This window comes from Cryptomeria japonica, chromosome 10 (genome assembly GCF_030272615.1).
Source record: "Cryptomeria japonica chromosome 10, Sugi_1.0, whole genome shotgun sequence".
Lineage (NCBI taxonomy): Eukaryota > Viridiplantae > Streptophyta > Pinopsida > Cupressales > Cupressaceae > Cryptomeria > Cryptomeria japonica.
The window spans coordinates 165,538,028-165,610,116 of NC_081414.1; the positions used below are offsets into that span (position 1 = coordinate 165,538,028).

At 35.4% G+C, this 72,089-nt stretch overlaps 1 protein-coding gene and 1 long non-coding RNA gene across 2 annotated transcripts in view; both read left to right on the forward strand.

Moving 5' to 3' along the window:
- LOC131045235 (calcium-binding protein CBP) overlaps positions 1 to 1,952 on the forward strand; it is a 5,791-nt gene extending 3,839 nt beyond the window's left edge. Inside the window, exons 2-5 of the mRNA XM_057978782.1 lie at positions 19 to 65; positions 1,025 to 1,197; positions 1,428 to 1,446; positions 1,666 to 1,952. Coding sequence (XP_057834765.1) covers positions 19 to 65; positions 1,025 to 1,197; positions 1,428 to 1,446; positions 1,666 to 1,770 — 344 coding nt within the window. The 3' untranslated portion in view covers positions 1,771 to 1,952. The remainder of the gene's footprint in view (positions 1 to 18; positions 66 to 1,024; positions 1,198 to 1,427; positions 1,447 to 1,665) is intronic.
- A 5,509-nt stretch (positions 1,953 to 7,461) lies between these two features.
- On the forward strand, positions 7,462 to 42,834 carry LOC131045213 (uncharacterized). The gene is made up of 3 exons (XR_009105781.1): positions 7,462 to 7,867; positions 8,007 to 8,053; positions 42,545 to 42,834. It is a non-coding gene; the product is annotated as an uncharacterized LOC131045213 (long non-coding RNA).
- The last annotated feature ends 29,255 nt before the right edge of the window (positions 42,835 to 72,089 follow it).

A 72,089-nucleotide genomic window follows, 5' to 3' on the forward strand; every position in this document is an offset into this window, starting at 1 on the left:
TCTTGTGTATGTATGCAGGACCAAAAGAATTCACAACCTTGTGGCATGATCTCCAGGCATGGCGGGTAAGTTTCGTTTTCGTCAAGATTAGGAGACCAATCTCCTCCATATGTTACCTCCCAACTCATGCCATTTACTATTTTGCTTTTGTCTAAATAGCAGTTGGGTACAACTCTGCCCTAACCCGAAAAATTAGGCCTTAACCCGAAAAATCTCCTATCAGATTCACCGCATCTCATGGCACTCTACTTTTGCTGACGTGACGTTTTCTTCTTCCTTCTATATTAACGATCATGGAATAGCAAGAGAAGACTATAAATATTATTAGGTATAACGCAGAATAAAAGCTTAGTGCAAAGTAATATACCAACTAGCACGCAGAGACCTGAAATCTGCCATAGCAAATATGTTGTAGATCCTAATTATACCATTGATGCAGCCTACAATGGAAATTCTTGCTATTTGTTATGCAATCTGACAAGTCTTATAGGTCTCTCCGGATTTTGGAAATACGTACAAATGTTAATTAGCAAAAGGCAGCCATAGAATGGTTTTCAGGTATCTGTCTCTGAGACCTGTTTCATGGGATTAGAGGCCACAATTGTATAGTTCAGGACTTACAATTTATTTGAAGTCTATACATTGTTCAGTTTAGATGATAGTGTAAGTTACACCACTTGCTCTTATTCAATTGGATATTGACTAAGGTCAAGAGTTCCTTCTTTAAAAGTTAAAAAAAAGGAAGTAGGTTGAGGCCATTTATACTGGTAACCATACCATTTAAGCAGGAAGGAAATGCCTATTTCCTTGCCTTAGATATGCCTGAAATTGAAATGCTGTGAAGCACATAATTCTAAATATATCGCTTAAGAAGAATGTTCATTGTGAGGAAAAATGTTTGGCATATTTGCTTCAAATCATTGCTTCAGCCCATTATGTTGTTTTCAAGCATGTCAAAACATTTTGTGGTCTACACCATATTCCGTCAAATTTAAAGTGAACTGATTCAGCGCTATCTGTGCAGTCAATCTTTGAGAAATTTGATAGAGATCGTAGTGGAACGATTGATAACATGGAACTTCGCGATGCTCTTCGCCAATTGGGATATGCAGTACCACAGCCAGTTTTACAGCTTCTGCTTACAAAGTATGACAGGACAGGCCAAGACAACGGAATTGATTATGACAACTTCATCGAGTATGGTCTTTTACGTTTCAAGTCGCCACTTTGCTCTCTATAACAGCTTACCAACTGAACTAGTATTTTAATGATGAAAATGCTTTTTCTGGGTCAAAACTCAATCCTAGACGCTATAGTTTTTTTTTTTCAAATTGGGAATTGTTTTTCTCATCTATTAGTCTCTCTATTTCGGTCACAAGTTTATATGTTACTTCTCTAAGACATTTTTATTTTTATTTTATGTGCAGGTGTGGCGTAATTGTGAAGGTAGAATTGATTAAAAAATACATTATGTTCCAGTTATATAAGGAGACACCCCTTGTTTTACAAACCCAATGAACTGGAGTCCGGAAATGATAATGAACAGTAGTGACAGTAGTGTGCCAGTAATTTGTAATATTGTTAGATATTCTACTTTAGCCGTTTCTACACCTAGATTGATGTCTATTTCGATATCTGATAAATATATGCACTGTCTTTCTACAGGGGCTTACTGAAAAGTTCAAGGAGAAAGACAAAAGGCGCACTGGCAAAGCCACTCTAACCTATGAAGAGTTCATGCTCACGGTTTTACCATTCATTGTTGCTTAGCGAGATTAGTGCTTGAACAGAGTCTTGTTAAAGTGTGTGTTAATATGATGGAATCAGTAGTTAATTTCTCTTAGGCAGAAATATATATCTATGTATGAGTTTCCACAGGTTATTGGAACAACTGGAATAACTTTTATATTATATATTTTGAGAAATTTAAGTATTTCTATAATTAGATCTAAGAGATATATGGAGCAGTTATATTTTTTAATTATTTTCTTCTATGATTGGAAAATGACTTTGCATGAGTTTTGATGTCCATATGATAAGCATTGTCCAAACATGTCTATATTTTAGAACTGAAACTCAATTACATACTTTTTTAGTAATGAGTTATCTAAAAGTAAAATGAAAAACTTAGATACAAAGTAATCTCCTTTCATGTTAAATTGGTGGTTAAGCTTGGATTCAGCATGCATTGCACTGCATATCATTGATGAATAGAGTTAAATTTACATAAAAAAGTTAAAAGTAGAGTTTTAGGTTGATTTGGTTGTTGAATTTTGATTCATCATTCATAAATTTACTGCATACCATTGATGAATAGGATTAAATTTACATTAAAAATTTTCTTAAGCAAATCAAATAAAATACTTAGAACTCCAGACAAATCAATGTAAACTAATTAATTAATTGAATAAACTGAGTTCATTTGAATTTTTGAAAGAAATGTATAAATAGAAGGAGATAATTTTGTTGATGCGTCAAACTTTTTGTGTGGTATTAAGATTAGCAAAAATTGCTATTTTCTATGTGGGAGTGATAGAAAATGTAGGAAAGTATTTTTCAAGAATATTAGAGAATAGAGGTCATATATATATATATATATGAATGTAATCTTCGTTATATTAATTATAATATGAAATATTTGAGTCGTATTTATAATTTACACAAGTTGATATAATGTAGCTTTATTTGTATTTGCCTCTAGTTTATTGAGTGTTAATTAGAAGATTCACAAAGGAAATTCATTGTTGTTGAAATAAAGTTATATTCAAAATGCTATACATTTTTCAAGGCCTTGTAGGAGTCTTTATTTCACCTTACCATCATAAAAAAAGAGGCATTCTCTTGGCTTTTAGTGTGCATAATATATAAATTTAGAATATGGATTGTCATATAAAGTAGGGTGTGCATGGTGTTTCACTATTGTGTCAAAAAAGGATCTCAATATTCTTTTCATATAATCTAAAATTAGGATCTATGCTATAGAGAATTTATTTATATCTACCAAAACATATTGTCTTGTGAACATTCACAAAAGAAGATTTTGAATCAACATATTGAATGGTCCAAAGTTACAAATATTTGGTCATCAAGTATTGTGATGTACTTTCTGCCCATGTTCACACTAAGGGGGGTGTTAGGAACTAGTGTTTACATAGATGTTAAAATTATTATCATAAGTGTAATAAATATTAATCTGTTGAGAAACAACTTAATATTATTAGTGTGGTCAATTAGAATAATATTATATGCTATGTGAGTTTTAATAATAACTCACATAGCTATTCTAGGTTTAACAACTTGTCTAAGTAAAGGAGTGGTTATAAGAGGTTATACTAGTTTTCCTAAATTTAGGAGATAATACTCCTATAAATATGTATTGAACAAATGGAAGACGAAGGTGAATGGAAGCATATTATTATGATTATGTGTAGAAAATTTTGTATATAGATTTTATTTACTTTGCCTTGCTTGAATCTCTCCTATATATTTAATAATGCTTTGTCTTCTTGTACTTGTTAGTGAATAGTTTGAAATTGATCTTAAATTCTATTTTTTCTAATGCTGAAAATAAAATATTTATTCTAATGGAAAGTAAATAACATCAAGCAAATATAAACTTTGGAATCCTAAACTTTAGCACCATCCCTAACAACAACGCCAAAAATGACGAGTCTCTACTAAGCACAAAGATCAATGCAAACAACTCAATGCATTCTCTCAATTGGGAAACTAATCCTACATGGATTAACCTAATGTCCTAAGAAGAGCCTCATTTAATTATCAGCCAAATATGTATATACTTAGATGATGTTGGCACTATGTGTGCAACAAAGGACTTTTAATCTATTTATCAGTTGTCTAAAGAGAACTACAAACTAATGAAAGCATGAACAATAATGAATGAAAATTTTATGTCTATAGCAATGGTTGTGATTAAATAGCGTAACGACTTAGCTACAATCTAGAGTCTAGTTATCAACTATTTTAACAAATTACATAAATTGAATAAACCATAGCAATGCATCTAGAGTAATAAATAATATAATTAACACTTTAAATAAATAAAACTAAGAGAGAATTACACTACCTCAAGTGGTCCTTGCTTGAGGAGATGTAACCTCAAATCACAAACAATCCTATAACTTAGAACATTGCCAATCATCCTTTTTAATCGTATTGATCAGCGAATAACATTAATAATAGTGGAACAATCCTCAATAGAAGCAAAACTAAACTTTTATAAACAATCAGCAAGAGTGGAACAATTACTTTTCTAATTCTATGGAGAACGTGTGGCAATCCTCTCTAGTACTAAAGACAACTTATTCCAAAGAGAAGACTAAAATAACAACTAACTCATGAAACTACAAAGTTGTGTTACAGTTTTATAAAGGAAATGAGCAATGTTGAATCAACTTTTTAAATTGAAGCAATAGAAAGTGAAATATATATGTTTTGAATTTTTAAATGATGTAAACTAATAAAATGTATGTTCTTATGTGTATTTTATGTTTTTAATTTTTATAAAAGTTTAAAATATTATTTGAGTATAGTTTTTTATAAAGTAAACAATATAATTTAGTTGTTAATAAAATGGTGAAATTGAAGTTACAAAAGCCATCACACTTTATTTAATAAATTTTACCTTTTTTCTTCAAGTTTTTTGTGTATATTGATAACTTCAAACTTTAGTGCATCAATATATTTTTTTCTATTTTTTTTAATAAATTTGAAAAGTTGCATATACTGAAATATAACTCTTTCCATTTGTTGCTACCTTTTTTATCCATTATTTATCCAAATTAAAAAATAATTATATAATCTTGATATAGATTATTTTCTCTAGGGAATGAGATAGCGAGGGAGAGGTAGTGACGTAAAGAGGTAGGGAGAAACCTAGATATGGGAAGAGAAGGCAAGAGAAACAATAATAGAGGGAGAGAGAAGCAAAGAGATGGAGGGAGTCAGGGATAGAGATGGGGTAAGAAGAATTTTAAAGGTAGAGAGGGTGGAATATACTTAGAGAGGTGAGAGAGAGGTGAGAAAGATGAGAGGGAGAGAGATAGGTCTAGACTTTGGGGAAGATAAAGAGAGTGAGATAGAGAGCTAAAGAATGCTAATTGGAGCATGTTGATTGCTGACATTTGACATACTAATTACTGAAATTTGATTGTTTGAAAATTTAAATGACCCTCTAAAACCTAGAATCTACATTATAACTCTTATAGAGTTAAACCAGTCTCAAAAATCCTACCAATATGTGTCTTTTTTCTTTCTTATACTTAAATGTTATATTTCATGTATATATTATTCTTCGAGGATTCGGTGTAACTTGTATCCAAACTAGAATATTCGCCCATTCACAGCACCTACAATTTTTCAATGCAGAATATTTGGCAAGTGCCCATTTTGGCACTCACCAAATGTAAAAAGTGGACTTTTCACATTTGGAAAGCATCAAATTTGGCACTAGCCAAATGGAAAAGTCCATTTTTCTAATTTTGGTGCATGCCAAATAGGGCGAGCACCATATTTGTCATGTGCCAAATTGTTTGCATTAGGAAACATCAAACCTATGGATTGGATTTGCCTTGGGCACCCAACCCAAAGCTTTGGATGACCATTGTAGGCCAAAGACATATTTTTATTAAAAGATTGAAAATTTTGTCATATTTTTGGTCGTGCTCTCCATCAGGTTTGCATGTGTGTCAATGCAACTAAAAAAGAACCATAATATCGTTAAGCTCTCTCTTAGCTATTCAACCATGTATTTTGTTTCACATTTTGATTATCTAAAGGATTTCATCTTTTATTTCTTTTGTTAGTGTGTCCTCTTTTGTCAAAACCAAGATGTGCTATTTTGGGTATAGTTTTTTACATAGTCATTGAATTTTGAAGCAACTTACATTTTAAAAAATAGACTACATTCTACACACCTTGAAAAAAATTGATTTTTTATTAGTTTTCAAGGATTTTAGGGGAGAGCACACTCAAATTTTTGTTTTTCCGAATGTGTCCACTTTGAAAATTAGTAAGAAATCATATACTCATTAAAAAATTAGCTGAAAAGTCTGGCATAAACTAAAAGGTGTGAGCTAATTTCTCACCGAAGTGATTTTAAAATTTTTTTTAAAAATTAAACATTCTAGGGGAACCACAATAGACGCTATGTTATGTTTTTTTGCATAAAACATGACCACTTTTTGTGGTCCTTAATCTCCACCATTTCCAAAACAAATTAGTATTTTAGAAAGTAGACTCGAAGTACTTTGATTCTTGTTCTTGTTGCATTTTCAAATTTGGAGTGTAACTATGTTCAATTTGGAGTGTAACTATGTTCAATTTGTTATTGAAGTTCAGACTTCGTTGATTTCAGGAAAGAAAAAAAAAAGTGGCATTTTAAGCTTTCATTGAGACGAACAAAATTAGAGAATGAGGTTGTTAAATATATCTTAGTCAATTATTTTTAGGGTGTGAAAGGATAAAAGCTTTGAGATCCTATTGTGTAAAAAATAATATATAGCATAAGTGTGATTTTAGATAAACTAAGACTTTTTTTTGTAGACATCTAAAAATATAACTAATGCATTGCATTTTCATCTTGTTGTCACCTTCTCATCACTTTTCTTCTATCCATATATAATAATGTAATTAAACTAACATTTCTTCTATTAATTAAATAATTTTATTACTTAATTAATGCAAATTGGTAGCACTTCCATGGAATTTTGTTTAAGAGCCTAATCATTTTGATGACTCAAATAGCCAAAAATTAATTTTCACAATTTGAAAACTTGAAAAATATACATGTACATTATAAAAAAATCAATTTTCTAGTAAAATAAAAATATATATTTTTTTTAATTGATTTAAACAATTTTTTTAATTACTAAATAAAATTAAAAACTTTAAGATAATTGCAATAATACTAACCTAACGACAAATACTAATAAATAGAAAACAAATAACAAATTATAAAAATTAAATATAATATAAAATCCAAACTTAATCCAAAATTATTGTATATTGAAACTAATTTAACAAAAGAAATACATATAAAATAAAAAATGCAGAATATGCAAATCTAAACGTTACAAATGGTTATTGCATAAATTACACTGAGTGTAGTGGAATAAACATTTTGTTTTTGAGAAGAAGTTGGAATTTTTCTGTTTACAATTGCCTGCTATAAAAATTCTCTCCAGAAACTAAATGTCTTTCGGTAGGAGATTCCTTACCGGCATAAATTTGCTATTTACCTGGAACATATTCGTTCTAATCGAAAGGGGGTCAAATCATTTGTGGAATAAGCAGTAGAAGTAAGAATTTTTCCCTTTACGATTGTCTTTACTAATAAAAATATTCTCCCTTATCCGGATTTTTCTTCCACTAGCTGATATCCGAATCACTGGGCGTTAAAATATAAGCATATCATGCAGCTTTAACATTGGGAGCAACACTACATGTAGAAGTTGGAAGGAAGATAAAAGCATTTCAATTTCTTGAAGCTAAAACAACTATGGCTTCCCAACAATATGTGTATCCACCTACTCAAGAACAGTCATACGATGTGTCTCCACCCACCCAATCATATTCCGATGTGTATCCACCGCCTAATAGTAAAATACAGGCATTGTTTGCACCAGGCACAGACCCGGAGATCATAAGAGCCTTTCGAGCTTATGATGAGGATGGTGATGGATTCATTGATGACGACGAGTTGCAGAAAATAGTTTTCCATTCTGCAGCATATGGAAATAAAGTTGCTTAAAGATTTATCTGTTAAAAATAAAGCAATTTTGTGAACTGGGTTTGTGAGCAGCTGATGTGGCCCCTGAAGATTGAACAAGTGCGGGTGGAAGTCAAGGTATCAAAACCGCTTACATTTCCTTGTGTCGCACATACCTTACTTTCTGGCCATCAAAGGTATAATTAGTACTATCAATACCAACAAAGTGACATTTTTCTGTAATCTAAATCTCCATGTTGCTCCTTTTCTATTGCAGGGTCGAAACCCTATTTTCTCGCGCATCTTTGGACATGAAGAAACCGGGTATGTTCCCTTACCATGGTATCTAATAACTCTAAAATAACATATTTATTTGAAAATTTGAGAACTGAGGTTCCATCAATCTGAGAAATAAAATTAGATACAATGTGTAAATGAGGCTGGTAATTGAATCAACAATCTATATAATTAAGATTTGATTCATCTAATCAAATTAGATAGAATGTAGAAACGAGGCTGAGACAATCTAAAAGAAATTTAGTATCTAAGTAGAAATTGTAAGAAATAATGTCTAACAAAATATTATTCTTCTAGAATGTGCAAATGAGGCCTCTAATGGAGCCCAAATACCTTCTACCCAAACAAAATTGTGAGAACTAAAAGTTTCATCAATCTAAGTTGCTCATTGAATTACATAGAATGTGTAATTAAGATTTTTAATTCAACCCAAGTACCTAATACCCTATTGAAAATATGACCATTGAGTAGCACCATGATAATTGTCATCACCTCAATGTTGCACATGATGATAGTTTTGCACAACCATTTGGTCTACGATATTCACCGCTTGGTAATGTAGTCCGTCTAGAATAATACCTGGAGTTGATTTTTCATATGATTTCTTCTTATCCAAAAAATAACCATGTTTTTTTGTAATTGTTTGATCTTCATTAAGAACAATCTTTCTCTGAGTTTTTGGTATAGGGAATGAGGTTTTAGGAATTCTAAATTCTTTACTAAATATTGGAAATCCATGATGCACATGATGATAGTTTTGTACAACCATTTGGTCTAGGATCCATATGATGATTATCTTTCATTGCTTGGTAGTGTAGCCCATCCGAAAGGTACTTGGAGATACGTCGCTTGATTTCTCAAGCTATCTCTTGTTATCCAAAAGTAACCATGTTCTTAATGATTTTTTGATCTTCATTAAGAACGATGTTTCTCTGAGTCTTTCGGGTGATGCATGAAGTTTTAGAGATTACAAATTCTTTACTGAATTTTGGGAATCCACAATGCACATTATAATAGTTTTGCACAACTATTTGGTCTAGGATCCATATGATGATTATCATTCACTGTTTGATAGTGTAGCCCATCTAAAAGAATACTTGGAGATACTTCACTTGGTTTCTCACACTATTTCTCTACTTTTACCAGGTCATTTTTACTGCTTTTAGCCTCCAACAATTAAACCTTCACAGAAGCAACAAAAAGATCCCCTACAGCAGTATATAACACCTTCACAACAATAAAATACAGTTCCTTCAAATCAACAGCTCTATGAGAGAAACACACATAAGCTTTGGATACGCACGAACCTTAACAACAATACAATTTATATATTTGAACAGAGATAAACACCTGCAGAATAAGTTCGCCACTGGACCTTCCTCACCTTTTCCTCTATCAATTTACCAGTAAATCTTCATCCAAGTTATGCTGCATACCTCTCATTTATGATGTGTGTATGTATATGCATATGCATACACACACACATATTTATATAACCACTGAATTCTTTAAAGATTAAGAAAAGGTTTTCTATTCTATACAATTTTGTTGAAAAGTAATTATAATTGTTTTGAAGATCTCAAACATCAATAAACCATGTTATGAAAAATAATTATGATTGATTTGAAAACTTCAGATAACAACAAACCATGGTATGAATCCACTAAACATTATTATGATGCCTCTTTCAAGGTCTGCACTGTAACTGAAGTGGAAGAAACCAAACTCAGCTTTGCAATTCATTGCAATCAACTCAAAAATACGATAAAAAGCCACTGAACATTATTTCGATGCCTCTTTCAAGATCTGCACAGTATCTGAAGTGGAAGAAACCAAACTCGCGATTAAAATGATTCCAGTTTGGACCCACCATACGTTTTTACACAAGCTCTTTTTGTTAAACATTCAGAGACTCTGGACAGACATTTGGGCTCCACATTCCAAATTCCAGTCCTCACTCTATTCATGCTCAAAACTACTCTAAGATAGGCTTCCACTACCCATTGCAGTCAGAGACTCGGGAAACACATATTGGCTCCACATTCCAAATCCCAGCAGCTAGTGTCATGGCCTTCCTCACTCCATTCATGCTCATAACTACTCTAATATATGATAGACTCTTAATACCCATTTTAAGAAAATTACCCTTATCTATGATAGGCTTTTAATACCCATTTAAAAACTAATTCACAGGAAAAATCCATAGGCATAACTGTTCTATAAAGGATGGGAGTGGAAATGGTGATCCAGGTTATTGCCATGGTGGTGGCTATGGCGATTGAAACCAAAAGACTGCAAGTAGTTAGAGATCATGGGCTTCAAAACAAATAAGGCGGCAATTGTTCCCAGAAGTATTTTCACCTTAATTCCACAGTTTAATCTGATGGGCATGGCGGATGCTTTGCTGGATATAGGCAGAATCGACTTCTTTTATGATCAAGCACCAAAGGATATGCAGAGTATGGAGCCTGCTTTATAGTTTCACGAGAAAAAATCCCCACCCAGTGTAAAAGCCAGCAAAACAAAAGCCCGAAAGCCCCAGCTTCTTCGAGAACACTAACAGTATTGTCAAACCCGCGGGAACCATTCCTTCGTGGGCACTGGGCACACAGAGCCGTTGCTATTCCTTCGTCCGTAAGTATTTTCCTTGAAATAATCAATCGGCGCATTCAAACGTATGACGAAGCTGCCGATCCTACTTAATAATATCACGAGTTTAATCCAAATGTACAGTTTTTTCAAGTGGAAAAACAAATCTATTCTGACGGTTTGAAACACCTTAACAGCGAAGAAAAGCTGCGTTTAAAGCAACGGCTATGGTAAGTAGATGCTTCATCGATAAGGAAATCTATCGTATGTTTCTCGCTTCTTTTAAGATCCATTATGTGAATGTTAAGGTCTCTCATGTCTACGAAGATACATAGGTATGTATAAGATCATTTCTTATAAATAAATTTTAAAGATAAGAACTACTGGAAGATAAGAACTATATAATTTTAATGCAGTGATTAAAATCATGTTTGTAGCTAGAAGATAATTAATGATTAAAATTAAATCAAATCAAAAATAAAATAATTAAATCTTTTAAATCAAATAATCAATTTTTTTAAATCTAAACATGTAAATCTTTCAAATAGAAAATATGTCCATATTGTTGCTTTGTTTATTCTTAACTTATGAATTTTTTTGCTTTTATAATGCTGCCATTATAAGTTACAATATCAAATATAATCAAAAATATTATCACTTATTAAATAATATATAATTTAATTTAAGAAAGGCAGATAGCCACTGCCAAAATGAACACAACCTAAAAGAAAATAATCATAAATATGCTAATTAAATGTTATTTGCTAAATTACGCACTAATTGAAGGGGACCAAATCATAAATTACGCACAAATTTTATTTTTTGGTAGTTGGTAACGTGTAGCCGCCAATTCCGCGCAATCGCACGTGTCGGTACCGTTGGATCCTTATTGGGAGTGAACGCGTCCAACACAGCAACTCATGGTGACTCAAACACCGCCTAAAACAAGCGGCTTAACCTTAACGGTGAATTCTTGAGATATTTATCATTAGTATTATTTAAGTAATAGAGGTAAAAAGTTTTCAGTGGGCATTATCTTTTGTAGCTTAATCATTGTGAGCAGCACTCCAAGTAGAATTTGGAAGATAGAAAGAAGAATTGCTCGAAGCTTGATCATTTTGCTACAAATATGTCTGGCTACCCGCATAACCCTTGTGGAGCTGCCCCGCCAAATAAGTATGGCGGAGCTCCTCCTCCAAACCAGTACGGAGCCCCTCCACCAAACCAGTATGGAGGTTCCGCTCCTCCTCCCTCTGGGCAATATAGACAAACCCCGTATGGACAGGGCACTCCCTATCAAACCCAATCATACCCCACTGCCCCACCTTATGGAACGCCCACTGCTCCTACATATGGGTATCCACCTACTCAACAACAGCCATTGTTTGCACCAGGCACAGACCCGGAGATCATAAGGGCCTTTCAAGCCTATGATCAAGATGGTGATGGATTCATTGACAAGGAATTGCAGAAAGCTCTCTAAAAACAGCCGCTCAGCCGTACAGCATCAGGACTGTTCACCTTCTCATGTTTAACTACAACAACAGCAAGTCCACAAAAATAGGTCAATCATCTTGCTTTTCATTGTTTTTATTGTTTAGTTGAGTAGCAGGCGACATACGAATGGAATTATAGTTGTATATTCTTCATTGCCCTCTTTTCTTGAAAGTTAGATAAACCTATTTGGTGAACCATTTTACTCTCAGATCCGTGTGGCGTGCTAATTATGGTGACTATCTACTGAATGGCACCCATTATACGGTTACTTGGACTAGATTGTTATACTATTATTACATCCATATAAGAGGTTGGAAATTATGTTTCCGCTTTTTTCTTGGGTATTTGTGAGGAGTTGTCGGATTCTATGAATATTCAAATTCTAACACACAATACCTTTCAAATAGTGCAGTGTTGATTTTACACTTTCAGATTAATAAAGAAAACTCAAAACAGAATTAACCTTTAACTCAGATAGTTTGTTAGTAAGTGTCAGATTTAGGAACAAACAGAAACATAACCAAAATTGAATAAGACACTTATTACCCTGGGAAAACCTCCTAGGAGGAGAAACCAGCCAGAAAAGATCCTCAAATCTGATTATGGATTATGAATAATATTCTGATTACAATACTTATCTCAATTCACCGTTAGGGCTAATGGCATCTTCAATTTTCAATGGTCTCAGATATGCCTCTTAACCAGTTTCGGATCTGCCTTTTATTGTACCAACCAGCAACCAAAGATTTGACCTTGAATAGCAGATGGATGAAATGTAAGTCTTCAGCTGATGACTATGACCAACTTCAAAACAGTAGGTCCTTCAACTGTTAGATCGCATGATGAAGAGCACTCCCCTAATAGCAAAGATAACAATGGAGAGAAGCTAATGGAGTTCGCACTTTGCTAAAGATATTCGCATTTGTATTGATGTATTTCGCACCTCTTAATTGCAAATAGAATTCATTATTGATATATATTATAAATGAATGACTTAATTCATATATATATATATATATATATATATATATATATATATATATATATATATATATATATATATATATATATATATATATATATATATATATTTCCTTTGGTAGTAGACCTCTAGGTCGGCTTGCAATAAACATTTTATTTATTAATTTATTTTCCCTTAACACATTTCATTTGGAGAGAGGCATATCATGATGTGTGAGTTATAGGGTCGGCCCTATTGAAGAGTGGCATAAGAGAAGGGCCCGGCCCTTAAGGGTACACATTACCCTTTCAAGATAAAGGGCCCAGCCCTTAAGGGTGGATTCCAATGTTGCCTTAGGCAATTGGAATCTACTCTTCACCCTAATTAAAACTAACACTCCCTCTTAATTAGGGAGAAGAGAATATAATCAGAATGTCACTATCTTCCATCTTACAGACAAGCAAAGAATGGATTACATAATTAGAACATAGTAGACTTCCATTTTGCAAACAAGCATAGAATGGACTTACAGAACAAAATCTTTCATCTTGCACACAAGCAAAGACTCGAGCCACCTTACATTGCCCACAGAGGGTGGCAAGGATCTTTTCTACAATCTTCCATTACCCGTAGAGGATGGTAACAATTACACTTCTCCCTGAGAAGACTACCACCTTACATTGCCCGCAGAGGGTGGTTGATGCAACACAATGCATCACTGAGGTTGAGACTCCCTCTCAACCATGGTTTCATTTTTCACAACACTGAACTGCCTTTGAAGTACACAAACTTCACTTTGGATAGAGGCTAGGTAAGAATATCTGTAACCTACTCATCAGTACTGACATACTTCAACTGAATGGCATCTCTTTGCACCATATCTCAAATGAAGTGATAATGAGTTTGCACATGTTTTGATCTGTGATGAAACACTGGATTGACAAACATCTTGATACAACTCTGATTATCATAATGAATAACTGTAGGTTCCGAAGGTTATCCAAACAACCCAGCAAGAAGCTTACGAAGCCACACTACTTCTCTAGAAGCAGCACTTGTTGCAATATACTCAGCTTCAGCAGTACTTAGTGCAACTGAGGATTGTTTTCTGCAAGCCCAAGAGATCACTATGGATCCTAAGTTAAAAAAAATTCCTGAGGTGCTTTTCCTATCCTTGACACTTCCTGCCCAATCTGCATCTGAGTAACCTTCCAAGGTTATTGGAGTCCTGAGTGGGTACTTCAGCGCATAACCAACTATACCTCACAAGTATCTCAAAATGTGCTTGACTGCAACAAGATGAACATGCTTAGGCATGCTCATGAACTGGCTAAGGGCATTCACTGCATAGCATATATCCGGTCTAGTGTTAAATAGATACATCAATGATCCAATCAACTGCCTGTGCTCCGATGGATCTGCAAAATCAGAGTTAGTTGCAGAAACACTCAACTTCTTTAAGTTAGATTCCATAGGAGTAGACATAGGTTTACAATCCATCATTCTAAATCTTTTCAAAATATCAATAGTATACTTTCCTTGACTCACAAAAATTTCATTATATCTTTGTCATGCTTCTAGACCTATAAAATAATGCATTAGACTTAAATCCTTCATTTCAAATTCTGAAGCTAATTCTTTCTTACATCTAATAATAAGTTCATCTTTACCAGTAAGAAATAAATCATCCACATATAGAACCAAAATTAGCATTTCATCATTAGATATCTTAAAGTAAATGTTAGAGTTAGCATCATTCTTACAAAATCCTAAACTTAACAAGTATTTATCAATTCTTTCATAGCAAGCACGAGGGGTTTGTTTGAGGCCATAGAGAGCTTTCTTCAATCTACATACATGAGTGTCTCTTTCATGAATCTCATAACCCTCAGGTTGTTCAATATATATATATTATAAATGAATGAATTAACTCATATATATATCTTTCCCTTGGCGGTAAACCTCTAGGTTGGCTTGCACTAAACATTTTATTTATTAATTTCTTTTCCCTTAACATGTTTCATTTGGAGAGAGGCATATCATGATGTGTGAGTTATAGGGTCGGCCCTATTGAAGAGTGGCATGTGAGAAGGGCCTAGCCCTAAAGGGTACACGTTACCCTTTCAAGATCCTTATCCTTGTTCTTAACTAATTCATCACACGACATCATCGATTGCACTACACAAGCCAAACCAGAAACCCTAGAGCTAAATTGTGACTACCAACCAATAGTCAAACTGTGAACCCCAACACTGGTTCACTCTATCTCGGTTGACTATAGCCGCTTCCAGTCTTCATACTGGTTCATACCGGTTCACCTGCTTGGGTACAACATACCTGTTCACTTATTGACATCAATGACAATATACATTGTCACCGCTTCATTATATACCAATAGTGGCAAACTTTTTTCACATTAGAGAGAGTTTATAGGAAGAGTGCAATAACAAAATTTTCAGATCAAGAAGGTGTGGGTGGGAATAACTCACCAATAATCCCAATTTATTTGTTGACCTTATTATTACCCCCTCTAATTCTAGGGAACATATTATGCCTCACTCAGGTTCTAAAGTGCCCACTAGGAAAAACGTTGCTAGAATGCCCAAATTTAAGACAATTGCTGCCACCAAAAAGGATCGGGATGTGGGTGTCTAGTCTAAAATGGAACAAAATGTGGTTAGTGATATTGCTGATGATTTTGGATCTGAGTCACTTTCCTTAAAGGAATCAGAATCCTCAGATAATTTGGGGTCAGATTGTTCCTTTGCTAAAATTTAGATGGTAATCATAGCCCTCCCACCCAAACCCTCCTTTGGTAATCTGAACCCTCAGAGCACCACCTTGGTTCTGGCTAAAATTATGAAGTACCTACATGATGATTTTCAAATACATGAATATTTGATTAAATGGGTCTTCACACAAATGAATGTGGCCATTAAGAGGATCAATTAGCTAGAGGCGACTATCGAGGATGAGGCCAAGCCCAACAATTGAGTGGATGACCTGGATGAGAATAGGTTTTGGAAAAGTTCCATTGATCTTTTTGGCATGATGGGGTAGTGGAAAATAGTGGGCAAAAAGATTGATGATATGGACTCCAAGATCAAGATGGCAGGTACCAAGCTCAAGAAAACCTAAGAGGCTTTTAAAAAGAAAATTGAGGAGGTCAAATTTGCTTGAAGGAATGTGGCTAGCAAGCACAATGCCTCCCTAAAGTCTATCCACAATGAGATGGAAAATAGAAGGGCAAAAAAAAAAAGATGCACAGAGTCCCCGGCCATAAGATCTAGCCTCGATGCTTTAATGGTTAAGGCCATCCCTGACTCTATGCTGGTCTCCTTTGATTCTGAGATCGATTCAAGCAAAAGGGTCTCTTTTTTCTAATAAGATGCTTTGTTTGTGCCAAGAGTGGTAGGAAAAGGTTACCCCCACAAAGTAGACCATCACTTTGTCTTTGTGTCTGGTGCTTTTTTAGTGTTTTGGAGTTCCTCATTTTTATTTGTTTGCTAGTCTTTTAGTTTAGTTGTTGGCTCTTTGTTCACCCTACTGGGTTTTTGCTATTCTTTGGTGGGGTTTTATTTTGTTGATTGTGGATATCTCATGCACTCTTGGTGTCACTTCGTAGATATGTAATCGTATGGCCTATCCCACTTTTATTAATCAAAAAATTTAATACTAAAAATTTTGAAGTACTTGATAGTAGGATTTCTCCCTGTAATGGTGGGAAAATCATGAGTGATAGATCAAGAGAAAAACTACCCTTTCTTTTAGAGAGATGAGAGTTTCACTATTGATTATACTTCAAGCACTTTTCATAATTACATGAGGAAGAAGGGGATAATTCACTAGATTCAATCTCTCCACACAAAGTTGGTAGATTGAATTCTAAATGAGTTAAGATTGTTAGGATGATCCCCTCTTTCCTTTGTTTGATTTGGAAATGTAAGTGAATTTTATTATGTAGTGAAAAAGTGAAAAATAATTGATTATAACTCAAGATCAGAATATAGGATGAAGTTGTGCACCTAGATTTGGCAATAAAATGTCGAGATGAAGTCGCCCTGTGAATTTGAGGAAAATTTTCCTAGACCATGGCGGGATGTACACAGTCCTCTGAAAAATCCGCAAAATGAAAAGGGTTTTTCCGCCTCTCCAAATGGAGCCCAAATCTGAAACTACAGCTATGCACCTGTGACCTACAAACAGAAAAGAGAGGAAAATCGGTTGGGATTTGGGGTTTGACTTTAGGACAAACCCCAGTTTTGGAATTAACCAAGTAATGAAAGAAAGTACTTGCAAGTAGATGTAAATGAAAGATTGAATTGTAAATCGCCTCAAGGGAGGTTGTAGTAGAAATTTTGATTGAAAGGCTTGTGTGGAATTGAATGTTGAAATCAATCTCCTCTTCAATGGTTGAATACTTGACTTGAAGGCAACACCTAGCCTTGAAGGGAGACTTGAGAATTCTCAATGCTGGAAAACAATGCTTGAATTCTCTTGAATGCTTGATCGCTTCTACATACTCCAATCTTATCTAACTTCCACTTATGAAAATGAGAGGACAGATGCCCCTTAAATACATGTTAGTGGATTTGAATTTTGTCACGCATCGTCATCGAGGGAGTTTTCCTGCTCACTACACAACCCACAATGCATACTCTAGGAAGGTCTTGTCCCAAAATAGGGTAGGGATATGGGTTGTCCTAGGGGGACAGTGGTGCCACACCCCTATCCTACCCTTTTCTCTAGGAGAGAATGTAGATAGGGTGGTGGAGAGGCCAAGAAAGAAGCTATTTTTACAAGTCGAGTACTCTCTAGTCTCCGATCAAGCTAGAGGATTTGAGTTCGCATGCGTGAGGACCCTAATGCAGTCGAAATTTGCTATGGTCACAATTTTATGACACTAAATTTAGCCCCCACGTTAGCGAGAGTATAAGCATATGCCAATACTATCGGTAAAGTACAAGGAAACAACATTGAAATACTTTTACCACGTCAAGGAAGCAAGATGTGCGAAGCCCCCAGTGGACTTAGGATCTTACATCTTCACTTGACAAAGTAAAAGGGAAGATCAAGAAAGGGAGAACTATGACTGCAAGTAGAAAATCTCCCTTCATTATGAGTTATGAAAGCAAGGATACTAAAGAACACAAAGCAAAATAAGCTTCACTAAGTAATTCTAAGTATCACAAGAAGGAAAGTATGAGCGGAGTGTATGTCCCCATGTTAAAGGGATCTCATGTGCCTTATCGGGAGCGATTTCTTTAAGGTAGGATACACCCAAGAGAGAGAAGAGAGGGAGAACGTTATCACAAGGATTTAGCCCCCAAGTGAGGAATAAACCCAAGGATAATGAACACAAAACACGAGGTAGTGTCACTTTCCTCGAGGTCAGTATGTTGTATGATAACTCATGTATATCATGTATGTATGTGCATATAATAATCATCATTCCCCAAAGGAGACTACCTTAGAAGAAAGGGAAGAGAAGATGACTTTTGAGTCAACATGAAAGAGACCAAGGAAAGATCCCAATGCTTTGCATCATCCCTAAGTAGACATTAAGGGAACAAGAGAAGAACAAGGATACACATAGAAGAATGGTCACAAAAGAGAAAGAGAGGAGAGAGAGAGATAGATCTACAGTGCTAGCATCGCTAGTCTAGCACGACATCCGCCTCCTAATCTTGCTAATCACTATTTCAGGAATGCAAGCAACATGCCATGGGAGCGATATTAAGCACAGCAGATGGAGATACAAGATCCAAACAAGGACTATTCTCATGTTGTAAGCTACTTTGTTCGATTCTAGGAGCTAGGATTAGGGTTTGTGAAAACTCATCCGATAAATGTTTGTCCACATCAACATGCTCATACTTACTATCAGAAGCATTAGGAGTTGTATTACCATTATGAATAACATTTTCACCCATTTCTTCATCAAATTTTAAAGCAAGAGGAGCAAGAACACAAATAGGAGTAAAACCATCACATGTTTTATGCAACTAGTGATTTGGAGATGTTGGTTGAACATCTTGTTTAGGAGAAAAGGAAATCATGTCAATTGTTTGAGTCTAAGGAGATTGAGTCTTTAGAAGGATAACTTCACAAGATCGAACATGACATCTTCATTGAAGTTCTCTTGCACAACAATTTTCTCGAGTCTTAGTGGAAGTCTAAGAATGAGGAGTAACATTTGAAGAACTAGGAACGGTTCTCTCCTTGATGGTGGAAATTTTAGGTTTAGGTCTTTTTGGTTTAACAATAGGGGAAGCATGCCTCTTCTCTCAATAAGTTGAAGGAGGTGGAACTATGCCATAAAAAGGTGGAATATTAGGTGTAGGAAGGAGACCCGGTCCATCATGATGAGGAGGTATAGGTATAACCTTGGGAGGAATATTTTTGTTCTCCTTAAGAGAAGGTAAAGTCACATCCATAAGAGTAGGTGGATAATTTTCCACAGGAGGGAGATTAGTTCTATCCATGACGTGAAGAACCTCATCTTGAAGAATAATAGGAATGTCAAGTGTTGGAGATCTAAGCTGACTTAAGGATAAGATCATATAGGTCTTCCATTTTTTATAAGATTTAAAAGAGCATCGCTCCTTGATTGAAGCGATTGAAATTGTTTAGGCCAAAGCAGATCAATAGGAACACCGAGACTCCTTTCGGATGGACGAAATAAGCAATGGTTCACAGTTATGATTATTCCATTGTGAGGAAATATAAGAAACTTTTAGATTGGATAAGCAATAGCCTTCATGTAAGATAGCCAATGATAGCCCAACTTCACACAGAATTGCTCAGAAGAAGGTATGATAAGAAAGTCAACATCCATGGATTTAGTATGAACCTCAACAGGAAGGGTGATAGAGCCAATGGTAGGACAAGAGAAGACATCAAATAGCTTCACAACCACATTACAAGCATCATATAGTGGTTTATGCAACCGTAAAGTGAAAAGATACTCTTCAGTTATGACATTAACCATGCAAGAGGGATCAATCAGGGCACTATGGCAAGGGATATCCTTAACCTTCGCAACTATGTATAAAGGGCCCTTGGGTGCTCTAATGGTCTCACTAGGTTCAAATGTAATACAAGGATCCTTAGGAAAAAAAGAAATTTCTATCATATTAACCAAGTTTGGAGACATACAGGTGAATTTTTCAGAAGTGAGAGAATTAGGCGCAATCTCAATAATGTTAGAGGTATGAGATGGCAAGGGATCAGTGAAAATATTAATATTTTGATTAGGAGAAACTGATTTATTCCCTTTATCATTCACACCTGCCACGGATATAGTATTATTATCAATCAAGTCTTGAACCTTATTCTTTAATACAAAACATTTCTCAGTATCATGACCAGGTTGACGTTGAAATTGACAAAAGGAATTGTTATTAAAATAATGAGTTGCATGTTTGGAAGGATCAATTTGTTTTATAGGAAGAAGTTTGATAACATTTCTATACAACAATTGAGACATAATACTATGTAAAGATTCATTCAAAATAGTGAACTATCTTTCTCTTTGGAAAAATTTAGAAATGGGAGGCACACCTGTTATAGCATTCACCTGGTTGTTTTTGTTTAGATCATTCAATTTGGTGAAGATTTTTGTTTCTTTGAACTTCACAAATAGTTGTTGAAAAATCCCCCCCTTATCACTCGGATCCATAGGAGTGGATTGCTTCATTTGACTCACAGCTACTTGATAATTGTGGAGTGTTATGCACAACTGTGGAAAGGAAGTAAACTTAGACAAAAGAAGATTTTCCCTAATATCTTTTTGTAAATTAGAAATGAAAATTCTTTGAATATCATTATCAGGCACATGAAATGTAATTTGAGCACACAAATTCTTATATCTACCAATGAAATCAGTCACTTTTTCTTTAACATCTTGTTTACAATGCATTAAATCAGTCAAAGTGATTTTAGGACCAATGTTGTTTTAAAATTGTTGGATGAAAGCATTTGCCAATTGTTGAAAGGAAGTGATAGAATAAGAAGGTAGAGAGAAATACCATTGTAAGGCCTTATCTCTTAGTGTTCTTTTAAACAATTTTGCAAGCAATCGTTGATCATAAGAAAAATCAGTACACAAGGTTTGGAATGTTTTGACATGCATAAGAGGATCACCTTTTCCATTATAGAGTTCCAATTGAAGGATCCCCACATGTTTAGGTGACACATCTTTAACAATATCAAGAGAAAGTGGGCTCACAACATCAAAGGTGGGCACACTAAACTTGGATTGACACATGGAAGCAATTTGCTGTTGTAAGGAAGACATGGTTTGAGCAAGATTATTAATTGTCATTTCAGTGGAAGAATTAGTGTTAGACATAGGTGATTGAGAAGGTGGTGTGATGTTATTGAAAGAAGGCATGGACTAAGAATAAGGTGATGGGACATTATGATAAGTAGGGATAGGTGATGACTGGGTAGGAAAAGGGACACTTAAAAGAGGAATAAAGTTGTTGAAGGAATTTCCCCCTTGTATCACACTGATTGGTTGAGGAATAATAGGAACACTCATAGAAGACATAGGTATCGATGGAGGATTAAATGATGAAGAGGGATTTCTCCCATGACCTATGGTTGTAAGAATGACAGTTTGAGTTGAAGTAGCCATGATGTTAGATGTGAAAGTAGGAATACTAGTCATAGGATTAGTCAAAGGAATAGAAGAATTGACTTGTGTTGAAGGTTGTGAGTAACCTAGGGTTTCGGCACAACTCTTGATAAGCATGACATTAAACTCAACAATATGTGCAATGACACGCAATATATCAATTCCATTGTTATCACTTTGAAACATGTGTTTAAGACCTTCAATTCATGGAAGAGCTTCACTATTAGGGTATTCTTGGGACATCCATTGTTGAAAGTTATCAAATTGATTGTCCAATGTAGAAAGTTGATCTAAAGAAACCCTAGTTAAAACTTCTTCTTCATCATGAGATCCATCAATAGCCACATTATTAGTATGAGAAGAATTGACATGATCTTCATTAAAGAAGTCACCCAAATTAGGCTCCATCTCCTCAATAATTAAAACCCTAGGAATCCTTAATTATAATTCTTCATCTAACGGAGATGGGATAGGTAGGACTAATAGTTGTAAAACTCATACACTAGAGGGAAATTTTGAATTTTGAATTGTAGAACAAAGCTTACAAAATTGAGTAATGCAAAATTCAAGAAAATAACGATTACACAATTTGAACTTTGTTGGATGAAGCTGACGAAGCTGAAACAATTTCCAAAAATGAAAAGAAATTGATTTTTTTTTAAATTAGGGCCAAGGGGATACCACTTAATTTTAAAATTATAATTTATACAATCAGGGAAGACTATAATTAACCTCTTAATTTTAAAAATTATCTTGAAAATTGAAATGGTGAATTTTGAAGGTATTTTCGATTCTAGAGGAATCAAAAATCGATAAAATCAGCCAATCTTTCGGATTTAGGATATTAAACATAGTAGTAACAATCTCCCAAAATTTCGAGAGAAAAAAATGACGACTGTGGCGGGAACGCACATAGTCTGACCAACTTTTTTTGAAATTTTCAAGGATGGACATTATGATGATTTTAAAGCTAAACCCAAAAAGTCATGAATTTTACAATCTCTAGATGGGCGAAATGAAGGCACAAATGTGAAAATAGGACCCTATTAGGTTTTTGAAGAAAAAGATGAATTGAATTGGAATTTTGAAAAGGGTCAAACCTAATAGATAGGGACACCTTGGAAAATGTTTATAAATATGAATGTAACTGAAATTGATTTGAAATTCACACAAAAACCAATAAATTTTAAAAATTAGGGTTTGATGACCTAACCACTAAATTTTGAAATTAGAATTGTAGGATTGAAGACAAATCTGAAAACAAACAGAAATCTAAAAATTAAGTTGAAATGCAATTTTTGAACAAGTTCAATATGATTTTTGAAAATTAGGGTTTTAACAAGTAACCTCTTAATTTTAGAAATTTGTATTGAAAATTGAACAAGAAAATGAGGAAATTGAATTTGACAATCAATATAATTTTCAGATTTAAGATAACAAAAAGCAATTTTTACAAATCACAAGTTCAATTTTAATTTGAAAAACTAGAAGTTTTAACAAATTAACCACTAAATTTGCAAAAAGTTGAAACTTGTAAATGAAAAACTATGCAATGTTGTCTAAAGGAAAGCATGCAAGATATCGAGTTCACCAAAATGTAATGGTGGAAAAATGATGAATGATATATCAAGATGAAAACCACCCCTTCCCTCAAAGAGAGATGAGAGTTTCACTATTGATTATCCTTCAAGCACTTTTCACCATTACATTAGGAAGAAGGGGATAATTCACTAGATTCAATCTCTCCACACAAAGGTGGTAGATTGAATTTTGAATGAATTAAGAATGTTAGGATGATCCCCTCTTTCCTTTGTTTGATTTGGAAATGGAAGTGAATTTGATTATGTAGTGCAAAAGTGAACAAGAATCGATTATAACTCAAGATCGGAATATAGGATGAAGTTGTTCACCTTTTGGCAATAAAATTTCAAGATGAAGTCACCTTGTGAATTTGAGCAAAATTTGTCTGGACTATGGCGGGAATATACATGGTCCTTTGAAAAATCCATGAAACAAAAATGGTTTTTCCACCTCTACAAATGGAGCCCGAATCTGAAAGTACAGCTGCGCACCTGCAACATACACATAGAAAACAGAGGAAAATGGGTTGGGATTGGGGGTTTTCCTTTAGGTCAAACCCCAGTTTTGGATTTAACCAAGTAATGAAAGAAAGTACTTGCAAGTAGATGTAAATCAAAAACTAAATTGTAAATCACCTCAAGGGAGGTTGTAGTAGCAATGTTGATATAAATGATTATGTGGAATTGAATGTTGAAATCAATCTCCTCTTCAATGGTTGAATCCTTGACTTGAATGCAACACCTAGCCTTGAAGGGAGACTTGAGAATGCTCAATGCTTGATCGCTTGTACATACTCCAATATTATGCAACTTCCACCTATACATATGAGAGGATGAATGACCCTTAAATACATGTTAGTGGATTTGAATTTTGTCACAGGTCAACATCGAGGGATTTTTCCCACTCACTACACAACCCACAATGCATACTCTAGGAAGGTCCTACCCCAAATTAGGGCAGGAATGGGGCACCATGCCCCTGTCCTAGGAGGACAAGGGTGTCATGCCCCTGTCTTGGGGGAACAATGGTGCCACGTGCCTATCCTACCCTTTTCTATAGGGCAGAATGCAGACAAGGTGGTGTAGGGGCCAAGAAAGAAGCTGTTTTCGGAACCCAAGCACTCTACGGTCTCCGATCAGGCTAGAGGATTTGAGTTCGTGTGCGTGAGGACCCTAATGCAATCAAAAAATTTTAGGGTCGCAATTTTATTACACTACACTCCCATTCCATAGCTCATAAGGGGTCTTATTGTTATTGACCTTTAACTTCCCTCTATTAAGAATATAGACAACAATATTGACTACTTCTTTCCAATACACATCAAGTAGATTAGCTTCCTTCAAAATTGTCCTTGACATTACTCGAATAATTTTAAACTTTATTTGCACTACCCCATTCTTGTTGGAGTTGAGAAACACAACACCACAGGAGCCTAAAGATCTTCTGCAAGCTAAAACAATCTATTACAAGGAGAAGCAATGAAGCAAAACCATCTAAAGAACAAAACACAGGAAAAATATGCTCAAAAGTGGAGAGCTCAATATTCACCAAAATGTGTAATGACATAACGATACAAAGAAAAGAAAATTAACCTTTAATAGGTCAAGAAACCCTAAAGAAAAAACCCTAGGCTTGCACATAATAATTAATAACACCTAATGTTAGCTTAAGTGTAAAAGATAATAGGGAACTTAAAGAATTAAACAAATATTGTTTAATTAATCAAGTAAATACCCAATTACTCTAAAACCCCCTTAAGCTAGACTTAGGTAGACGCTAAAACCTAGAACAACTACTAAAAGCAGGAAAGATGGGTCCCGGCAACAAGGTCTGATCAGGTACCCAAATACAATGAAATCTCTATGAAACAGAGAAAAGGAGAAAACCTAGTGGGAAAAAACTCCTCTTCAAAAAGAGATAAAAGAACATGCTGAAAGAAAAAGAAGGAAGGCCTCATAAAGACCCCCCCAGGACAACTTCCTTCACCCCAAGCATAGATTGCAACTGAAGATAACGCGGTGATGAAAAAGGTTTCGTGAAGATGTCTGCAACCTGCTCAGAAGTGGGAATGTACTCCAGAATTAAAACACCATCCTGAATCAACTGGTGGATGACATGTATGTGAAGCTCAATGTGCTTCATCCGCTGATGCTCTACCGGGTTGCGGGAAATATGAATAGCACTTTGATTGTCACACCAAAGAACAATGGGACTATCAGGAGGACAACCAAACTCAGTCATCAACTATCATAGCCATAAGATCCCTTGACTGGTGAGCATAGCAGCATGGTACTCAGCCTCTGTAGATGATAATACATGAGTAGTCTACTTCATGCAAGACCATGCGATAGGACCAGAGCCAAGACAAAAAACAAAGCCAGGAGTAGACCTCCGATTAGTGACATGAGAAGCCCAATCTGAGTCAATGTAACCAACAATGTGAGGTTCTCCTGATGTGTAGTGAACTCCATGAGAACTAGAGCCCTAAATGTACCTCAAAATACGTTTGGTAGCTTGCCAATGACTCTCATGAGGATCATGGGAGAATCAAGAGACAAGGCTAACCATAAAGGAAATATCAAGATAGGTGTGAGTCAGGTACAACAAACTACCAACCAACTACCTATAAAGTGTAGAATCTACTGAAGGAGTGGGACAAGCAGTAACCAAAACAACCCTTGACTAAAAAGGAGTGGGAGAGGCTTGCAATCAAGCATGCCAAAGCGCTAAAGCAAGTCAAGAGCATATTTCTGCTGGTAAATGGAAAGCCCATCAGAAGACTGAATCAGCTGAATATGTTGAATCATAGAGGATGAGCTACCTATGAGGAGGAGATCATCAACATATAGCACAAGAATCAGGATCTCACCCTCAAGAAGCTGAATGTACACTGTGTGATCAGAATGACTGCGGGTGAATCCAGTGGAGGGAAAGAAAGAATCCATCTTCTCATACCAAGCCCGAGGGGCCTGTTTGAGACCATACAATGAACACCGAAGACTGCAAACCAAAGAATTGTCCTGTACAAATCCCTGAGGCTGCTCCATGTAGATTTCCTCCTGTAGGTCCCATGCAAGAAGGAATTCTTCACATCCATCTAAAAAATAGGCCATCCCCTAGAAGCTGTAAGAGATAGTACAAAGCGAATAGAGTTCATCTTGGTGATAGGGGAAAAAGTCTCGGAGTAATCAATACCCTCAACTTGTGAGAAACCCTTCACAAAAAGATGAGCTTTGTACTCATCAATGGAACCATCAGTAGCATACTTAGTGCAATACAACCAATGGCATCTAACCATCTTTCTGCCCTTAGGAAGAGGATAGAGATCCCAAGTATGATTCCTCACCAAAGAAGAATACTCCTCCTCCATAGCATGATCCCACTTAGGGTGTCTGGTAGCCTCTGAAAACTTCTAAGGATCATCTTAAATAGCATGACTCAAAAGACTAGAACCCACTATATGAGAATGGGTGCGATGAGTATCTGAAGGATCACCAACCATAGGACTTGCTGCCTCAACAGTAAGGCGAGCCCACTTGGGCATCTGAGGTGGAGTAGGGGGAGGAGGGGATGGTGGATCATCAACACCATCATCAGAATCATCAGCAAAAAGATCTTGAAGAGATGCAGTGGAAGGAGTAGGCAAAGGAGTAGACACTAGAGTCGAGGTATCCATTGTGGGAAGGCGCTCATCAAACTGAACATCCCATCGAAACATGAGCTCTCTAGAATCAGGATCAAACAACCTATATGCTTTAACATCCTCACAGTAGCCAACAAAAATGAGTGGTCGGCTCTTCCACTCCATGGCTTTCCTCTGAGCATTAGGAATAAAAGCCCATGCTTGACTGCCAAACACTCAGAAAAAAGAAACATCAGGCTTGTCATGAGATCAAGCCTCCTCAAGAGTCATATGTCAAATCGCCTTGTGAGTCATCCGATTTTGAATATAGTTGGCACAATTGACAGCCTCAACCCAAAAGGATGAATACATGGACCTGGACTGAATCATACAATTGGCCATCTCCCATAAAATTTTATTCTTGCGTTTAGTGACACCATTCTACTAAGGGGTGTAGGGAGCAGTAAACTGATGCTACAAACCTTTCTCAGTGGAAAAATCTCTGAAATCCTGATTCACATACTCCCCCCCATTATCTATACATATCCATCGAATAGAACAGGTAGACTGCTTCTCTACAAATGTCTTGAAGATTTGAAAGGAATCAAAGACATCAGACTTGTACTTAAGAAAGTACACCCTTGTGCGTCTGGAGAAATCATCAATAAAAGTGAGTACATACTTGGTCCTAGAAAAAGGAGTGGGAAATGACATGAGATCACCATGAATCAACTCCAAGGGTGCCAATGCACGAGAAGCTCTTCCCTTCGGAAAGGATCTCTGTGATGCTTGCCAAACACACAACCATGACAAACACCATCAGTACAGGAAATCTGTGGGAGCCTAAGAACAAGTGCCTGTGTACTCATTTGCTGAAGATATCTATAATTGACATGGCCCAAGCGCTCATGCCAAAGCTGACTCACTGAATCTGCATGCGCTATACGAGATGAACCTGTACCTGAAGGGGGCTTAAATTCATCAAATCTGTAAAGACGAGATGCAGTATCAACACTCCCAGTAGCCACAACCAAATCAAGGTCATGGAGGTCCCGAATAACCACATCATGTGGTGAGAAATCAACTGTCTTACTAAAGCCAAAGTGGCAAATCTGATAAATGGACAGGAGGTTCATCGAGATGTCAGGGACAACCAGAACATCCTACAGAGTACCCCCATCCAAAGAGATAGAACCTAAACCCAAGACTGAAAGTTGAACTGAGTCACCCACTACATTCTATGAAATACCACAAGAGGCAAGAGAAGTAACCAAATGATGAGTGTGTGTCATATGATGAGAAGCACTAGAATCTAGTATCCATGTGGACCCATAGGTCGAAGCTCGAGCAGTGAGACCATGACCTTTCCCTGTGGAAGGAGAAGATGCCTGAGGTGAGGAGATGTGATGCTACTGCATGGCTTCCTCTAAAGCCTCTAAATGTTTCCAACACCTGGAAATGGGATGTCCTTCCTTGCCACAAAAACTACAAGTGTCTCCTGATTTCTTCTTAGTCTTGGAGGAAGACTCACTAGACTATGAAGATTTCCCTTGTTTTGGAGGAAATGGAGATTTAGAATCAGACTTAGGAGGTGGCTTGGAGGAAGACTCACTGCCTGCAGAATTATTCTTGGGCTTCGGTTTCTGCTTTTGTTTCTCCTTCTCCTTAGAGGAATGAGCAACCAATTCTTTGTTCTTGGAGCCTAAGAGCTTATCCAGCTGAGAAAGATGAGACTCCACACGAGAAAAATGCTCACAAAAGACATCAAAGGTAGGCATGTTGAAATCAGCACCCAAGCCATCCATGGTGGAGTAGAAAGAAGAGGCAAAAAACTGAAAGTTACCTCGAAGCTTCGAAAGAATCAAGTGAATGCACTTTGTATCTGTCTTGATCTTGCCACACCTCTGAAGAACAGATATTGTAGTCTTGAACTTGTTCAAAAAATCCTCAATTGTGGGAAAGGAATCAGGTGACACTCTACCTCAATCTGTAATGTTTGAATCTCATTAACCCTCTCGAAGAGAGAATCAAACTTCCACCACATAGCCTGAGGAGTGAGAAACTCATCAAGGTGAAACAGAAGACTGTCGGAGACATGCAAAGAGAGAAAACCCATGGCTTCATCCATCTTGTTCCTGTGTTGAAGAAGCTCATAAGGACGCTGCAATATAGGCTAAACCTCATCCAAACAAGACCACAACCCTCGTGCCCAGAGAAGCCTCATGATGTGGGGCTTCTAGGTGTGATAGTTGTGTGAAGTCAACAACTCAACTGAAGGATCTACCATGAAAACAAAACTCTGCACCTACACTTGCTTGTTGGTTTTTTTTATTATGTGATCTTTCAGAATAGATAGAAGATGCAGAAGGGTTTGTTTATTTTGAGAGTTTTCGTGTTCTTTATTTCTGATATAAATGACAGAAAGTGAGAAAAAAACACCCCCCCACAATAGATAAACCCAAACCCTAGTACATACTGATGAGAAGGAAGTATTGCATAAGCAAAAAAACATCAAACTGATATCTCATGTACCTGTTGAAAATTATGAGAAAACAGATCACAAATCTGAATAGAGCATTCTAAGAGCCTTCCAACACCTATTCATTTTCGAAAAACGGAGTCCGTTTGCACAATCTATGGCCCCGGAAGTGCAGAAAAGAGGCCCAACTTTGACTAGAAAAAAGTATAGTCAAATAGAAGATTCAGAAGAAAAAAAATCCACCACCATGAGGTCCGGATTGGAATCAGCTTTCCAATGCCTATTCGTTTTCCAAAAACTGACTCCATATGCTCAAGATATGACCAAAAAACAAACCCCACCTCAAAAAGGCTAGAGGGTGGTGGTCTGGTGAAGGAGCCAAGACGAGGTGGCAGGATGGCGGCGGTGGTGGTGGTCGGGCCAATCAGAGGTGGTGATTGTCAAGCTGGGCAGAGGTGGTGAACTCGCCGGTGGTGGTGATCAGAGGGCCGGCAGGACGGAGTGTCGGCGGGGGCCGAAAGGTGAGAGCCAGAGGGGGCCAAAATGCTGGGGTCGGTGAGGGGCCGAAGAGGGTGTTATCGGGGACCGAGAAGGGTGCTGCCGAGGGCCGGAGCCAGCAGGAATGCCACTGGGGACCGGGAGCCTGTAGGCGGGCCGGACTGGCAGGGTCGATCGCTGTACGGCGGCCGGACTGTCGGTCTCGTACCCTGTGCAAGGCTAAAAAACCAAAAAAAACTTTTCGAAACAACTGCCTTTTTTTTCTTTTTTTTTCTTTTTTTGATTTTTTAAATGATTTTTTGAAAAATCAAAATCCGGCCTGCATGCCGTAAAAAGGCAAAAAAAAAAAATTGGAAATTTTTTTTCTCAATTTGCATGCCAGAGTCGTACGGTCTGGTTTTGGAGAAAAAATTCACCCATATGCTCAGGAGTCAAAAATAGATAAATTTTATATGACTATAGGGGTTTTGGGGCCTTCTGAGTATGATTGTGAGGTCTATTTAGGCCCGAAGTGCTCAGAAAAAAAACCTATTAGTAAGCACACAAAAAAAAATTGCCTGAAACCCCAGATCTTCTTCCAATGCAAAAATTCTCAAAAATAGGAACAGATAGCTATAGATCTGAGCTCTGATACCATGTTGGAGTTGATAACCACAACATCACATGAGCCTAAAGATCTTCTACAAGCTAAAACAATCTGTTACAAGGAGAAGCAATGAAGCAAAACAATGTGAAGAACAAAACATAGGAATAATATGCTTAAAAGAGGAGAGCTCAATATTCACCAAAATGTGTAATGACATAATGATACAAAGAAAAGAAAATTAACCTTTAATAGGTCAAGAAACCCTAAAGGAAAAACCTAGGCTTGCACATAATAATTAATAAAAGAATTAATCATTATGCACCTAATGTTAGCTAAAGTGAAAAAGATAATAGGGAACTTAAAGAATTAAACAAATATTGTTTAATTAATCAAGTAAATACCCAATTACTTTAACAATTCTATTGATGGGTTCTAGGAGTAGACAAATATCTCCTAATTACATGATCCTCACAAAAAATATCGAACTCTTTTGAAGTAAATTCACATCCTCTATCACATCTTAGGCATTTAATTTTATTATTAATTTAATTCTCAACCATAGACTTGAAAAATCTTAAACTTATTAAGATCTTCTATTTTATTTTGAAAATGTAACTCATGTCATTATAGAGTAGTCATCAATAATAAACATAAAATACCTTTCACCTTGGAGACTTTGAATCTTGGTAGATCTACCAAAGTCTATATGTATCAACTCCAAAGGTCTTGTAGAAGAGTACTCCTTGTTCTTGAAAATTTTCCTTGTATGCTTTTCCATCTGCAACTCCTTATATAAGATTTCGATGTGCTTGATAATTATTGACATGTATCTTACCACATGTGTAGAGTTGATCTTCACAAGATTTTAAAATTTGATGTACCTCATCCTCATGTGTCACAGTTAACAATAATTAGTTTGATCCATTAGACACTTCTCCCATTGGCCTCCTTTAGGTGTAAATCATTTTCTTCAGTACTAGATCCTTCTGCAGCCAATCTTCTAGAACCTATCTTCTTGATTTCACATCCTTTGTCATAAATCTAACATTATATCCTTTTTTCCACGTTTGAATAACATGGGTATATTGTGCTTTATCCCTTTGACATAAAGAACATCCTTTGTCTTATTCTTTCCATCAATAGTTGTTGTTCCATTTATGTTGGTGTAATAATTTATTTTATTTATCTCCTAGGATATAATTATACAAGTTAATTAATCTTACATAGGGAAGTGTATAGGATTAGTTGGATTATTTCATTGAGCCATATAATTAATTGTGTCAAGTGGGTGATTTCTAACTAACCCCTACCTACTGTGGTGAGTTCTAACTAACTCCTACCTACCTTTCTTTTTATTGAGCCACGTGTCATTATTGTGTGCTCTCATTTCCTTTTGCCTTTCCTATATAAGCAAGCTTATGTACATTGTTTATTCATCTAGTTATTTGCATCTTGATGAGATTCAGTTTATTATTATCTCTATTGTTCTCTCTTGTTTTTGTATTATTACATTGGCCTCTAGTTCTTGGGTTGCTATAGTCAGTTCTTATAATTTCCACATTTTTTTTCAGAGCCTTCATCTCTAAACTCAATTGATCCTCCATTCCACTTCTTGAAGTTGAGGAAATTTCTCTTGTAACCAGTCACATCATTGGAAAAACAATTATCAATCACCCAAGCTTTTTCTTCTTATTTTCAATGAAAAATAGTCCACATAGTCATTGATTTTTCACTATCTCCATTAGTTTATAAGGTCCCAAAATTCTTAATTTTTTTAACATCGACATTATAGTTACTAACTTTGACAGCCATGAAGAGAGTTTCAACATTTTAATCATCATGGTCCATATATTCTAAAGAATAGCTTGTCTCCTTAAAATAAAGACTTATTTTGAACTTATCTCTTTTGTTTCTATATTATGATTCTCTACAATGGCATTTAGAAGAAAAATAACCAATTTTCCCAAAATTAAAGCATTCAAAAGGTATTTTACCTTTGTACTTCTTTGTGCCCTTCTTCAATCTTCTCACAAATTTTTCTTCCTCCTCATTAGATCTATCAACCTAATCAAATGCTTTATCCTCCACTTTCTTACTTAACTTGAAAGATGCTTCTTTCTTTAGGCCATCTTTGTCAAACTCTCATTTCAAAAGCAGTGAGAGTAGCATTTAATTGATCCACTAAATAGTTATCTAAATATCTATATTCCTCAATAGTAGATACCTTATTAGAGAGATCTGAGTCCATTTTTAACAATCCTATATTCTTTCAAATTTCTACCAAGACATTTGATTCCTTTAATTACTTCATCCAGCTGGAGCATATAACTAGAAATATCTTCATCCTCTAACATCCTCAAGGTCTCAAATTTGGTCTTCAAGTTTTGTAGCTTCATTTGTTTCACTTTATTATCTCCTTCGTAAGTGCTTCTAAGATTTTCCCAAACATCCTTAGTAGTACCATACTGGATAACCTTAAAAAGTTTAGAATCAACTAGCCCACTCAAAACAACATTATTTGCCTTAGCATTATTCTCTTGAAATATAATCTTAGCTAGATTAGTGGAGAAGTAGCAAGAATAGTATAACCATTTTTGCTTGGTTCCAACCACCAAAACTTGGACAGATTGGATAATTTTTCATTCTTACTCTCTAAAGAGCATAATTTATTCCATAAAATGTAGGTGCCTTGTGAGATCCATTTTGATCCATCCTAGATCTTATTAATGTGGTTAAGCTCCTTTAAAAAAACATGGTTCTTATACCAATGGTTGAACACATTGAATACTGAGAGGAGGGGGGGTGAAATTATATCCCTTAAAACTTAAACTTTTTTGCATCAACTTGTAATTCAAATATTTAAACCAATAAAAGATAAAGCAATCAACAAAGTGCACAAGAGAACACTAGATATACATGGAAAACCCCACATGATAAAAACCGTAGTAAGAAAATTTTCTTGGATCTACTATCCAAATCTACCCTCACAAAATAAAAACTAGCTAAATTTTTATGGTCACAACAAATGAATCTTAATGCTCCCTAAATTCCATTCGAAATTTAAAGACATGCTAAAAACAAACACCCCTCATTACGTTTACCCACTCATTAATGATCGCCTCCAACCATCTCAGAGAAAGTTGAACAAAACTAGATGATATGTACATAATGCCTAATTGATAAAAGTGGAGGCATAAAAGTAGACTTAATGTCATGCCTCATTTTCTCAAAAAAACATCTAGCAACCCTAGTATCTAGAAATTACTTAGTGATAACATCCTAACATCTTACATCTATCTACACCCTTATATTAAAATCCACTAAGTTATGCACATACTATCTATAGGCCAATATATTCCCCTACAATTTTTCAATAACTATGCAAAGGGTTTATGATAAAGGAAATATAGAGGGATATAGCATAAAACAATTTAGTCAACATGAAAACCCACTAATTAAAATCTACCATCTTGTTTATTACAGACTTTGGAGAATTAGTAGATTACTATCAAGGGGATTCTTGGGAACATGAGAGCATAAAAGAATAACGTGGACACATCTTCGTCCCATTAAATGAATCTGCAGAATAACTAATACCATGGTTGAGGAGACAACTCAACGATTTTAACCAACAACTATAAGGAAGCATTTTCTTGTTATTCTAGTGTCTTCGCACTCATTCTCTAAATGTCAATATCTTTAACAGAATGGTGCCAGTTTGAATGTTAATATCTATTGATCTAACTCCTCTATATACGAACGATTTTCATACACTGACGGGCTATATCAATGGGATGTGTCTATTCTGGTTTCAAAACGACAGTAAAGATTGACTAATACAAGCATTTTACATCGTTGATTTTGTAATTAACAGCTGTGATTGACTAACCTGTTGCTAACACGCTATACAAAAAATCCGTTTTGAAACCAGAATAGATGTAACCATATCAATGACTTTACCAGTATAGCATCGAGACGTTGTCAGAAATTCTACACTTGTGGAGTGCCAAAATTTATTGGATTACCAAGTTTAGAAATTTATAAGGCTTGTAATAGTGATAAACTGTGTATTCAGTAAATATGGGAGTGTATAAGAGATTCTCCGATCAGAGATCATTCAGCGATGCACTTCACTTTTCCATTGCAATACCTTGCCGGCTAATTTTAGGTCCATGACCAGAAAGAAAGGATGATATTGCTAACTCGTGCAATTTCCTGTCATTTCTATTACATCGGTTAATCTCTTCATGATCTTGCCTCATGAAAAATATATATCGTAAGGTTCTTCCTAAGCGTAGATCTCTTTGTTAACGACAAATTGATAGTATTGCTCTGGACAAGGTGAAATATGGTACAGTCTATATACCCAGCACAATGCACAAGGTGCCAGATCACGTGAGATATTTGTAGGTGAATACATTGTCTGGCCCTCATATGAATACACTTATAAGAGATATGGTTTACCTTCATACATTCGTATGCGGGCTGTGATTTGAAATGTCCTTGTTACATGATTTGGTATTTAAGTTAAATATTCACATTCTTTTAAGGTAATCTATATAATGTGAAATATATGTTTTTATACATGTATTTTTTTTCAGGCAACTAGCTTGCAACGTAATAGGGATCTTGAGTTTAACTAAGTTTGACATATTGGCTGCACGCCCTGTGCATTAACCCGCCTGCTAAATGAACAATGTCACATAGTAGAAAGGGGAACTCACACTGGGGAAAGAGAAACAGGTGCTAGTTTAGAAGGCAAGGAGAGTCGACTCTGAATGCATAAATAAATGGGACAGGGTTTGCTATTGGTTGGTACACATCAACAACAAATTAGGGCTTGTTTCCTTCATAAGCAAGATAGTTATAACACACCAAGTTGCCCTTCACATCCTTGATCTACTAAGAGGATATTTCAGATATTTAGTTGTTACTATGATTGTTTTGTTCTATTTATTTTTGGTTGCTTCCTCTCTTTCAAATCTATTGTTGGGTATCTCAAATTACACCTTACTGAGAGTATATAGTTCTATTTTATCTTTAATTTATCTACTCGCACACATCTGTTCTTATTAACAACTTTCAGGAGCTTGGTTTCTGTATATTTATCAATTACATTTATGTTTAACAATCATAAATAGACGTAGCCATATCAATGACATTTATGTTTAACAATCATACTTTTCAAATGGCTGTGAACAGTCATGATAAACACTTTCTTCGTTATCATTCTCAGTCTGAGAATTATATTCAATTATGGTAGACAACATAGGGGCTCCCACTGAATGAGAGACCGGAGGCAAAGCGCTAGTAGTCGAATTCTGAAACAAAAACATAGGGACATATTCTTTTTTTGATTTATTTGAATCTTGTAGTGCGGGAAAGGAGGTTCATGGAAAATTACATCCCTGCTGCGAACAATCTTTTTGTGAACTGGATCCCACAATTTGAAACCAAATTGCTCTTCACCATACCCCACAAAAATACATTTCAGCAACTTTGGATCCAATTTGGTTTGCTTCTCCTTGGGTATATGCGAGAAGGCTTCGCATCCAAACACATGAAGATGCGAGTATGAAATCCTCTTCCCTTGCCATTCCTCTTCGGGAATACCAAAATCCAATTTAAATGAGGGACTTTGGTTGATTAAATACATTGTCGTTTTGCATGCTTCTGCCCAAAATTCCTTGCCTAAACCTGCACTAGACAACATACATCGTGCCTTTTCAAGAATTGTTCTATTCATCCTCTCGGCTGCACCGTTTTCTTGAGGAGTGAAAGGAACAACCTTGATTCTTCTAATCCCATTATCAGCACAAAAATCATCAAATTCATGTGAATAAAATTCCCACCATTATCAGTTTGTAAACATTTAATCTTATGCCCGATCTGATTTTCAACTAAAGCCTTGAAAATTTTAAATTTTGAAAAGAGTTTAGATTTCCTAGAAAGCATATAAATCCATATTTTTCTTGTACAATCATCAAGAAAGGTTACAAAATAGTTAGCTCCTCCAATGGAGGTTACCTCGGTAGGTCCAAAAACATCCGAGTATACAAGCTCCGGCGGTGCTGTCTTTGTGTCCTGCCCACCTTTCAAAAAACTGACTCTCTTTTGTTTACCATAAAGGCAATGTTCACAAAAGGCCAAGTCAACAAGTTTGAGGCCTGGAAGCTGATTTCTTGTATGCATAACATGGAGAACTTTCTTGCTAATGTGCCCAAGTCTTTGATGCCAAAGATCCGCTTTGCTATCCTCAATCACCATTGCAGATCCCACTTCACCATCAGTCTTAAATATGTATAAACTACCCACTTTATTACCATTTGCAATCATAATGGTACCATGAGTCACCTTCCATGTATCCGAAAGAAAATTTACATTAAGACCTTGATCAAAGAGTTGTCCAACGGATATCAAATTTCACTTCAATTTTGGGACATGGCGAATATCTTTGAGGAGCCATGTTTTACCATCTTCTAATGGCAGCAATACATCCCCTTTGCCTATAATTTCATAGGCTTTGTTATCTCCTAAAAAAAAATTCCAAAATGACCTCCATGGTAGTTAATGAACGCTTCAAGACATGAGGTAGCATGATGGGAGGCACTAGAATCAGGCACCCATGAATCCAGAGTAGTGTCGGTTGTTGAAAGGATTAGTACACTATCATCTTTATCATAGACTGTATTTTCTTCTCTATCTCGCACCCTCTCTTGTGCCCTTTTGAAGTTTCTACAATCCTTCTTCACATGACCAACTTTGCCACAAAACCAACATTCACCATTTCAGTTTCTAGACTTCAATCTCCTTGCTGATTTTGAATGTCTATAGTAATTATTTATGCCTCTATTATGACTTCTACCTCTATTTTCAGTGCTAACCACCCTTAAGGCTTCACTGGATGAAGGTTTGTCATTCTTTCTTCTCAAATCCTTGCTGAGAAGAATAGCTGCTACATCATTAAAAACCAACTTATTTTTACCGGATATAGATGTGCTAACTACTGTTACAACGCCATCCCAACTCCTTGGTAGAGAACATAATAAAAGAACAGTCTTTCTTTCATCATCTTGTGTCATCCCCACTGAAGTCGCTTGACTAAATAATGTATTAAATTCATTGATGTGGTTTGCCATAGCACAACCTTCCTTCATTTTTAGTTTGTACAAGCGCTTCATGATAAATACTTTATTTGCAGCATCCCATACATCTGTTATTGTTGCATCACCCATGACATTGAAGAGAACATTATTGGACAACGAGAGAAAAATTGTTGCTCTTGCCTTCTTGTCTAATTTTTCCCATTCTTCATCAACCATCGCAGTTGGCTTCTTCGCTTTCCCTTCAAACGTGAGTGAAAGGTCTTGCTTTATCAGCAAAGACTCCATCTGCACCTTCCATAACCCGAAGCTCTGTCCAGAGAACTTCTCTATCTTTGCTTCTTCCATGATTTTGGAATTTCAACCACCAAAATCTTAACAGTGATCTAACCTCGCTCTGATACTAATTGTTAGGATGAAGAAATGAATTTAAACAGCAGATAAAATAGAATTAAAAATACACAAGACAGACAAATGAGACACACAGATTTATCGTGGTTTGACAATTGCCTACTTCCACACTTGAAACAAGGGAATCAATAGATTAATAACCAATCTGGTTTACACACATATACAACTGCGAGCAGCTCCAGAATTAACCTCTACAAATGAAATACAATCAGCTCTTAAAGAGCTTGCAAGGAGAAGTTGAATAGCCAAGGGTTTTGGTGGCAAGAGGAAGGAGTCCGTTGGACTTCACTTCCAATAGGCACATGTACCTATGTTTATCCTTTTTACGTTATTCCAATTTCGATCGGAAATATGTGGTTCTTTAGAAAGTGTAACTTATGGTATAATATTTAATGTAATTGAGCTCAAGATATGTTTATAGATATTAATAATCAACTACATATCGACCATTACATAAACATATTACCTCATTATGGTGTGGGTGTGTCGAGTATATTCTCATGTTGTAAGTTGTTCTTGCCCCTTTTTCTTAAATAATTTATTTATTTTCTTTACCTATTATCATTCCAATATGACATTGAATATATATATCTGTATTTTCTTAAAAATAAATTAGTGAATCGATCTATTTTTTATTTATAAGACAATGAGGTGTGCATTTTGATAGATTTAGTTTATAAGAAGCCAAAATATTTAGAATATGTATTAGGAAGTATAAATACCAAGCTTTCTTAAATCTTAGAAACATAGGATAGTAACATGTCCATAAAAAATTAAAGTTTCCTATTTAAGGGGAAATTGTCCAAATAAGGTTTATTTTTTCTTGGTTGAGGTCTTTAGAATATTACAATTAATGCTAAGAAAGGATAATAAACTTTAACCCTTAACTTACTTCTTAATAAGACCTCCATATCATATAGTAAACCCAATAATATCCATCACATTGAAAACAAGAGTATGTCAAAATATGGAAATGATTCCTGCTCTTCTATTTATGCTAAGAAACTCTAGATCAACATAATGAAAACTCTTAAACTACCATTTCAAGAACATACATACAATCCTCATTAGAGGTATTCCTAAGTAAAAACAAGATCATTGTGTCTTCTTCCTATCTCAAACATAGAATCTTACACTACTTGCACAAAACATAAAATATAAATAGCCTTCTATAACACATGAATATAAAAGTCCTACATAACATTTTCTTAAACTACCAAGTTCAAAACAACACATGATTTGCATTAGATGTAAAACAATCGAAAATAAATAATGAAGGCTTTCTCTCCTTCCATCCTTAATGGCATCATGAGACCTTGAAGGTCCTAGCCATACCTACAAGCAAGAAAGAAACATTGCTCATCATGAAAATCCATGGTGGTATCTTAATAACATAACATAATCTCTTATTTAACACATCTCTAAAGCATCCATACTAACTCTTATCTCCTCTAGTAATCCATGAATACTTGACTATACAAAATCTAAGCAACAAAAGTGAAGGATATTTATCTCCTCCTTCAAGCTTTCAAGGTGATCACCATACCCCTCTAAGAAATATCATTTCTCCTTCTTCAACTATCTTCTTCTTCCTTCTCAATCCAAATTCTCCAAATGGCAAAGTGTACAATTTTGTTACATTCAATCTTTAGAAGATATATAGAGATCTGAACCCTAAATGCTCTCCTCCATCTTTAACTCATCACTTTCAATTAAGTCAGCTTTTGAAGGGTCATATCTAGCACAAAGGAAAATATCACATGACTATAGGTCCCCAGCCCTAAGTTATTGACCATAGGGACCTATTTTTGCATAAGGACCTATAAAATTTACCAAACAATTCCTTTTGAAGATCCCTACAAAGATCCATATGATTTTTTACTTAACCTAAGCATTTCCAAACCCTAATCCACTATTTCATCACATGACTTAAAATTACATACTCTATTTAAATTTGACTATCAATATTGGAACACTTAAGCATGATAGTTATATTACTTCATTCCCTTCCAAAGAGGTTAAAACTACATAATATAACATAAATATTTAATAAGATCACAAAAGTAACTCATTTTAATCATTGATCTATGGTTTTATTGATAAATTGTTTCTTCACAATTCAAGTATAACATACCTACCTTATAATCGTAATACAGATGGTGAGAACGAGCTGGAATGGTAGTGGCTGTGGAGAAGGGACTAGGGTTTCAGAGGATGAGGGAGATTCTGAGGAGGTGGATGATGTAGAGAGTGTGGAGGAAGCAGATGGCAAGGCTGGACCGGTTATGGATGGCATTGCTGGGTTGTGTGTCCCCTCATTGCAGTGTTCTTGTCCTTTGCCTGGGTTCAAACCTAGGTATCAGAGGAGTCTTGTTCTAGTGTTGGTGGTTGCTATTGTGGAGGCCCCTGCGATTATGTTTTGTGGTTGTGGGGTTGTGGGTGTGTGTCCATGTTTTTGGAGATGGTTGACTATGCCTGTCAGCCCCTTTAGATCATTGTTTTGGTCACCCTTTCTCTCTGATAGGCAGATTGTTAGGTTTTTTTGGAGGGTTGTGGCTTTTTTACTCTGCTTTGGTGGATCCCTCCATTTCTTTCTCCTCTGGGTACACTCTCTGCCTTCTTTTTCATGGGTTAATCTTGACTCTATCTTTTGAGGGGACCCCATCTCCTATTGAGGTGGAGATGGGTTGGGTTTGTTTTCCTGTGATTCATTGCAGGGTTTTGTTCAAGGGAGTTGTTTATCTTGGGAGACGGAGCTCTTTTTCCTCTTCTATGGGAGTGTTGTTGGGTTATTTTCTTGCCCTCTACTCTCTTGTTCTTGGCTGGAAGCTTCCTTGTTCTGCTTTTGTTTTGGTTCAGGGAGCTACACTAAAACCCAGTGCTTCTGGTTTGGGGATCCTTTCAAAATCCCATGGGGTGGTTTATATTATTTTCGAGTTATTTGTGTTAACCTCGATTGTCATTTTTTAGAGGAAGGTTAAGGGATCCTTTTTAAAACCCTTGTGTTTTGGGAAGATAGAGAATAATCCTTCATGTTCAAATCTTTTGTGCCTCAAGCCTCTTTTCGTTGGGGTTTTTTTTATGTCCCCCACTGCTCTGTTATCTTGGTTTTGTGTGTTGAGATTCATTGTCTGCATCTTGGGGTCTCTCTAGTTTTTCCTTTTGAGGTGGTCCCATCTTCTATGGAGGGGAAGATGGATGTGGTTGGAGGTGGATGCTACTTATTTTGCCTAGAAGTGTTGTGGGGAGGCAGGTGCTGATCATTTATCTGGCTGCAGAGGTGTTGTTGGTGGCATGGTTGTTGTCATCTTATAGTCTATTTGTGGGAGCCTTTTAAAACCCACTTTTGAGGGTTTGGGGAGCCTTTTAAAACCCTTGGATCCCAGTGTGCATTTGGTTGCCTATCAATTAGAAGGGTGCCTTGTTACAAACTTGTCTAGTTGTGGGAGCCTTATAAAACCCACTGTTACTAGTTGTGGAAGCCATTTAAAATCTATTTCAAGTTGTGGGAGCCTCTTAAAACCCATGCTCATGATTAAGGGGGCCTGGAATTTCCCTTATGTTTTTGCTTCTATCATGGACAAACTAGATACTCGTAGTTTTCAAGGGTCCAGTTCGGCCAATTTGTGTTTTTGGTTAGGATCAGGTTTTTCTATTGGTGAGCTGGAGACTCTATTATAGGTTAGGGGAGCTTGAAAAAACCCTAATATTTGGTTGGGGTGCCAGATAAACCCTCATTTTCTGTTTCACAAATCTATAAGGTGGTTTCGATCTCCTATTGTTGTCAGCCTGGTTTGTATTGTCTATCTTCTATTTGTGGCTGTCAGTTTATCCTTCTAGTATTTATGTGGCTTTCTTGTTATTTAGCTTTGTTATATCTTCCTGTAGTGTCTCTTTGTTGGTTACAGATCCGTAAAAAATCTGAGGGTTTCAGGTCCCTCCAAAACCTGTTGTACGGGGTTTCTGGTCCCCTCAAAAACTGTTTATCCTAATAAAAAACAAGCCTACCTTATAATTAAAGTCATATCTATTAATTAATATATGCTACTATGGCGGAGACATAGAGGAGAATGGATGTGATTGTATTGTAGTCATTTTTATTGTTTTTAATACAAGTGTGTGCTCTCTTCTTGGTGGAGTTTTTTCTTGCAAGGGTTTCTCTACATAAATCCTATGTTAGGTGTGCATATTATGTTTCTTAAATTTATGCCTTATTGCTGCTATATCATGCTGATGTTAAATCATTATTTATTGCTATTATAAGTTCACATTAGATAAGTTTATTAAGCATGGTTAATAGGTTGATTTTTGGCATCATAAAGAAGAAGGATCTAATGATGGTTTTTCCATAATTCTCAATTTTCAGATTTGCATGAGTTTCAAATTTCCATTTTTTTTCCATCTAACCCTTGAATCTTATCCTTTCAATATTTTATTGGATATAGACTAAACTTCACAATCTTTGGTATTGAACTTGTTTATTTTTCAACATTTGGTATCAGAGTTGAAGGTTACTAGTTCTGAGTACTCCTCTATTTTTGGTTTCTTAGATTGAAAAGCTTGAGGGAATCATTTAGAATGAATTAAAGGTTGTTGGAAGGATTTTGGGGCTGCAATGAATGTCCTATGGGTTAACTCTATTTTACAGATTTGTGGGATTGGAAACCATGGATATTATCAATGTGATATATGTTGGGAATTTTATTCTCATGCTTATGGATCCTCATGGAGTTTAATAATATGTATGCATCCTTATTTTTTATTTTATTTTTTGGTTACCTTGTGGTCATGTATAGTGAGAAGGTTTTTATGTTGGATGAGTATTGACATCCTAATCACATCGAGATACACCAACTATTTGGACTATGGAATGGGGTGCTTATGTTGGGTTCATATTTTTAGCTCATGGTTACATGAAAACACTAGAAGATAAGCTACTAACTTCTTTGAGAGTTGTCAATATGATATATTTCATATAGTTTAAGCTCTTGGATAACTTTTATTACCTTTCTTGGATTGCAATGATCTCTTGTTTTTAGTTGTTGGATGTTATAGATTTGTGACATTTCTATTATTCAAATGAGAAGTATAATGTGAATGTTTGGATGTTTAAATGGATTTCGTATTTATAGAGATGATTTTGTAGGTTTTACATGTTAACTAAAATTTATGGTATGTAGATCTGTGGTATGACTAGATTCGGGTAATTTTGGATGGAGATAGACAATAACAGATTTGCATGAAAACTTGGAAGGTTCTTATTCATCTATGGTTGTTCCTATGTGGGTTTGTTTGTAAAATTAGGTGTAGAATTGATTCTAGTATTTGAGTCTTGGAAATACACATTTTATGCCTAATTAAATCTGGTACTCATGATATTTATGTGAGGTTGGATCTTTCAGTTATTTGAAATTGGAGCACTAATTTAATATTTGGAGTACCTGATATAGATGATAATTTATATCTTAGCTCAATAGATTATGGTGTGTGCGAAGCTTTCTTCACTTTTAGTGGAGCTTTGGCAATGATGTTGTTCATGATGCAATTTATTACTCGATATTACTTTCAGTGGGAGCTTTATATAGTCACATAATATGTCTATTTCTTTGTTTCAATATTTTGGTTCTAAGTTCTTGTGGTTGTAGTGTATTATGATCCATGGACAATATTTGATTAGAAGGTAGGTGATCTTTTGCAATGGGTGTTGTTATCATGTGGATCTCTTAGATTTTGCCTTCAGATTGCAGTGAGAGTTTAAAATATAATTTGGTTCTATTGATAAAGGATGTGTAGTTATATATTCTTGGTTGGAAATCATGGTTTGAATATTCCTTTTGTGAGCTCTTAGGTGATATATTTGATTGTGTTGGGGCCCTAAAGGATCTTCAATTAGGAGATAGTCATCATGATGTCTGAAGAGCTTGGTTGCATGGTTCAGTGAGACCTATGGTAGTGATGTAGTTTCATCATTAGAAGATGGATGTTTATGGAGACATCTTGGTGTCATGGAGGACTCTTAATTATTTGGTGAGGTATTTTTGTTTCTCATAAGGAATGTTTTCACATGTGCATATAATGCAGGAGCACCAGTCTAGTTCTTACTAGTTGAGCAGTTTTTAGTGGGATTACTTGAGATCATGGCATTTCTTCATGGTTGAGTTTTTAGCGTTGTGGTTTTGGGTTTATTCCCTTGTGTTCATTTTCTATCTCATGTTCGAGTTTCGTGGCATTTGGATTTAATCCTAATGAGTTATCGATTTTGGTATTGGCTCGGTTGATATGTTCTTACCGGTTATTCTAGCAGTGTGTTGAGCGAAGTTGGATCGAGTTGTGGTTGATCTTTGTGACTTGCAGATTGTTAGCTTGTGTTTCTTATGTCATGACCGATGTTCCCAGAAGAGCATACATTTTTTTATTTTGGAAGTTGTTCTTAATGATTTGAGACGACTTGTTACCATTATACATTTTATGAACCGGTTGGTCTTTGGGCCGACTTGATTAAGTTGTTATTATTTGCGGACAGTATAAATGGAGGTTTGTGAATAATTTGAGAAGACATAATTTATAAGATCAAATAAAGAGTTTAGAGATTGAGTGAAGATGTAGATCTAGCTAGATTCTCACCTAGTGGACTGAGACCAGAACGCTAAGGTCTGGATTAGGGTAGAATCGGTAGACTATTTTCGGAGGCCAATCTGATATGTGGATGATTTGTGGATCTTGTAATTGGGTTGCAAGCATTTTTTGTATCTTAGACTGTGATCCAGCATATGGTATTTGTAATTATTCAGACTATAATAAGAATCATTCATATTGTTTATCAGTTATGTATTATGTGTTGTCACCGACTGTTCTTTCTGTTATTTCTAGCATTGTGTTACCAGTTACCGGTATGTTTTGCATGGTGTTTGTGTTAGGATACAAGGATGGGTTTTCCTTAATTGGATCTCCCTATCTTGACTGCATCATCATAGGTGCTTCTAGGGTAGAGTTATATTATAATCATTTTTATATACAATCTTGTCCTCTCTTCTTGGTGGACTTTATTCCTACAAGGGTTTCTCTGCGTAAATCCTATCTTATGTGTGAATTTTATGTTGGTGATTTATGCCTTAATGTCTTTATCTTATTATCATGTTAATCATTATTTGTTTTTGTTATAATTTCACATAAGATAGATTTATTAAGCATGGTTAATAGGCTGATTTTTGGCATCATAAAGAAAAAGGATCTAATCATGGGTTTTCTACAATTAAGGCAACTTAATTTTTAGATTTTTATATGGGTTTTATATTTCCATTTTTGTTTCTATCCAAGCCATGAATCTCATCCTTTGATTAGTTTATTGGATAGAGATCGATCTTCATAATATTTGGTATTGAACCTATTTATTTTCCAACAAATAGATTATGATAGTTCCATAGCAATTCCATTTGTACCCTCATCCTCATAATAAAATTAAATTACATAGCGCATCCACTCTTCCATACAACCTACCAAGAATCCCTACTGAGTATGATAGTTTACAATAGACACATCACAACATATTTTTCTAACAATAGGTTAATCATCCAATTAATTGCACCATGAAATAAAGTAAACACATAAGCATTGGTGGGCCATTTTCTATCAATATCACCTACCTAATCTAAATCAACATAACCATTAATATCAAGGGAAATCACATCTCCAACCAAATTAACATGATAACACAAAGAATACTCTGAGGTACCCTTCAAATATTTGAATACTCTTTTAACTGCATCCCAATGAACTCTACCAAGATTAGACATGTATTTGGAAAGAACTCCCACTGCTTGGGTACTATCTCGTCTAGTACAAACCATAGAATGCATCAAACTTCCAACTACACTCTGGTAAGGCACTCTAGTCATGTCTTCCATCTTTGATGGAGATGTAGGACAATTTGAAATAGATAATTTTATCCTAACTGTAAAGGGAATACACAATGGTCTACAATCATGCATGTTGAACCTTTGTAAAATTGAATTCACATACTTACTTTGGCCTAGCCATAGCTTTTTTTTCACTCTATCTCTTCTGATTTCCATTCCAAGAATGTGTTTCGCTACACCAAGATCTTTCATTTCAAATTTAGCAACAAGGTAAGACTTTAGCTCTGAAATCATACATTTTCCTTTACCAATGAATATCATATCATCAACATACAATGCAATGTACAAGAAATGATCACAATCAAATTTATAATAAACACGGTGATGTGATTTAGAACATTCAAATCCCAAACTCAACACGTATATGTATCAAATTTTTGGTACCACATCTGAGGACTCTATTTGAGACCATACAAGGATTTATTCAATTTATAGACCAAATTATTTTTACCTTTTACCACATAGTGCTCTAGTTGTGTCATATAAATATCCTCCTCCAAATCACCATGAAGGAAACAAGTTTTCACATCCATTTGCTCAACCTCTAAATCATAATCATCAACAATAGAAAGAAAAAATCTAATGTCCATGTCATTTTGGCAACATAAGAGAATATATCACCATGATCAACACCCTCAACCTAAGAGTAGCCTTTTGCAACCAACCTTGCTTTATACTTATTAATGCCTCCATCTGAAGTGAACTTTTTCTTGAAGACCCATTTACAACCAATAAGTTTTTGTCCTTCAGTCAATGGGTCAAGATCCCATGTGTCATTCTTTTCCAAAGCTTCCATTTCTTCTTCCATAGCAGTCTTCTAAGATTCTGCATCATTCATACATAATTCCTCTTCTAGAGATTTAGGTTCACCCACATTAGTATTCATAGAAAAAATACATCTCAAATCACTAGGTGAATACCTTTCAAGTGGCCATCCATTCCTTGAAGACCTTTGAACAAGTTGAGTTGGATGTCCCTCCTCCTCTTTTGAAGATTCAGAGATGGATGAGCTCTTCTCATCTTCTTGCCTATTAAGTGGTCTTGATTCAACTCTTTTAGATAAAAAGGGAATTGAATCACATCTTTCTATTTAGTATGTTTTTGCTGCAATGTAGCAGAATGAGACTTAATTTCTCTAAAAATAACACTTCTACTATGAATTACCTTTTTATCAACAAGGTCCCAAATCTTGTACATCCTTTCATACCATAACTGTAACTGATGAAGATACATTTCACAACCTTGTTCTCCAGATTTGTTTACTTCTCCTTTGGCACATGTACATATGCCTTGCAAAAAAAAACTCTAAGATGTCTCAATGAAGGCTTGTTGGGAGGATTGTACCCTATCCTTACCTTCCCCAAATAATTGATCTCTCCTAAGGCCAGTTGGGAGGATTGTACTAAAGGAGATCTCAATTTATCAATCTCTTCATTAATTATCTAGAAATTATCTAAAATTAGTTATTAATTATATAGAATTAGTTGATCATCACAATCATCGATGCATTGACCAATCCAAGAGGATGATGTGTTTCTAACACTTAATTAGTTAATGTATCCACCAAGTTGAGAGGATGAGAAATTTCTAACACAATTAATTAATTGATGTGTCCACCAAGTGAAGAGGAAGAACTATTGATTTCTAACATATGCAAATTTTGCTATCACTTACAAGAAGAGGCAAGTTGCCTTGACACTTATTTTGTTCCCTCGAGGCCCAATACCATCTCAATGTTAGGAGGGTGGTATTGAATAGGAAGGTAATTCACTACTCTCCCTAAGTATCTTGTTCTAGCCTTCAAACGTAAGTATTTCTCCACCCACCCTGACGCCTCTCCTACTATTATATGATGAGTGTGATAGGGATTTAGACACTTAACTATGGTGGGAAACTATAATAGCTCCTTTTTCAATTATTCCCCTATAACTGTATTGGGTGATTCTAGAACTATTTTAGTTTATTCAGTTATTGTAGCTTATTCTAGCTTCTTAAAATAGTAGGGCCCCCCTACCCACCCCCCTAATATATAGTTTGATGGCTCTTTGAGATATTGTAAAACTATTTTAGTTACTCTAGCAAGGTGATCAATTGTTATTCTAGCACCCCCCTCCCCCCCTCACCACCCCAAGTTATAGTTTCATGGTTCTAAACGACCCAACAAATCATGTATTACCTTATCTACTTTAAACACTTGCAATTTCCAATCACATATAGAGGACATCTAAAATGACAAAGATTTAATGTCATCGGATATTATTAGTCTACAATTTTAAAACAAGAATATCAAACAATATATTTCTAAATTACAATTGCTTCGCACCAAAATACATTCATGGTGTAGTGTCATAAAATTGTGACCCCTGCAATTTTAACCATATTTGGGGTCATCACCTTGGCAACAGCATCTCCTTCCTTAACCAGGACCTACTTCTGCATTTCTAACCCTTCTCCTTTTCTCCTTTATGTCTTTTGTATGGTTTGTACCCTATCTGGGGCCCAAAATAGGGGAGGACAGGGGTGTGGCGCCCCTGTCCCCATCTCCTAGGGTGGTCCTATTTGTGGGTTGCTCGATCTCCTATGCACTTCTTGTCTTTGGGGTGTGTTATTCCTCTTTGTCAGCCTTCGGTGGTTGAGATTTAATCCTTGAGGCATGTATAAAAGGGAATTCAATACCCTCATTCAAGGAGAGAGGACAACAGATGGATAGCGCATAGATGGATAGAGAGCATAAGGAGAAGATACAAGATTTCAAGGTCATCATCAAGCATTCAAGTCTTCTGCATTCATCCATGGGAGCAACATTACAACATTCATTTACAAGCATGTGTGTGTTAAGGTTTTATTATGTTACATGCCATTTCATACAACATTTGTGGTTACATTCAAGAAGCAAAGAAATCATCATCAACAAATTGCAAATCTACAAGGTATACATCTCTATTGTTTACATTCAAGAATTTGCAATTACTTTATTTCTAGGTTGATTCCTCAATCGGGGTTTGACTGAGGCAAACTCCTATCCACAACCCCCCTTTCTTCTCTTTTCTGTGTGTAGGTTGCAGGTGCAGAGATGTAATTGCGGGTTTGGGCTTAATTTGCAGAGACGCAAGAACCCTTTTCATTTCACAGATTTTGTGGCAAACCATGTACATTCCCGCCACGGTCCTGATGAATTTTCTCCAAATTTGCAAGGCAAATCCAAGTCAGTTTAATTAGCTCAGATCTGAAGTTACAGCACGATCCTGAACTGGTATCACCTCATTTCACTCATTTCCTCTCTCTTTTCCACATAATCAACAAGTCAACTTTCTCATTTACAAAATAGGGTAATTACATTCCAACCACTTGTAATCCACTTAGTATTCAGATCCTTGCCTCTTTTGGATTTGGATCTAGTGGATTCAACCCCTCTTTTGAATGTAAATTTCTTCCCAAACGAAAATTATCCTAGTGGCTTCCTTTCTCTCTCCTACGTGGGGAGTCACTAGGATCCAATTTTCCACTTTACACATGGAATTATGACTTTCACTAAAAAAAATCTTCTAGTATCCAATGAAAAACCATTAATAGTTGACAATGTTGAAGCATTATTGATTTCATTGATTTTTATGGAAGAAACATATTACATTTGTAATGTTTATGCAAAACTAGAAGCAACAGTTACAAATATCATAAATATTCTTTATTAAATGATTTCATATGCTTCTAAAAGTCTTGTCTACATTGCAGGTGATTTTAATATTGAAGTGTTCAAATCTTCAAACCAAACACAAATTCTTAGAGAGCATATGCAAACACACAATTTGGACTTATTACTTGAAGTAAAAATATTTGTTAAAGTCTATTATTGACCATATGTGGACAAATAATGACACATATACAAAAATGATTCAAATATTAAATCATACGAGATTGATCATGACACTTCAAACACATATATATGCAACATCATCTGCATCCTAGAGAAGGTGAACCTGTGATATATTATTTACATAGAACTGATTGTTGAAGTTCATATGGCCAATATTAATAGAAACGTATTTTTTTAAGGTGACTCATGGATCTTAGTCAAAACACATAATACAAAGAAATTATCTTCCTCAATCAAAAATTTCATGAATTAATAAGAAAATGGAAATAAAATAAACATATGAAAATCCATCTCGAATTTTGGATACAACAAAGAGTATTACAAAACAAGAGTATTCTTAATCTTCAAACTCTTACATCCTTTCTTTAAAAATAATTTTGTACGCATTTTCTTTTTTTTTCTTAGAAATAAAATTATTATTTATTTTTACTTTTTTAGTTAGAACGAGAATTATTAGAAATAGAAATTTTATTATTAGCAAAAAATCTTTACCGAAAATTTGACTTAAGAACATCATTATATCAATGTAGTTATGAGTGCTATTATTAAGCCATTTATTTCATCGAAATTAAACATTTAGACACATGAATAATTTTATTTTATAGATATGTCAAAAATGTTCAAAACAAGCAAGAAGTTGTTATCTCTCAGTTGGCTATGGTTGGAGAAGATGGCTCAAAAAAATGGTAAGACATGTCAATTAAACTAAATCAATTGAAACTTAGAACATATTTTGACAATATATATGAATTTCAATTTGAATCTCTTTCATATTACAGCCGGTTACAAAGCATTGAATCAAAAGACACGTTACCTAACAAATTGAATACAAAAATCAGTCAAATGAAACAAAGGTATTATTTCTAAAAATTATTTTCAGCAATGCAATTTGTTTAACTTTCTCTTCTATATGTAATTTCATTTCATAAGAATAAATAATAATAGTGCATTGTATGTAATCAATATAAGGATAGTATTCAATAACCTACATTTCGCACTATGAATTCTTAATAAATAAAAATAATATTTATTTTTCCAAGGGGAATTTACTAGCTTCAATTGCCAGTACAATACTAGAGATTTGCACACATCATGCTACCACTGTGTTTGAAGAAGATATAATTTTTGTATATGGCCCTGCATCAAATAAGTACAAAAATGTTATAAAAAAAAACTGAGAATGTTCATGTTGACCTCATGGATTGCAATGGTCAAATGACAATAACAGACAATATTAGCAACAATCTCATAGATATATTTTTCCCACGTATATCAGTTGGATTCCAATATAGGAATCACTAACTTTTTAATCAATAATAAGACACACTATAAAAGAGGTGATTCTAATTGTTGTATAGTGTTAACCTCTAAAAGTGTAGTTGAGATTGTGCCACTTGTTTGCAAGGAACTAAGATTAACTCCTGACTTGAAAATCTCCCAACTTATAGATGCAATTTCTAACTATTCAGTTGGATGATTTGGAGCGATTGCTACAATTTATCATGTCAACAAGAATCACTTTGAAGTCCATGTAAAAGACTATCACATTTTTATATAAATTTACAATTCTTTTGTTAGGTTTCAATTCTAAAATCAAACATAGAATTGTGTGCAGTTTTACAACACATGTTTGCAATAGTAGACACACCTTTCTTACTTTTTAAAAATGTTGTTCACAATGGTACAAGTAATGTGTGTGTTTCACAATCCACATTTTTGAAAGAACTAAATGATGAATGCACAAAAGCACACCTGTAAAATATCATTATTATAATTTGTGATTTTTATTACATGCTACAAAACATTATTTTATTACTGTACAAACCACTTAACACCTAAATTTAACTTGCAAGTTTCTGGCATATTAAAAGCAAAAAATGTTCATCTATATCCATATGAAGCTTGTTAAAAAACTTGTCATTGTACAATGTTCATTGACAAACTTGTTGAAAACAGTTCAGCCCATTGCACCTAATGTAGAAGACCCACCCAATTTACCTATCAACACAATCTAAGTTGCATGTTTCACAGACAAGAAAGCAATATTGATTGTTCCTTGTATGGCGATATACTTCAATAATTCTTTCCAAAAATTGTAAAAAAATGGTATTACACCAATAGTGTAAAAATGGTATTACACCAATAGTGTAAAAATGGCATTACACCAACAGTATTTGTGTTACACAAGTTTCAACTACATGGAAATTTTACACTCTTTGTAAACAATTAAATTCTTAATGTTGTACTATCATGTGTCCTGAATTATTGATTTGGAGTTTCTAATTTGTATTATTTTTTTATTGTTGTGCATTAATCCTACTTTTATGAGTATTTATAAACGCTATCTCTGTCTGACGAACTTGAAAAGCTGAAGAAACGGTGTTGTTTTTTATATGTCATACTGGTAAATCTTTAGTTTTGTTTTTGTTTACTCTGTCTTTTCCTAGTTTGGTGCAAACTCCTAAAATGCAAACCTTTTTTTTTTTCTTTTGATTACAAACTCAAATGAGCACCATTGTTTCGACTATGGCATTAGGTATGAATTTCTTCTACAATATGTTAAATCTTATAGTTCCTTCCTGTACTACAAGTACCAAAATCTTCGATTGTTTTATCTCGGCTCAAAATGAGCATCCAGAGTGTATTCATGAGAGTTTTGTAATATTTTACTCTGATAATTTTAACTCATTTTTTCTATTGCTGGAACCCTTCATTTCTAAAAGTCAACCCTTCGACATTTTGACAAGTTTTGGTATCCTAGATTCTTCTCCATATATGTAATCTAGCTCTGTATCTCAATCTGTCGAATATGGTACTAGATATGGGTATGATACCAGATCAACAATTGTTTCAACTGTAGTTTTTGCCCAAGTGGGATCATTTACTAGTTTCAAGTCAGCAACTACTCTTCATGCAACATGGGTAACTTCCATTTTTTTGACATCTAGTTGGACCCCAAACAAATCCAAAGACTAATCATTATGTTTATTCATAAAAGAAAATAACTCTAAACAAATAACTATAAAATTTCTTGTTTCCAAACAACTGTAAATGAATTCACCATAGGGAATACAGGAAATTTTCAATCTATTGAACTAGCAAAGTAACATATGAACATTAACCATCACATAAAAAAATTGATAAAAATATTAACATAAAAAGTAAGGGACAATGTATATAGATCTATATACTATTAGTGCGCGTAAATCAATTTTTCCTCCATGTTTTATGGGATTATAATTGTGGATTTCTGTTTTAATCCCATGACTTGGATAAAACTATTTTTTTCTTATTTGTTAAGATAACTAAGGAATATCTCTATTTTTCAATTTTATTCATGTTTTTCCTTCATTTTTTGCTTTAAAAAAGGCTTTATATATTGTAATTCATTCATTTGTATATGAGCAACCAATCAATGAAATAGTTTTACTCTCATTCTTTCTCTAAAAATTTCTCTCTATTCTATAAGTTTACTTATTTCTTTCTAGTTATATCTTATTGTGTTGTGTAGGTTTAGATTAAAATTTTACTTGGAATCAAAGCGCACAGTTGCTAGAAAGAAGAAGGATAACAATCTTTTGTAGTTTTTAAAAATTAGATTTGTTTTAGAATGGGATTTTTCATTGTCTTCAAGGTTGTATATTAATTTATTTTATGTATTCATGAACTGAAATAAAGTTCCAAAAAGGGGCTAATCTAAGTGTAGAATGAGAATTAAATATCATCCATCTATCATCACTTTGGAAGAAGGTAACTATCATCTATCATACCAAGAACGTCTGCCATCACATCTTGGTGTGATGGAATCCTAAAGCATTGTCAATGGATTCATCTATTGCCACATTTGTATGGGCTTATTCTTGAACCAAGTACTTGTTGGAAAAACTCTGCATGAGAAAGTAGAAATGATCATGTCTTAGGATTTATTGGTTTAAGTGTTGGGAAACATACATCATGGGCTCTATCCTGCATTGAGTGCCCTTGCATTCTTGGACCACTTTATGGTAAATTTATGGAGATCCCATTAAACCTCCATTGCCAAATGATCCAACTATAGACATGCTTCTCTCCCTTGATAATGATGATGATCCTATGTATGACAATGACACTAAAGAGGAAACTGCTTATTGGAAGAGTCTTGATTGTCTTGATTACACATATACATCTCCTTCTGTTTCTCCTCTTTCTACACCTCCACCTACAAGTTTGAAAGAGGTTTTGGTTTCTCTGAATGCTACTTTAGATTCTCTTTACCAAGTTCATTCTTGTCCTCTTAATGATCGAGATATCATCCTATCGGACATTTATCATTTATTTATTGAATCTTTTCTTGATCATGATTACAATATTAAGAACGTGTGCCATCTCTCAAATGTCAACTCACATCGAGACGCATATTCTTTTGGTTTGGATTCTCGTTCTCTCTCTTAGCCACTCCATGCTACTATCTTGACACATACTAATTCACATCCAAACAAATCTCACACTTCAATGGTCACCATTCTTGAGTCTTGTATGGTAGAGTTACAATTCAACATCATATTGGGGAAATATGAGTATTTTCAAGAACCATTCATCTTGATAAGTTCATATATTTCACTTGAGTGGGAATTTAGTAGTTTGACAACTTGAGGTTTCTATCTTCCAAAAGGCAAGGCATAATTTGTTGTAGAGGAATCTACTATAGCATTCACCATACTACATTTTGTATTGACATTATTTCTCTTCTTTGTGGAGGCACAAATAAGCCCTATCTTTTCATTTTCCGACATATAGACCCTCTTACAACATAGAAGTTGCCATGCAAAATTAGTGTTTTATTTTTTGGGGGGGGTTCTATTCCCACTAGGTTTTCTCTTTTTCCTCTTTCCTTTCCTTAGGCTTTTGTCTCCTTAGTTAGACTTAATGGGGGTTTTAGTGCACGTAAATCGGTTTTTCCTCCATGTTTTATTAAATTATAATCGTGGATTTCTATTTTAATCCCATGACTTGGATAAAACTATTTTTTGCTTAGTTGTTAAGCTAACTAAGGAATATCTCTATTTTTTCAATTTTATTCTTGTTTTTCCTTCATTTTTTCTTTGACAAAGGTTTTATATATTGTAATTCATTCATTTGTAAATGACCAATCAATCAACGAAATAGTTTTACTCTCTTTCTTTCTCTCAAATTTTCTCTCTATTCTACAAGTTTACTTCTTTCTAGCTAGATCTTACTATGATGTGCAAATTTAGATAAAATTTTACATATACAAATACCCATCACATAAAAAGTTGTTAAAAACAAAAACATATTAACTGAATACCCATCACCTTCAAATTTTGTCATGCAATGCAATATAAAATGTTTTCTTCTAGGGCTTTTTTAGGAGCCCAAATTAATGTAAGATTTAGAGTGAAGTAATTGATAATTTGTTTTGTAATGCAAGCTAATGAGCAACGGGAGACATTCCATGGTGTAATTGTGATTTTGGAAATCTATATCCAATCAATTCCGAGAAAAATAAAAGATGGGTTGTTGTGTTGCTCGGATATGTACTTTTGGTTTCTTGCGTTCATTATTTTAAAGATTGGGATTAAATTTCAAAAATGGTTTGTAGGGATATATATTTTTCGTTTCTTGAATTTCGAAAAGGGTTAGTTTCAGTGGATCCATTGGTAGACTATATCAAATGGAATCCAGCTCGAGAGGACAAGTCATAGTGAGCATCTCGGGACTGAACAATAATAGAGTCTTCTCCTTACTCCCACCCAACCCATTCATTTGGCCTAGCTTTGGTGCATCCATTGATAGAATTTGAGAAAAGTTGTTGAATTATGCTTTGACAAGTGTGTAGAATTTGAATTTGCAAGATATGTTGGAAATTATTGTCCAACCTGGGAACACATACCGCCTCCATATTGTCCATAATGTTTTGCAGTTTTCAATTGGATAGCATTGTTTGAGTGAATGATTTTTTTTAGTGTGGGAGCCCTTCCTTGCATGGATGTGTTTTATTTCCAATGAAACCAATTATGAGTTCAAAATCATCTCCAATGTGGAATTTAATAATCTACATTGTATAACCATTTATATGGTTAACGTTTCTACAAAATTATCTTTGGATTTCAATCCATTGTTGATAACAGATATTGGAAATTCCAATCCATTTCTTATTACACCTCCCGTAAAAAATTGGCTTGGGTTGTTTCCGAATGCTCAACCAAATTGAATTTAAAATACCCCTTGTCAGTTGGAACCCACTTGTATGTTAGATGTATGGTCAACCATTGAAGTCTATAGTGAAACAGCCAATACATTCACTGGGTCGTGTTGCAGTTGTATTCCTTTTGTAAATTCTGAATAAGAGTAGTCCTCTTGAATTGATCTTTCTCATAATCTAAATATGGTCTTGCAAAATATTCCTATTCAATATTTAGTTGTTTTGAATGACTAATCACATAAAAAAGAATCTTGCCGCCATTTTGCGTAATGCTTTTTAGGATGTCCATTCTAACAATTTCCTGGTATATGTTTATTTTTACTACAAAGATTGTGTAAAGTAGGTGTAAGCTGGCCAAACATGGAGACCATTTTTTTCCAAATAGATTAGATAGACTGGTACTGGAAAAGGGAATCTTTATTGGATAGTGTAAAATTTTGCAGCTGTAGTTGCACATCACCGGATAGATCTAGCTAGAAAAATAGAAATAGAACTTATAGATACAATACACAAAAGAAAAGAAGAGAGTTGTGAGAAATGAAATTGTATTAATTCATTGTGTAGTTTACATTAATGCAAAAGAAGATTTGTACAAAAAATATCCACTGCATGATCAGATAATTTATGGTAAAACAAAGGCATAACAACTGCATTATACAAAGCTTGCAGTGAAAGAAGAAGAGCATGAATAGTTAACTGGTTGTTGCACTAATCGCTTAGTTAGGCTTATGCAAATATCATGCAACCATGAGTGATGCCCGGGAATCATGGAGAAGACTGCAAGAAACTGGAAATAACTACGCTACCCACTGCATGATTTACACTGAATAATGCAATATGATTAGGAAGGATTTGTGTGGAGAGAATTGGATTCCCTCCCTAGAAAACATGCCTAGAGTGCGATGGGGTCAAATTTACGCCACAATGTGGTGGGATCAAATTTTCTTGTGTGAAAATGATATAGCTTCCATCGATGAGCCAACATTTTTTATATGTATAAATCTGGAGTGCCTCTCTCTAGACAAACTGAAGTTAGTGGACATAGATGTCATGTTTGTTGTCACCATAGAAATTTAATGTAAATTATTTAAACAATGTAACTATTTAAAATAGATAAAAGGACTGAGTACCATAGGAAGGAGAATGGGGGATGATAGCTCTTCTAGGGTTTTAGGTTGTGTACCACTTTTCTGGAAAAAAAAAATTGTGTCATACCACATTTACTACAGGATCTTCAAGTTTATTATGGCTCCGGCCAACTTTAGCTCAGCAATTGATACTAGTGTTGGAGTTGTTGTGATGGATACTCATAGTGCACTAAAACAAACACCCTCACAAATTTGTTCTGAAAGTGTTTCACGAGGTATGCCCTCGCCTAATGTTGTGCTTCCTATTCAATATTTTGATAATGCCTATGAGTGTCTTGAAAAATGCACTTTGATAGGATATTTTGTGGGTAGGATCCCTCCTGAAAGCATGTTACGTGAATGGGTTTCCAAATCTTGGACTCCTCATGGGGTCCAACTTGATGGCATTCAAAGCCTCACTTATGGTTTTTTTTGTTTCTCTTCTCAAACCCTTCCCATATTGAGGCTACCCTCTCTCATGGACCATGGACCATCTGGTCTTCCCTTCTAGTTTTCCAACATTGGTCTCGAGACTTTTCTGTCTCATATGAAAAAACGTTGAGAGTCTCGGTCTGGGTTCAGTTCCTTGGTCTTCCTTTTCCTTGTTGGCCTTTCATGCAAACTATTACTCAGCCCGTTGGAAAAGCTATTTATCTTGAACCAGATCATTTTTTCAATGCTCGCCCTCAAAAGAGGGTTTGCGTTGAGGTTGACCTTTCATGTGACCTCAAAGAAATTATTGATATTCAATTGGGTGGAAATACCTTCACCCAAAAGGTTCTTTATTTGAATCTTCCCAACAGTTGTTTTAGGTGCTAGTTGGTGGAGCACAAAATCAAGGATTGTCCTTTGGCTATGCCAAAGATGAAATCCCCTATTAAGGAGACTGGCTCTAGACCTATGGAAGGAGAAAAAAAGGATGAATTGACCCTTGTGGTTCGAAAAGGCAAGAAATTTGTGTCTTCTACCCAAAAGCAACCCGTCGGTTTAATTTCTCAGCTGATGGCGGAGACTCCTTCACAGGTACCATCTGCCCAGGTGGTCTCTACATCGTTTGCTTTAGTTTCAAACCTTGGCCAGTTGGGAAGCATTCTTCTAAGGGTGTCTCTCGACCTCTTTCGGCCCGCACTCCTCTGGCTGCATCCACGATTTCTGCTCCACAATCATTGTGCCACTCTCACAGTCCTTTCGGAGATGTTGAGATTGCAGATGGTGGTTCTGAGAAGCGAGGAGTTATTTCTAGTGGGGCCTCTCTTCCTAGTTTCAATTCAGATTTTCTGCGCAATAGCTTCTCCTCTCTTGGGGACGAGGATGATATGTAAGATTTTTAATGAATTACATCTCATGGAATGTTCGAGGTCTCACAGACCTCACCAAAAAGTATTTTGTTAGAGATGTTCATCAACGTGTTTCTAGCCTGGATATTCTCTATCTCTAGGAAGTTAAAATTATTAGTTTCATGCTTACTGTTGCATGATGTGTTATTTGGCCGGATAGCCTAGTTTTTTCTTCCTAGCATGAGGTTGGTCAAGGTGGAGTTGCTACTCTCATTTCCCCTCGTTGGTTTGTTGTAGTTATTTCTCATGGTTCTGATCCCATGCAGAAAAATGTATGGATTTTTTTGTCAATCGACAATCATTTTGTTGGGATAGTTAATGTTTATATTCCCAATGATGTGGTTGAAAGATCGCACTTATGGCGTTGGATTTTGGATGCTCTACCACCTGTACCCTGGGTCATGTGTGGAGATTTCAATATGGTTGAGGTGGCGTCAGATAGGGGGATTTTTTCCTTTTGATGGACAACTGGCAAGAGAGAAGCCTGGTATTATACATGTAATAAATTGAGATTTTTCAATCCAAATACCAACCATCGCCGCCTAGGTGGGGTCTGGCACACTTGATCTAATTTTAGAGCTGGCTCTGATAGAATTTTTAAAAGGCTTGATCGTGCCATGATAATAACGCAATCTTTTTTTTCTTTTTTAGAAGATCAAGATTTTTTCGTCTCTCTACTCGTTGATGTGATGATGTCCGAACACTTCCCCATAAAGTTTAGCATTGAATGATAGCTAGCTAGGACACATTCATCCAAGATGCAATTCTACCTCAACACGTCTCTCTTGCATCATCAGGCCATGTTGGCCCACATTCAAAGGGTTTGGAATTTGGAAACCAGGCCACATCATCACACTGGTTGGATTGTGTGGTGGAATGACACCATTACCCACTCTGTGAGGTTTTTGTGCATTTATGGAAGACAACTTTCCATATATCGTAGGCACTTGTATGACATGATCACCAAATATCTTTGTGCTACCACAAAATCTCTAGCTTCAAATCCTTTCAATTCTAACTTGCAACTTCAGCTAGCCCAGCTCCGCCATTAAAAACAAGTTGCAGATAATTACTCTGCCAGAGGAGCTCAAATCAAAGCCAAATTGCATTGGCTTAAGGTGGGTGATAGAGCCTCCAAAGAATTTTTCTGGCTTTGCATGCTCATCATACCTCTGTGAGGATTAAGAAAATCAAAGAGGGTCATGTTGTTCTCACCAAGCTGCCTGATATTCTTCAAGCTTTTGTCTGACATTATGAGAAGGTGTTCATAGCATAGGGAAATTCTCCAACCAGAGACCAAGCTTTGCAATATTTCTTAGCTATTATACCCAAAAGGATTTTAGAGGCTCAACAAACCTTTTGTGATCAATTGTTGACCATTGATGACCTCAAGGATACTGTTTTCTCTATGGTAGATGATAAAGCCCCAGGGTGTGATGGCTTCCCTTGCAAGTTTTACAAAGCCTTTTGGCCTTGTGTTGGTCCCAACCTTCATAAGGTCTACCTTGAAGCTTTTCGTTCCCAGTCCCTAGGAAAGATTATTAATAAAGGCAACATTAAGTTTATCCCTAAGGCTGGGAATCTGGAGGAGATTTGCAATTGGAGGCTTATTACCTTTCTCAATGTCTCATACAAGATCATTGCCAAAGCCTTGGCTCTCAAGATTCATCATCTCCTGCCATTGATTGTTTGACTAGAGCAGACTGGATTTATCAAGTCTAGGTTTATTCTTGACAATATTATTGTTGTTTCAGAAGGGATGGAATGGGCTCAATGCTCCAAGAAGTGGCCAATATTTCTTAAGATTGACTTCGCTAAGGCATATGATCGCATTGAGTGGTTGTTTATTTTGGCTATGCTCAAAGCTCTTGGCTTCAGCCCCAGGTTCATTCAATATGTCCAAACGTTATTCAAAGATGCCTCAGCCTACATCACCATCAAAGGCCATCAATCTAAGGCTTTTGGCCTTTTTAGATCCATTCACCATGGTTGTCCTCTGGCTTTTGCCTTATACGTTCTTGTGGCAAAGGGTTTTGGGTACTTGCTTGCTAACGCCATTTCTATTGGTCATGTCTGGGGAATTTCCCTACCTAAGTCACCTTCTCAACTTGTCAATGGCCATTTTGCGGATGACTCATTTGTCACTCCCATTGAGGAAGATGAAAAATTTTAGGCTACTCTTCAATGTCTTGACACTTTTTGCTTGGCTTCCAGCTTTATCATTCAATGGCATAAGACGCAATGTTACATGCAGTCTTTCCTTCCTGCCCCACCTTGGATGCTTCAATATGGCTGGAAATGGCTTCATCATAGCAAAATATTTCACTTTCTGGGCATTCCTTTTGCCTTTCAAGTTTCGTCTGTGGATCTTTGGAATGTTGTTTTAGCCAAGATTGAGAAGAAATTACCCTACTGGATAACCTAGCCTCTCTCTGGCTAGCAAATTTCAAATTTGCTTGAAGGTTTTGGGTGCCACTCATATCTACTACTCTTCATGTTTGGCTCCTTCCAAGGCCTCTTACATGAAGTTGGAAAGACTTTTGCGGGATTTTCTTTGGGCCTCTAGTTTCAACCATCAAGTTTTTCACAGAGTCACTTGGAAATATTTTTGCCTTCCCAAGGACTCTGGAGGGCTTAGCATTCTTTCTACCCAGAAGCAAGGTCTTTCTTTATATGCTAAATGGATCATCAGAGCCTTATCTAGTGACGAAGCTTGGAAAATCCTTCTTCAACATTGTAATTATTCTAGTTTTCCAACTAATAGGTCAGCCTGGAAGGGGATTTCTTTTCAAACCCTTCTCATTATGAAAGCCCCAGTTCAAATCCAAGGTACTTTTGTTGTTAAAAGTATCTAGCGAGCTTAGGAAGCTATTAAGCCTTGGCTTTGGTGGGCTAGTGATTTTTTTTCATGATGGGATCTTCATGAATCAACACAACCTCTGGTGGTCGCCTCTTTTTCATGTACAAGGGTTCCCGCTGGCTAAAATCCAGGGTGTTAGTGCTCTATGTCTTCACAAACGTAGAATTCAAACACCTAAGGTCTTGTTTTCCAGAGTTTCTATGAGTATTCGGTCATGGGATGACCTCCAGGTCCAATTTCATCTATCTCGACTAGATCGACAGACATATGACCTCCTAGTGTTGGTCTTGCCCTCACACATGTTACATAAGCTTGGCATTCAGTCTGTTAGACCTTGGTGGAAGGATTGGAAGTGGTATCCTTGGACTCCCCTCGCTAGTTACCTACCCAAAATAGGTTATCTCTAGTTGGTGCCACACTTGCTTATGGTCAATATTCTTAACCAGCGGTGGCATTTGCAGTCTTCTCAAAAATCCTGGAGACTTAGGTTTCTTTCTATGTGGTCCACCACCACTAAACCCTAGATTGCACACTTTCCTTGGTGTGTTCTTTTTCAAGGGTTTCTTGACCCCCAGTGCCCTTTTTGTGGGCACCCAGAAACATTTATGTACATTTTTGGTTCTGTAAAAGAGCTCAATAGTATTGGAGTTGGATCCATGATTTCTTTCGACCAGTTTGGTCTAATCCCTTTTCTTGGCATATGGCTCTTTTGGGTGATTCACCTAGAATTCCCTTCAAGTTTTCCTAGATATGGCATGCTTTCAGAATGGAGATCCTATTTACTCTTTGGAAAGATAGAAATGATGTTATTTTCACTCACAACTCTTTGGATATTAATGTCTCACTTTATTCTAAAGCATGCATTTGTAATAATGTTTTAATGCAAATTCAGGTGCAAGCAGATAAAGTGGCTCTCAAGGTGGGCCACTTACAGGAGTTGCTTCAATTGTATGGTTGCTAGAGTGTCATCGGATCCTGTTTCTCTCGATCGTACTCTACCCCATGGCTATCATTGTGGCCAAAGCTCCTCTGCTCACCTCTCCCAGGCCTCATGGTCCTAGGTCCCTTGCCACTCCTCTAGTGGGAGAGGCAATGCTCAGCTTCTCCTTCATGTCATGGCTCTACCTCGGGGTGGCCTTTTGCAACTCCTGCTGTCGATGATGATTCTGGGTGGCCTGCTACCACCACCTCTAAATTTCCTTGCCTGGCTCTACCTATTTCGCCTCCTAGGAGGGAGGAAGGAGAAGAAGAAAAGGAAGAAGAAGACGGGTGGTCCATGCCAGACCCAACCCCTGGCCCTGCTGATCTATGGGGTAAGAAAGATGATCAAAATCCTCCCCCTTTGGCTGCCACTGCTTTGGCTGCTCGAGGCAATTTTTTATGAATAGCTTTGTTTTATGGATCCGGCTTCTTGTCGTGTGAGTCTCACGAGGTGATCTCGTATCCCCCGACCTTTTTTTGTGAATATGTACTTTAATAATTAATATTTAATAGAGAAGGACTATTCATCAATAAATAAATAAAAGAATACACTTCAGATATATATTCCTTCAAACATTACAATTAGTGATGAACTTTACTTTTAATTATATAATATGGTTTTCTTTCTTAAATTCAAAATCATCAATAATTATTATGAATATAAATATAAATTTATTATATTTTTTATAGACTATTTTTTCTAACATTTTATCAATGAATTTATGTTACAATTTGAGAAGTTGAATGCTTCTCAATTAGCCCATGAAAAGATAAGTTTTGATGACAGCGAATCCCAAACATTATAAAGATAGTACCCTTCCCTTATTTACTAAAATTTGTACCCAAAGAAAGTGCAATGACAATATATTGAAAAATACAAATCAAAGAATGAAATAAAAGATATTATTTTATTTATCAATTTAATCATATAAATAATATATTAAAATAAATCTATTAGATTCATAATTTTATTTTCATACATTTATATTCAATACTGTCACATATCTATGTTAGACGCATCTAGTGCGTCTTAGTCTTAAATAAAGAAATAAATAAACGCAGGCAAAATGAAAGAAAGATTAAAGTAGTGAAAGTTGGAAAAAGGAGAGAATCGCAATTAATAGGAACGTAATGGTGCGTGTATGCTGGTAATGGTTGCACACGTAGTAGAGCATGACATCCTTGCCCTTTGGTGATATCGTACGATAGACTAAAGGTTAATCTTGGCATGCAAGTTACAACAATATTCATGCCTCATTTCAGAGAAGACAAATGTGAGAAAATGGGCCATTAGTAGACGCAAAGGTGAGATTCCCATACTATTGGTATCACTCCCCCATGCTTGTACAATACTAAAAGCTGGTCGATGCATGAAGGATGCCCATCAAGTCAAAGTGAAGTTAAAGTGGATGGACCAAAAGGCACGAAGAAAATAGAGGATTGGGAGCAGAAGGTGATGACATGCACAGATAGAGAAAGGAGCATGAATACATAGCCAATTCCATGTTGGAAAAATGGGAGCTTTGAAATAGAAAATAAAGTATTAAGATGAAGAAATGGGATGAAAAAGAAAGTTATCGATGCTAACTAAACGCAAAAAAAAGGACATGATTTTAGGTAGTCCAAGATATATTAGTTTTCATTAATATGGAAAGAAGTTCACAAGCATTATTGGTTGGTGGAAAAGCCAGTTCTGAATGGAGTCACAATATTCAATTTTAATTCTTAGTACTTTTTTGTTTAAACAATACTTGATTTGAAAAATTTTGGATAAATATTTTCTCAACTATTAAAAATATACAATAGGGAACTTATAGATTGGTTGATAAATTTACATAACAAAAGAAGACAAGAGAACTATAATCATAATATGAATCAAAACATAAGAAATATATTTGAATGGTCGTATTTCATTAATATACACCATACAACAGTATCATCAACATGAACCAAAGTATAAGAAAGATGTGTGAATGTAAAAAGTCATCATGCCCATGAAACTAAAATAATAAGATCGGAGTGGCTTGCGAGGGTAAATGGATCTGAGCTTGTGAACAAATAATCTCCATTTAAGGTAATATTATAATGATGAATAACTCTATGCGATCAAAAATGGCTGATAGAAGGCATTTGGGTTCATGGGCGGATGTGGGCTAGGAAGACCCGCCTCATGTTCTGTAGTGGGTCTACATGAACGACAGATGGAAGGACATTGTGATATAGGTAAATCGGAGTGGAAATAACAAGGTTTTTCAGCCAGTTTCAAAATACTTTCAAGGCTTCTTTCAGAACAGACGCAGTGTGGCATGGGCTTCTTTCAGAACAAACCCAGTGTGACATGGAGGCAGAATAACAATGGAAGGAGATTCACTCGAGTGCGTTTTAATAATGGTGTGAATCAAGGGAATTCTGAGAAGCAATTAAAGGGCTTTTCGGGGAAATGGTCTTTGGATCTGGGCAATCATCAAACATTTGCTAGGGTTGTTGGCTTGGCAAATAAGGAGACTCTAGCTAGGGTTTCTGTTTCTTCACAACAAGTGGGAAATAAGGTAAATGTGAACCTCAAGGAAGCTAGTCTGGAAAAAGGTATGTAAGATACCTATTGATCCTATTTTGTCAGGGGTTTCTTCATCACAGGTTTGGGCTCCTATCCCTTGTATCGATCTTCTGGGTTCCTATGTCGATAAGAAAGTAAATTGTTTGCATACGAATGATATTTCTAGGGAAATTTGGGGTGATCAAATTAGTTTGTTAAATCTTTATCATAAATTACAAGAAAGATGGGGGGATATGCATTATTTTCAATTATTGTCTACGAATTCTTTTATTATTGTCTTTGATTCTCCTTCTTTTAGAGATGAGGTATTAAGAACTTTGCATCATTGGTTTGGAAAACATTTAATTTCAATTGTGGCTTGGAAACCTTTTTTTTTTCCTACTTGGTCTAGTTCGAAACTTATTCCTTTCTGGTTTGGTTTACCTAAAATTCCTTTTGAATTTATGGATCCAGATGTTCTTGAGAAAATTGGAAATACTATTGGAACCTTTTTAACATCTAAAATGGACTTTATGGAGGGGGAGGTTCTGGTAAAAATTTGTGTTCTTATTAACCCTAACAAATTTTACCCCCGTACTTGTAATATCAAGTCTCATGATGGTATTTGGCACTAGTCAATTAAGAAATTAAATATGGACCTTCTTAAGTCTCCTCTACTTTTGGATGCTTTGTTACTTATGGATTTTAAGAAAATCCAACAGGTTGTTGGCTCTGTCCCTAAATCCCTTAATAAAGATAGTTTGTTAGCGGGACATTCGGTTGAAGGATGTGGAAATGTCTCTTCGCATAAATTGGTAGAAAAGGTCACATTAATCATAAAAATAATTCATTGTGTCATAGTTCTGGGAAACCAAATGATCACACTTTAGGTTCAGTCTCACTTTCGTCTTTACTGAAGACATTTTCTAATAACGGGGGTATAGTGATGGATGGTAATCCCCCGATAAATGGAGCAGTTCATCCATTGACTATAGATTGCCCTAAGATGCCAAATATCACATAAAGGGTAAGGATGGCAATTTGTCTTCATTCACTCATAAGGAGGTTTTGGATTCTTCAAAGAATGTGAATTTAGATAAAAATGCAGTGGTTGATATGGAAACTATTAAATAGGTACCTGTCATAGGTTTTCCTAATGATGCTTCTTTAGTTCAGGAAATTAATAATTTGGTGTCTAATAATTCCCCTCTGAATGATGAAATTAATACGGCTAATGAATCTTCCTTACGGAATAGTAATCCGTCAGAGGTTGGTCCTGTTATTATGCTAGATGAGAATTTGGTACAACAAGTAAATGATATTTTTAACAATCATGCACATCAAATGGATGAGGGTATTACTGATAGATTTGTTTGTTCAATTGAGAATGATTTGGGGGGTATAAACTTGACCCTTCCAATTTCTGCATTTGTTAATCCTTTTGCAGTTTTGGCTACAACAGAGTTGGGTTTTAAAGATAATCCAATTATCCTGGCTTCTCCAAAGTCATGCAAGAGTTTACCAATTGTCCAAACAACTCTGGTTTTTTCACCATCAGTGGTTTCTCCTGGGAGAGATAGGCCCCCAAATAATCTTAAGACTCAAATGGAAATTGATGCTGGAATTCAAAAGATTTTGCCCCTTTCTCCTGTTGGTGGGCAAGGGAGGCATTCGGTCTCTCTTGGTAGGCCTAAGAAAACATGACTAACTCCTATAAGTGTAAAAAGAAAGAGGAGTAAAAGATTTGGGACTAGTCCTCCTATGACAAGATCAAAGGCTGTGAAACATAATTTGCAAGGTTGCTTTGGGGAAAGCAAAAATTCTCCAATTAATGAGAAGAGGGGAGCTTTGGCCTCCCCTCGAGGACAATGAGAATTATTTCTTGGAATGTTAGGGGTTTAAATTCCTCTAACAAGAGACGCTTAATTAAGTTCCAGATGGACTTAATTAAGTGTGATATTTTTATGTTGCAAGAAACAAAGTTGTCAAAGGATTCTGCCGATTTGGTTTTTTCATCTTGGAGAAGGTGGAATTTTCTTTCTTCTCTTGCTTGTGGTGCTTCAAGAGGTTCGGCAACTACTTTGGAATAATTATAATATTGAGGTACAGTTAGTGGCATTTTCTACAAATTGGATGTTGACTTTAGTTATAAACAAGGTTTCGAAGGTTAAATTCTGGCTTTTTAACATTTATGCTCCGTCGGGAATTCAAGGAAAGAGTAAGTTATGGGGTGAATTAAAGAGGATTTCTTCTCCCTTAAGACATGGTTCCTTTATTATCTTTGGGGGTGATTTTAATGCTATCACTGATTTAGATGAGAAAAGAGGAGGTGTTGTCCCTAATAAAAGGATTATGGATGACTTTGGGGATTTCATTTCTGATATGAGCCTTTTTTATTGTAAGTCTCAAAATGGGGTTTTCACGTGGACAAACATGAGAAGGGATTTTTCTCAGATTACTGAGAGATTAGATTGGTTTTTGTTATCTAAGAATTGGATTGATTCAGATTTTGAATTCTTTTCCTCTATTCTACCAGTCTTGGGTTCTGATCATTTTCCAATTTCCCTTTCAGTTATTAAGGATAGGGATTCTTTTAAGTCTCCATTTAAATTTGAGCCCATATGGTTTAGGGATTCTTTCTTTTTGCCTCTGCTTATGAAATGGTAGAATTCTGCTCCTTTTTGTTCTGGGTCCCGTATGTTTCAGATTGCTAAGAAGTTAAGTTATTTGAAATTGACTATTGGAATATCTCGCATTTGAAGAATATTTTTCAGGAGAAACAAAGGATTCAAGATATGATTGAGTGTCTTAATACTCATGTGCTTCAACATGGTATGGTGCCACAAGTTTTTGATTAATTGAAGTCACTAAAATTACAGCTTGAGGAGGTGTTAGCTAGAGAGGAAATCTATTGGAGACAGAAATCTAGAGAGTTATGACTTTCAGATGGTGACAGGAACACAAAATTTTTCCATTCTTCAACTAAGATTAAAAGATGTAAGAATAGGATATCTTGTATTCAGCGTCAGAATTGGAATTTATTGATAGAGCTGAAGGACATTGCTTCAGAGGCAGTTAGGTTTTTTAAGTCATTATTATCTTTGGAAAATGGAAATCTCAGCAATGATATTATATCTAATATTCCTCCTTTAGTATCTTTGGAAGAATAATATGTTGATGTCTCCCTTTTGCTTAGAAGAAGTTAAGAGTGTTGTCTTTGCCATGAATCCGGATAAAGCTCCGGGACCAGATGGTTTTACTCCTTTATTTTTTCAAAAATGTTGGGATTTTGTGGGAAATGATGTTTTATTGGCTCTCGAGGAAGCTAGGAGAAATAGGTCTGTTTAAAAAGAATTTAATACTACAATGATTGCAATTATTCCTAAAAAAGAGGATACTAAGACTTTTGCTGACTTCCACCCCATTGCCTTATGTAACACTTTGTATAAGATATTTACGAAGGCAATTTCCCTTAGGTTGGAAAAAATTCTACGTAGGATCATTTCATTGGAGCAAGGTGGTTTTGTTTCTAGAAGGGAGACGATAGAGGGTGCAATTGTAGCACATGAGGTGCTGCATTATATTTCCACCCAAAGAACCCCGGCAATGATACTTAAACTAGACATGATGAAGGCTTATGATAGATAGAGTAGAGTGGGGGGCTTTATGTGTTGTTCTTGAGAAGTTAGGTTTTTCCAAGGCCTAGGTCAAATGGATTCGTGCATGTATTTCTTTTGCAAGATTCTTGGTTTTAATTAATGGTTCTCCCTATGGTTTTCTCACTTCCTCTAGGGGTTTGCGATAGGGAGATCCCCTTTCTCCCTTTTTGTTTATTCTCCTAGCTGAAACATTTAGCTGGGCTATTAGGGCTGCTAAACTGGGGAGCTTTGGAAAGGTATAAGGATTCAGAATATTCCCCTATATTTCTCATTGTCTCTTTGCAGATGATACTCTGTTATTTGGACATGCTTCATTAGTTGAGGCAAAAGTTATTAAAGGAATAATACAGAATTATGCATCATTTTCTGGTCAGAAAGTGAATGGTGATAAATCAAAGTTTTTCTTCCTGAGTACATCAAAATTGGTTCAGCATAGGTTGCAATCCTTTTGGGGATTTGAAACTAAAAATCTTCCATGTAATTACCTTGGGATCCCTTTCTTTGTTAAATAGGATAAGATTGGTTTTTGGGATAAGATTATTTCAGTCATTTCTAATTGAATTCTCTCATGGAATCATAGATGGTTAACTTTGACGAGTAAAATTGTTCTCATCAAGTCTATTTTGAATGTTGTTCCCATATATCTCATGTCTATTTTGAAGTCCCCAAAAGCAGCTACTGTTAGTTTACAAGATACTCTTAGAGATTTTCTTTGGAACAATAATAAAGATGGCAAGAAGAAACTCCCTTTAATTGCATGGGATAAGGTATGTTTGCCTAAGGAACTTGGGGGAACAGGAATTTAGAGTCTAGAGAATCAGAATTTAGCCTTAGGTGCTAAGTTGGTTTGGAAATTATATGACAAGCCTAGATCCTTATGGGCACAGATTATGTTTGCCAAATATTTAAATAATGGACCGAGAGAGTACATTTTTAAAGTCTTAAATTTGCCTTCGGGTTCTGTTATTTGGAATTTCCCTTGTAAATGTAGATTAGTTATTTTGCCTCATCTCTCATGGATTGTTCATAATGGTAGAAAGGTCAAATTCTAGGATGAAGTATGGAATGGACACACACCTTTGGTGAATATTAGGGATTGGTCTCCCCTGATCACTATTATTTCCTCCCTTTGGGGTGTTTTTGTAGCAGATTATTTTGAAATTGTGACTAGTGGACCCCTTAAGCTAGCTAGATGGAAGTTGATTGATTTCTTAGATGTTGATCAAAGTATGAAATTAGATTTTGAGAAGATTTTGGGGGATAGAATTGTATTTATTTATGATTCTGAGGATGAACTTATTTGGAAAAAGAATATTTCTGGTACGTACATTGTTAAAGATGGTTACAACTCTCTTATGGTTGCTAAAGATTTATCATCCTGACCTTATAAGTTTTTTTGGCATTCGGCTTGTCTTCTTAAAGCTGGAGCCTTTGTTTGGTTGACAGTTCAGGATAGTCTTTACAGGTATGAGACTAGACAGGCTTGGTATTACTACTATTTTCCCTTGTGTCCTTTGTAACAAAAATTTGGAATCTTCTTCACACCTGTTCCTACATTGTGATTATGCTTATGAATGTTGGCAGTGGTTGTTTGAGAAGTTAAATATATCCTTTGTTATTGGTAAGGATCTCATTTCCCATTCATCTTTTTATGCATGTCTTTGGGTCATATCTCCATCTATTGTGATTCAAAATGTTTGGCTAGAGCTAAACAATGGGATATTTAAAAAAACAAGTTTTCCTATGTCTGAGGTTCTATTAAAAATTGAGTCTTCAATCTCTAAGGTTGCTTTGTCGTTTATTTATAATAATTTGGAAAATCTTACTTCTTTTTTGCACTAGGATAGTAGAGTTACTAGAGTTTGGAAGATGTTGTCAGTTTTACCCTCTCATGGTTCAATTTTAGAAAAGAATGATGCAATAGGTAAGAGATGCTCTGCTAGATGGAAACCTCCTTCGCAGGGGCACTTTAAACTAAATTTTGATGGGGCCTCTCGTGGTAACCTTGGGTTGGTTGGGGTAGGCATGGCAATTTATGATCACAATGCAAATTTTATTTGAGCTAAGTGTCATGCTATTGGTTTTAAAACTAACAATTATGCAGAATTTCATGCTTTGCCTTTTGGATTGGATATGAAAATCTCTTTGGGAATTAAGGACTTAATAATTGAAGGTGATTCTATGGTGATTATTCAATGTGTTATGAAAAGAAATTGAATTGTTGGAATTTGCTATATATACTTGATCTCATTTTACAAAAATTAGGATTGTTTGAATCTTTTTTGTTATCCCATTGTTACAGAGAAGTTAATAAGATTGTGAATTATTTGTCAAATTTAGCCATTGATAGCAATGCTAATCAGCGAGAGGTGGGTTTTGAGGAAATTCCTTCTAGGGTATGGGAAGGTTTGCAACAATAATTATGTGATTTTCTTGAGTAATGTTGATGTAAAATTTTATTATGATAATTATTCCCTCTTTTCCCTTTCATTTCAAGTATTCATGTTCGTTGCCTATTGTTACAGAGAAGTTAATAAGATTGTGGATTATTTGGCAAATTTGGCCATTGATAGCAATGCTAATCAGCGAGAGGTGGGTTTTGAGGAAATTCCTTCTAGGGTATGGGAAGGCTTGCAGTAATAGTTATGTGATTTTCTTGAGTAATGTTGATGTAAAAATTATTGATGATAATTATTCCCGCTTTCCCCTTTCATTTCAAGTATTCATGTTCATTGTCTTCTTCCATTGATAGCAACTGTGGAGTCTACATTTGAAAATTATCTGATGGGTTTGCAAATTGTCATATGGGCTCTATGTAAAACTGATATTATATGTGTTGTGACTGCATTTTGTATGTGGTTTTGGGTGGGATGTATAAACTTATTTGTTAGATACTATAGGTTTATTTTATGAGCTTTGACCAGAGGTTTTCTTCCCAAGGTTCTTTCCTCCGGTATGCTCTTTGAATCCTATGTAAAAAAATAAAAAATATTAATAAAAAAGTTTAGTGGAATAATCCACTTTTATTGAAAAAAAAAAAATTGATATGGAGGCTGAAAAAAAGACATCTAAGATATAACTATCATGATAATTAATTCCCTTATTCATTGTCAAACATATTTCCATTTACACATAAAAGAGATAGCCAACACTTTGAGCATGAACAACCCATAGCAGGAACTTCATAGCAAGCTTGTTACAATAATAAATGATCAAGAATTTGAATCTGATGTAGATTAATGATCTATATTTACCAAAAATATAATCTTTTAAAAAATTCTAAAGAAAAAATAAAATATATTAAAAAAAGGTATAAATGAAATGTTATAAGATAAAAAATATTTATTAAAAATACAAATCAACCGAAAAATACATGAATATGCAAATTACAACATTACAATTGGTTATTGCATAATTTATGCTGGTGTAGTGAAATAAATATATCTCTTTAGAGAAGTTGGAATTTTTCTCTTTACAATTGTCTGCAATAATAAAAAAAATTCTATCCAGATACTAAATGTCTTTCGGTAGGAGATTCCTTACCCAGCATAAATTCGCTCTTTAACCGGCATAAATTCGCTCTAATCCGGCATAAAGTCATTT